This window comes from Sardina pilchardus, chromosome 17 (genome assembly GCF_963854185.1).
Source record: "Sardina pilchardus chromosome 17, fSarPil1.1, whole genome shotgun sequence".
Lineage (NCBI taxonomy): Eukaryota > Metazoa > Chordata > Actinopteri > Clupeiformes > Clupeidae > Sardina > Sardina pilchardus.
In genome coordinates this window covers 5533255-5595577 of record NC_085010.1, presented here as the reverse complement: position 1 = coordinate 5595577, position 62323 = coordinate 5533255, and the positions used below count along the sequence as shown (strand labels likewise).

At 41.2% G+C, this 62323-nt stretch overlaps 1 protein-coding gene across 1 annotated transcript; it reads right to left on the bottom strand.

Annotated features, from left to right (window-relative positions):
• Positions 1-3063: 3063 nt before the first annotated feature.
• On the bottom strand, positions 3064-49757 carry LOC134061802 (cytidine monophosphate-N-acetylneuraminic acid hydroxylase-like). Its single transcript, XM_062517603.1, has 15 exons — positions 49620-49757; positions 36762-36996; positions 35037-35128; positions 33631-33746; positions 30599-30789; positions 30134-30214; positions 25944-26010; positions 22952-23033; positions 19280-19417; positions 18976-19111; positions 16917-17060; positions 16075-16249; positions 13314-13430; positions 12864-12979; positions 3064-6062 (listed from the first exon to the last, which is right to left on the bottom strand). Exons 2-15 carry the CDS (start codon positions 36968-36970, stop codon positions 5948-5950), a joined length of 1779 nt encoding a protein of 592 aa, XP_062373587.1. The 5' UTR covers positions 36971-36996; positions 49620-49757; the 3' UTR covers positions 3064-5947.
• Positions 49758-62323: the final 12566 nt, after the last annotated feature.

Sequence of the window (62323 nt, the reverse complement as noted above, 5' to 3'; positions counted from 1 at the left end):
GATCATATATCCTGTTGCCCTCCTTCCTGGACTCACTCACGCTCATTGATGACTTAATTCTTGTAATTAACGACTTTATTCTCATAATTTATTACTTTATTCTTGTAATTAATGACTTTATTCTCGTAATTAACTACTCTATTCTCGTAATTAATGACTTTATTCTCATAATTTATTACTTTATTCTCGAAGTTTATTATATTTTTTTCTTTTATTACAGCCCTAATCCTCCGTCGTACTTTAGTGTTGCTTGAATTAAAGTTCCTTTCTGTAGGTAGGTAGGTTCGATACAGTAGGTGATCAGTGTAAAGTCAACTTAGTTCAGCCAGGAATACTCAGAGACATAACTGAAGTTAACAAAGATTTTAATCAGAATAGAAATTAGCAACGATGAGAGTCTTTGGCGTAGGCCCCGTCCTAGGTCCAGGTCACTGAGTGTGCGGACCCTGGCAAATCCTGCCGGAACGAGAAGCAGGGGCGAAGCCTACCCCCTGGACAACAGGACGAGGACCAACCTGGTGGTGATTAGGGAGGGAGGGTGGGAACATCGAAAATCGGCACCTGAAAGCAACAAGGCAGGTGCCTGGGCAGAGTCATTAATAAAGCCAATGTAGCCTGGTGATTGGTCGAAGGTAATGAATGAATGACGTATTAAGTATACCCGGCAGAACTACGCTGCAGCTACGCAAGCGCTACATTTACTCAGCCTGCTGGGGTAGGAGAGATTTGGTTCCAGGCAGTGATGTATAAAGTACTAGAGATCCAGACTTGAGTAGAAGTACAAGTGCTCCATCAAAAAAGTGACTTGAGTAGAAGTAGAAGTGCTCTTTAAAAACTGTACTTAAGTGGAAGTACTAAAGTATTAAACATGTTTTGTACTTAAGTATTGCAAGTAGTTTATTTTTTAAAATACTACTCAAGTACTGGAAGTAAAAGTAGAAGTATTGTGTAATTAGCTGATTTGCGAACGAGATGGGTGCAAAAGGTATCAGCACAATCGGTCAGTGCAGGCCCCTTGGCAGACACACAGGGGCCATAGCCTAGGCCCTAGACTAGGCTATAAACATGTGGTAGTAGTTAAACAAGGTGAATAAATATAACTGTATGGGTTTCCCAATGTCATTTGTAGGGGTGTTATGACCGATACAACTCACTTTTAATACAATAATAGGTATACAGAATCATTGATAATCTGTAGCCATCTATCTATCTATCTATCTATCTATCTATCTATCTATCTATCTATCTATCTATCTAATGCATCAGTCAGTAGCCATAGCATGAAAAATACATGATAAGACTATAGTGTCACAATTGTTTTAACATAAGTTAAGAATTTTGATACTGATTTGATATGGGAGCCCCACCACACCAGTGGAGACCAGACATTACAAGGCATACTTCCCCACACTCAGTGAAAAGGTGGCTTCATATCATATGTTTGTATTTCAAACATTTTGAAATTCATATGAAGCTTACATTAGGCCTATTTATGATCTGCACAATTAGTTAAAATACATAGTATGTTGAGTATTTGATATTGATTTTTTATTTTGACTCACATTTTACACGATTGTCATATTGACTTACATTTATCTTTAATGTCAATTGTCTAATTGAGTGCCTGTTACTTTAAAACAACATGAGAGTAATTAGGCCTCAGTCGTGGTAGGTTATCCGGCTAGTCTAGAATAGGCATAATGCATAGGAATATGTGGAGGTGATGCTTATGTTTTCTATGTAATCTATGTAGTTTAAATAAATGTTCTAAAACCAAACAAGTGGAAGAACACAATATTCAAGTAGTAGGCTAGTTATTGTGGGGTGCTACACAGACTGAAGTCGGAGACCAAGAATGTTGCAATTTAAAAACGGGATTACTCGAGAATGACTTATTGTACAAATGAATGCTTCTCATGTAGCCTAACTTCACCTTGATTTTCTCGCGAACCCTTAATTACAGCAACTATTTACTCCCATTGGAAAGCTAAGATCGTGCTGTCAACAAGTGACACGCATCAGTGTGACTAGGACTTTGTGAGCAATCCGGAACGGATTTGTTCGTGACCGACACACCAGTAACGAGTAACGATGGAGCACATAAAAAATGTGTCGGAGTAAAAGTACTATACTCATCAAAAATATGTAGTGAAGTAAAAGTAGAAGTAGGAGAAAAAAATAATACTCCAGTAAAGTACAGATACTGCATTTCAGTACTTAAGTAGAGTACTTAAGTAGTTCTACTTCGTTACTATACATCTCTGCAAACTACTTATGGCATAACATAAAGCTAACGTTTGCTAGTTTAACCAACTTGTGTAGTCTTTTAAATCTGAAAATGGCGCACGCAACTGTATCACGTGCACGGCGACGAAGATGTGACGGCAGAACGTAAACGTAGTTACTCCTCCCATGTCAGGTAAAATGACAGAGATGTCTAGTCCCGTCCGAATTGGACATCTATATTACAGAGGTCATATGATAAACCTGCATTACTCTACATCCCCCTGTAAAATAAGTCCCGTTCGAATAGGCCTTAAGTCTGCACCGATGCAGGCTCAAGGAAAGGGCTTGGCGTGTACTCAAACCCTCACGCCCGTTGTAATTCGATATTGGGACAACTACTGTTCCAAACAACGCTACACTTACGTGGTAGTGAGTAGAGGGTCCCTAAAGCCAAACTGATGTATCCCCACGTCTTTATGTGGTCGGATAGAGAGTCCAGAATGAATTTAATCGAGTCAGTACCTTTCCGAAAATTTCGCTGCTGCAGCTGGCAACGCTTTAACAACGCTTTGATAACATTTCCGGAAAGGTACGGACTCGATTAAATTCATTCTGGACTCTCTATCCGACCACATAAAGACGTGGGGATACTTCGGTTTGGCTTTAGGGACCCTCTACTCACTACCACGTGTGTAGTGTTGTTTGGAACAGTAGAAGAGGTATAAAAATAGCGTTTTGTAGCGGCGAAAGGACATGCCCGGTTCACTTCCAGGCTAACGAGTTTTGGCTAAAAACTGTGAACTCGAACTTTCTCAAAATACATCCGAATGACATGATTTTAGTGTCAACTCAACGTACTCCCAATAGTCCAAAAAATTGATCTAAAGTGCATTTCACTCCATATTATCCCTTTAAGACCAGAAATGAACATAAATAGATAAAAAAAATGCCCTTGTATTTAAAATAAGTTCTTCATTTATTTTGTGCCATGCAGCTACATAATCAGATCAAGGCAAACATGTTATCATCAGTAGAGATGAGAAACCTGGTTCAGAAAGTAAACGTTATCCCACATATTTGTTCTGTTACGTTCCATGCAACAATAGCCATACTGATTCTTAGTCGTTCAACTCCTCAGCGGATGATTAGTGCAATCACCAGTTTTAGATGCACAGGTCGAATCAAAACATGGTACAGTAGGACTTTTACTTTCTGAAGCCAGGTTTCCGTGTCTGATCAACTGTCTATTCTCATAGAGTTCAAGTATGAAGGGGGTGATGTGGTTCAGGCCACAGCATTCACACCACATTCGGGGCAAAGTGCCCATGGAGACCCAGGTTCAATTCTGACCTGCGGTCATCTCTCCACCCAACTCCTATCTCCCATGCCTTCCTTCTACTCATCTCATGACAATTTCTACGGTCCCATCACAATCAAAGGCAAAAAGTCCCCCAAAACCAACATAAATAGTTCAAGTGTAAGATTACTTAAACAAATATTATAACAATGAAAGAAAACACCAAACATTTGTACTGCAATTGCAGTCAAAAGCTCTAAACAATAATCATTAAAAGGGTAAAAATGTTTCTTTTTAAATCGAACAATCACACTGGAAATCTATTTTTTCTAAGTCAAAAGCTCCCAAAAGTAAATATTTTAAAAGTAAAGAGTTTTATTTATTATTGTTGTTGTTATTGTTGTTTTTAGAAAACCACTTATCTTTAATGCAAAACTTCCCAAGGGTGCGTTTCTGGAAAGCGTCGTTTGCTAACTTGCGTCGCAATCTTGGGAGTTCGCTCCGTCATTCTTGAATTTGGTGTTTCTAGAAAAGGTAGTTCAAACTCTCAATCGCAAACAAGGACGCAAAGTTTGGTCGTTTGAACTACTGCCCCTGGGCAGTCGCACCTGTGTCGTACCTTGGGAGTTCCAGTTGGTGATGTCGTCAGTGCAAGATCGCCTGACCAAAAATCACAAGCGCCCAACCAAAAATCACTAAGTTGTTGTTTTCTCGTGACTCAATGATTGCGCTATACTGTAGGCTAATATAAATTAAAATACCGTTGGGCTCATTCTTGCTACGTGTGTTACCTTGCGTTCATTTGCGTGTTGGTTTGCGTTTTGGTAGGCTACTGTTATGATATTGACAAACCCTCGGGTCAAGCATATCGTTCATTAGTATAGTGGTTAAGGCAGGTGGCTTATCATCACAACATCGTAGGTTCTTTTCCCGTATGCATCACACATGCTTTTGTTTCTGACTAGTGAAACGTGGAAATAACCCTAATAAGTAATGTCGTGGAACTATTAAACTGATGTCGTGTTCCTGGCCACTCGATGTAAAGCAATTAAATATATTTAGGGTCTAACCTATGTTGTGTGTGTGGTATGCCTGCTCTTACTCAAAAGTCACATGGAGAGGTAAGATGCGAACTTGGGCCGCGCGCGCAATGTACTGACATGCAACAGCTGAACCACCAGACACCGATTTAGTATTGTGATAATTTGTAATTAGTCTAGGCCATATATATTTTGTACAGATATTTTTTAGATATTCCACACAAATAAGTACATATATTGGACAGCTTAAGCAAACTGTTCCATGTGCTTGCATAGGTTTACGTTTTTTCCTGATAGCAATGATAATGCCAGCATGAATCACTTTGGGTTTAAATTAGACACGTCGACACATAGTGGGTGCCTCTCAACATCCCTCCTCGATCCCCGGTCCTCTATCCCATTGTTGCCGCCCCATCATTCAGTGAGGACGAGGATCGAAGAAGGAAAGGAGAATCTATAAAAGACAAGTGATAGGCATCCAGTGACAGAGAACTTCTAGTGGGTGGGGTATTATACGTTGACACTTTTTCCACCAATGAAATGTGCCGCTGCGTCCTCAACAACGTTGTTGGAACAACGGTGTTCGAACACCGGAGGTAGCGAATTGCGACACAAGTACGATGCTTTCTGGAAACAGGTGTAACACTGTCGTTGTTTGATCGCAAGTTGCGTCGCACCACGGTGGTTAAACAACGCTGTTGCTAACTCTTCTAGAAACGCACCCCAGAGTAGCATTGAGGAACTACGTTATGTTGTCCTTTTGGCTAGCTAGCCTATGCACACTAGCAATGTTGTGGATGGAACCAAAATCCTATTGGAGTCTTTTTGCAATTAACCTATGTATATTTTCAATAGAAATAATCCTATTAGACTCCTATCATATTTTGGAACCAAAGCTCCATAGGAGTCCCTATAAGATTTTGGTTCTTAAGTATGCTAGGATTGATTCAATAGATTTTGCTTGTAATTCAATCAGCTTTAGTTTATGTGCATTGCCTGTAATCATATAAATTAGTTTAAAACATTAAGAATGAGAATACATAAAAATAGGCACTGTCAAGGATATATTAGATTTGTGTCATTAGAATGGAATAGAATAATGCAATACAATGTTTAGTGGCTGAGCCTATTACAGGGGAGCTACATTACACCAGGCGCGTAACTGAAGCATTCCGTTCGCAACGCGTAAAATTCATTTTAGAAGACTGGTCTATCTTTTTTCCGAACCTACGCGCCATTGTCGCATCAAATTGGGAATGGAGCGCTTCAGTTACGCATCTGGTGTAGCTCCCCTGTTAGAATGAAATAGAAATATACAATCTTTAGTGTCAGCATATTAGATTGGAATTCTAAGGAAGCTGTCAGGAAGCAGTCCCCGAGGTCATCATGACATCACACACGTGGAACCCTCAGGATCATTTGCATCCAGCGTCTGCTGAAGGAAGGATGCCCAATCAGGACTGGAGGTTGGCAGGCATGCCTGGAAGTGGTTCCAAAATCTACAGTAGATGGAATGAAACCCAACACACACAGTTAAACAATTTTTTAACCCTGTAATGTAATGTCTATATGAGTAGTTCAGTAACGTTAACATTAGGAATGTCATAAATGGCTATTTCAGCATGTAATGTCTGTCTAATCTGCAGAGAGTAGTTCAGTCATGTTAGGCTATCAAATGCTGTCATGATGTGGGTAATAATTAATATGTCTGCAATAGTCCATAGTTTTGTGTGTGTCTAAGTTGCGGTACCTTGTTTTGTGTGTGTATGCCTAAGTGTGTGGGTGTGTTTGTGTGTATGTCTGCCTAAGTTTGTGGGTGTGGGTGTGTGTGTGCTGATACCTTGTTTTGTGTGTGTGTGTTAGGGGTGTGCAAAAAAAAGGAGGAAAAAAAAACACGATTCACATATGTATCGCGATTCAAACTCTACCGATTCAAAATCGATTCATAGAATTCAAAAAATCGATTTATACTTTTTTCCCAGTTTGTAACAGTGTTGAAACTGTTAAAATTAGTTTAGCTCGCCATTCCATTTACCATTTATCAAGAAAGCACTGAGTTCAGCAGAAGTAGCCCAGAGCTCTGAGGTATCCTTGTAGATCAGATGCAATGTAATAATGTTTGATTCAAGTTCAGTGTTGTGCGTGGCAAACTATTCGCAACAAACTGATTTAAAAATGAGTCCAGTGGGGTTGAACCCCTAAAGCGCAGTAATTCCTCCGTTGTGTAAGAGGGCAAGCAGGACACATGGACGTTATAAAACAAGCCAAACAAACAGACCACAACATACAGAGAGGCTACAGCTGCCATGGACGGCACCATCTTGGATGTGTGACAACCACATAGCTTGGACAACCTGGAGCTCTATGCCCTAAAGACAGTGGAGATGGTGGTGGATTTCAGGAGAAACACAGCCCCGGCCCCTCCCCTCATGCTGGGGAACACCTGTGGCCACTGCGGAGTCCTGTCGCTTCCTAGGGCTGACCATCTCCCGTGACCTGAAATGGGGCCTAAACACCTTGGCCCTCCTAACAAAGGCACACAAGCGGCTGTTCTTCTTGCGACAGCTAAATCATTTCAGGTTGCCCAAGTCAATACAAATCCGGTTCTACACTACAATCATTGAATCCATCATCACACAGTCCATCATCACATGGTTCCCCGCTGCAGTAGCCAAGGACAAGGCCAAACTGCAGCGGGTGATCCGCATAGCTGAGAGGGTGATTGGCACCACCCTACCCATCCTGGAGTCACTCCACAACACCAGGGCATTGAAGAGGGCAAGAAAGATCATGGAGGACCCTTCACATCCAGGCTCCGCCCTCTTCCAAATGCTCCCCTCTGGGAGAAGGCTACAGCTCCCGAGAGCTGTGAAGTCCCGGCATCGCCTGAGCTTCTTCCCAACAGCTAACAGGCTATTCAATCACAGCTCGAACTCTCTCTAGGACTGAATGCGCTGATGCACTGTTTGCACTTTTACTGTTTGTCCACTGCACTTTACTACTCACTGCCTGCATATCATCAGCACTATCAACATTACTACCTCAGCATCTATTGTCACTATTGTCATGTCTATGTCTATTTTTATGTCTGTTTTTGTCAACCATATCCATACGTGAATGTCTGCATTCCTATTGTGTATCTTACACCTTATAAGAAAAAATGAAAAAAAATGCACACCCTTTGAGGTGCTGGCACGGGACTTCACGTGTAGAAAAACATTATGTTGCCGCACACTCGGTTCTCAATCTCAAATTTATTGACACCAGTGTTTTGGCCAGTTGGCCTTTTTCAAGGTTTCTCAATGGAACTGGCAGCAGTGATTTTATACAGCCCATGCCAAACCAAGGCATTATGGGTAATTGGTTATACAATCAAGTCAGAACCACACAGATAGTCAATAATCATGCAATCACTAGAACATTGTTACATTACAGAACTAATAGTTATTATTCACTGAAATTTGTAAATTAACTATATTGTATGCTGGTGGGGTTGTATATTTGGCAAATTATCTCTGATGTTTGTTATATTTCTCAATCTGTAATGTAATGTAACAATGTCCTAGTAATTGCATGATTATTGACTATCTGTGTGGTTCTGACTTAACCAACTACCCTTATCTCCCTCAACAATGGAATTCTCTTGTTGGTCGTTATTCATTACATAATGCCTCGTTTGGCATGGGCTGCATAAAATCACTGCTTGCCAGTTCCATTGAGAAACCTTGAAAAAGGCCAACTGGCCGAAACGTTGGTGTCAGTAAATTTGAGATTGAGAACCGAGTGTGGCAAAATAATCTTTTTCTATATCTTACACCTTATGACAATAAATCTAACCTTGACCTTGAACTTGATCTTTAAAAAGACATCATTTGTAGCTGTTTTTTCTGGTGTTGGGTTTGTCCTGTCGGTATTTTCCGATAGGCTGATGATAGCAATCTCATGATGCTGCCGTGCATTGACTAGGCCTATTGTGCTTGAAATTAGCTGTGGCAGACTAGGCTTACTGGTTTTTATAGTTTTAATCAAAGTATCTAGGCTTACGAAATCATTTAACACTTTACCATTTTGCGTTAGTCCAGACCTTCACCTTGGTGAACCAGTCACCATGTATATTTTGAGAGGGCCTTATTACCGTGAGAAAACTTAAGGTCATAACGGCATACTTGTTTGGGCTGAATTTTAGTGAAAACATAGCCTATACTGTAGCATTGTGCAAACATAGGCTACAAGTCTGCATTGCAGGCAGGCAGACAGTGATGTAGCCTACACTAGGTTTCAAAGTGGGTGCCATGATGCATGCTTAGGGGTGCCGCGTAATGGTCCAAGGCTTGATCATTTAATGACATTTAAAAAAAAAAAAAAAAAAAAATATTTTATTGCAATTATATCAATTGAAGTTTTATTTGCAGCACAAACAACAACAGGCTACAGTTTACTGTTGATTCAGGGTGTAACCAGAGAGGGTTAAAGTGGAGCTTAATCAAGGATCTTTGGTGTAATGTCAACAACAGTTCTTTTGTTTGTTATTCTGTATTGACAGAAGACAGAAAAGTAGAGTGCAGGTAGGCTACTCGCAATGGTTAGACTGTTTACAGCTCTTTGAGTCACGGTAAAATGTAATTTTTGGTACATAGCTAATTTAGATATACTTAAGGTGTGGGTGCTTGCGTTTCTTTACGAATCCACCGTCTTAGTTTGTATAGAAATGAATATCAAGTGACACATGTAAGAGGGCGAGAATAAGCTTACAGGTGGTGACGTTCTGATACCGTGCGTGTGGCTACTTCTTTAGTTGCTGAGTTGCTTGCTAAATCTAAGCAATTTACACTTTAGCAGAGTTGCTCATATTACTAGCCTGCAGAAAATGGTTAAAGCAATGCTAGGGCCAATTGCTGCTAAAGAAGTGGAAAAAATAGGGGTGCCATGGATGGAGAGACATATGTTCATGGGTGCAGAGAGCCTGAAAAGTTTGGGAACCACTGGCCAACACAATCCTAGTGCAGTATAAAAACATTTGGGGCCTACAATTTTACTTTAGGAGGAGAGGTGTAGGCTAAGACCTTTAGTGTTACTTTGACAGGAGAGGGAAAGGTGTAATTTGATTCCATTTTCAACTGAAATATCAACAACCTTCGAAAACCGATTTTGAATAAAATCTCGAGCCTGAAAATCAGTATCGATATCGAACCGTGACATTTTCTGAATCGTGCACCCCTAATGTGTGTGTGTGTGTGTGTGTGTGTGTGTGTGTGTGTGTGTGTGTGTGTGTGTGTGTGTGTGTGTGTGTGTATTCCCATGTCCCACCTGTGGTGATAAACATCAGGATCTCTGCTGAGTCGGTTCTGGAAACCGATGTACAGATCGTCCCACAACAGACCGGTTTTCACCACCAATTTTATTTTATTGCAATTATATCAATTGAAGTTTTATTTGCAGCACAAACAACAACAGGCTACAGTTTACTGTTGATTCAGGGTGTAACCAAAGAGGGTTAAAGTGGAGCTTAATCAAGGATCTTTGGTGTAATGTCAACAACAGTTCTTTTGTTTGTTATTCTGTATTGACAAAAGACAGGAAAGTAGAGTGCAGGTAGACTACTCGCAATGGTTAGACTGTTTACAGCTCTTTGAGTCACGGTAAAATGTAATTTTTGGTACATAGCTAATTTAGATATACTTAAGGTGTGGGTGCTTGCGTTTCTTTACGAATCCACTGTCTTAGTTTGTATAGAAATGAATATCAAGTGACACACGTAAGAGGGCGATAATAAGCTTACAGGTGGTGACGTTCTGATACCGTGCGTGTGGCTATTTCTTTAGTTGCTGAGTTGCTTGCTAAATCTAAGCAATTTACACTTTAGCAGAGTTGCTCATATTACTAGCCTGCAGAAAATGGTTAAAGCAATGCTAGGGCCAATTGCTGCTAAAGAAGTGGAAAAAATAGGGGTGCCATGGATGGAGAGACATATGTTCATGGGTGCAGAGAGCCTGAAAAGTTTGGGAACCACTGGCCAACACAATCCTAGTGCAGTATAAAAACATTTGGGGCCTACAATTTTACTTTAGGAGGAGAGGTGTAGGCTAAGACCTTTAGTGTTACTTTGACAGGAGAGGGAAAGGTGTAATTTGATTCCATTTTCAACTGAAATATCAACAACCTTCGAAAACCGATTTTGAATAAAATCTCGAGCCTGAAAATCAGTATCCATATCGAACCGTGACATTTTCTGAATCGTGCACCCCTAGTGTGTGTGTGTGTGTGTGTGTGTGTGTGTGTGTGTGTGTGTGTGTGTGTGTGTGTGTGTATTCCCATGTCTCACCTGTGGTGATAAACATCAGGATCTCTGCTGAGTCGGTTCTGGAAACCGATGTACAGATCGTCCCACAACAGACCGGTTTTCACCACCAATTTTATTTTATTGCAATTATATCAATTGAAGTTTTATTTGCAGCACAAACAACAACAGGCTACAGTTTACTGTTGATTCAGGGTGTAACCAGAGAGAGATAAAGTGGAGCTTAATCAAGGATCTTTGGTGTAATGTCAACAACAGTTCTTTTGTTTGTTATTCTGTATTGACAAAAGACAGAAAAGTAGAGTGCAGGTAGGCTACTCGCAATGGTTACACTATTTACAGCTCTTTGAGTCACGGTAAAATGTAATTTTTGGTACATAGTTAATTTAGATATACTTAAGGTGTGGGTGCTTGCGTTTCTTTACGAATCCACCGTCTTAGTTTGTATAGAAATGAATATCAAGTGACACACGTAAGAGGGCGATAATAAGCTTACAGGTGGTGATGTTCTGATACCGTGCGTGTGGCTACTTCTTTAGTTGCTGAGTTGCTTGCTAAATCTAAGCAATTTACACTTTAGCAGAGTTGCTCATATTACTAGCCTGCAGAAAATGGTTAAAGCAATGCTAGGGCCAATTGCTGCTAAAGAAGTGAAAAAAATAGGGGTGCCATGGATGGAGAGACATATGTTCATGGGTGCAGAGAGCCTGAAAAGTTTGGGAACCACTGGCCAACACAATCCTAGTGCAGTATAAAAACATTTGGGGCCTACAATTTTACTTTAGGAGGAGAGGTGTAGGCTAGGACCTTTAGTGTTACATTGACAGGAGAGGGAAAGGTGTAATTTGATTCCATTTTCAACTGAAATATCAACAACCTTCGAAAACCGATTTTGAATAAAATCTCGAGCCTGAAAATCAGTATCGATATCGAACCGTGACATTTTCTGAATCGTGCACCCCTAGTGTGTGTGTGTGTGTGTGTGTGTGTGTGTGTGTATTCCCATGTCTCACCTGTGGTGATAAACATCAGGATCTCTGCTGAGTCGGTTCTGGAAACCGATGTACAGATCGTCCCACAACAGACCGGTTTTCACCACCAATTTTATTTTATTGCAATTATATCAATTGAAGTTTTATTTGCAGCACAAACAACAACAGGCTACAGTTTACTGTTGATTCAGGGTGTAACCAGAGAGGGTTAAAGTGGAGCTTAATCAAGGATCTTTGGTGTAATGTCAACAACAGTTCTTTTGTTTGTTATTCTGTATTGACAAAAGACAGAAAAGTAGAGTGCAGGTAGGCTACTCGCAATGGTTAGACTGTTTACAGCTCTTTGAGTCACGGTAAAATGTAATTTTTGGTACATAGCTAATTTAGATATACTTAAGGTGTGGGTGCTTGCGTTTCTTTACTAATCCACCGTCTTAGTTTGTATAGAAATGAATATCAAGTGACACACGTAAGAGGGCGATAATAAGCTTACAGGTGGTGACGTTCTGATACCGTGCGTGTGGCTACTTCTTTAGTTGCTGAGTTGCTTGCTAAATCTAAGCAATTTACACTTTAGCAGAGTTGCTCATATTACTAGCCTGCAGAAAATGGTTAAAGCAATGCTAGGGCCAATTGCTGCTAAAGAAGTGGAAAAAATAGGGGTGCCGTGGATGGAGAGACATATGTTCATGGGTGCAGAGAGCCTGAAAAGTTTGGGAACCACTGGCCAACACAATCCTAGTGCAGTATAAAAACATTTGGGGCCTACAATTTTACTTTAGGAGGAGAGGTGTAGGCTAGGACCTTTAGTGTTACATTGACAGGAGAGGGAAAGGTGTAATTTGATTCCATTTTCAACTGAAATATCAACAACCTTCGAAAACCGATTTTGAATAAAATCTCGAGCCTGAAAATCAGTATCGATATCGAACCGTGACATTTTCTGAATCGTGCACCCCTAGTGTGTGTGTGTGTGTGTGTGTGTGTGTGTGTGTATTCCCATGTCTCACCTGTGGTGATAAACATCAGGATCTCTGCTGAGTCGGTTCTGGAAACCGATGTACAGATCGTCCCACAACAGACCGGTTTTCACCACGTGCCTCATCACTCCCACCCTGTTCTTCATCTGACACACACACACACACACACACACACACAAAACAACAAAAACAATACACACACAATAAACAAAACAACTCAAGACATTTCCCGTTGTTGTGGACATAGCATACAATTCCAAATACAAGACTTATTGTGTTGATCTCTGATCTTTCTTGTCAATACAACGTTTCAGCGTAGGAGGTGCAAACACTGTTAGCGTATATTGCACCTCCACTACTGTATCAGGAATCAGGACATGCCACTGTGTTGGTTAACAGGCATTCTTGTCATGGCTGTTTCAGATTAACTTGAATTGCAGATTGGACAGGTATGTGTGGTTTGGACATCATCCCACTTACCTCTAGGTAAGAGTGCTCCCTGTTTGGGCGCCTGGAGGGGAAGGACAAATCCAGAAAGTCCACCAAGTAGTCATAGCCCCCAGGCACAGGGTTAAAATCGTCATCCGTTTCAATCACCTGCAATTCCAGACACAAACAGTTTTTGGGCTACTGCAAACGATAGCCAACAGGTAAAGAATCTGTGCAGTAGTGTCTAGAGAAAGTCATCGTACCCCTTTGAAATAGTTACTTTTTTTGGTCTTACAGCCTGAAATCAAAACCCATTTTAAAAAAATCTTCCTGTTGTATTTACAAATTTAGCTGTACATCAAAATAATGAATAAAAAGACAGCAGTTCTGAAAATGAATAAAAAATGGAAAACTAGAACAGGGTTGGAAAAGTCATCATACCCCTGATCTAATACTTTGTAGAGCTTCCTTTTGCTTTCATTACAGCCATAAATCTGTTTAGATATGTCTCAATTAGCGTTGACCTAGATTGGGGAATATTTGCTCGATCTTCCTTGCAGAATTGTTAAAATTCAGTCAAATTCTGTGGGAAACGGCGATGGACTACTAATCAATCCACCATAGAATTTAAGTCAGGGCTCTGACTTGGCCACTCAAGGTACATTCACCTTCCTATCCTTAAAGGGACACTAAACCGATTAGCATTAAGCTTTGTATCTTTAGAAAACCAGTCATGTTTTTGAATGGTCGTGGATCATTCCCTCAGTTTGCCTTGAAATTGGAGAAATACAGATTTAAATGTTGGACTTCCTGCTTTCAATGACGTAAAAATCATAATTTTACATAATTGAAAGCAAGAAGTCCTATGGGTTTCATTGAAATCCATATTTCTCCCATCTCAAGGCATTATGCACAACCATTCAAAAACATGACTGGTTTTCTAAAGATACAAAGCTTAATGCTAATCGGTTTAGTTTAGTTAGGGACCATAACTTAACTTGAATATTTGAGTTATCCACTGTCAACTTGAAAAGTTAGTGAAATTGGTTGACTTTTATATTTCAAGTTCAACCAACTTGAAAAAACAGTGAAAAACAAATAACTAAGTTGAAAATTTAGCTTTAAGTGGAAATAACTTAAAGGGATAATCCGGAGTGAAATGCACTTTAGATCAATTTTTCGGACTATTGGGAGTACATACGTTGAGTTGACACCAAAATCATGTCATTCGGATGTATTTTGAGAAAGTTCGAGTTCACCGTTTTTAGCCAAAACTCGTTAGCCTGGAAGTGACCGGGGCAGGTCCTTTCGCCACTACAAAACGCTATTTTTATACCTCTTCTACTGTTCCAAAAAACGCTACACTTACGTGGTAGTGAGTAGAGGGTCCCTAAAGCCAAACCGAAGTATCCCCACGTCTTTATGTGGTCGGATAGAGAGTCCAGAATGAATTTAATCGAGTCAGTACCTTCCGGAAATGTCGCTGTGGCAGCTGCGCAACGCTCCAACAACACTTTACTAACATTTCCGGAAAGGTACTGACTCGATTAAATTCATTCATTCATTCGATTAAACTTTAAGGAAAGACTGCACTGACACAGATAATGAAATATTTGGTAACACTTTACTTGACAGGTTCGTTCATAACACATTCATAACAGCTGTCATGAACTGCACATGAAGCATTCATGACTGTTTCATGAAACATGACTCAACATTCATACCAACCCTTTCATTTCATTAATCAAGTCGTTAATTACAAGAATAAAGTCATAATGTTATGAGAATAAGTCATTCTCATGATCATATATCCTGTTGCCCTCCTTCCTGGACTCACTCACGCTCATTGATGACTTAATTCTTGTAATTAACGACTTTATTCTCATCATTTATTACTTTATTCTTGTAATTAATGACTTTATTCTCGTAATTAACTACTCTATTCTCGTAATTAATGACTTTATTCTCATAATTTATGACTTTATTCTCGAAGTTTATTATATTTTTTTATTTTATTACGGCCCTAATCCTCCGTCGTACTTTAGTGTTGCTTGAATTAAAGTTCCTTTCTGTAGGTAGGTAGGTTCGATACAGTAGGTGATCAGTGTAAAGTCAACTTAGTTACTCAGCCTGCTGGGGTAGGAGAGATTTGGTTCCAGGGGATGATGGGTGATGATGGAGGAGTGTTGTCTTGGCTCGCTGTGTTCAGTAAAATAAAATAACCCTACCTGTAACCTAGTCTGGCTATCACCATACTGGGCTCAATCTTTTAAGATTGAACATTAGTCTGGGGAGTCTGCGTTTTGACTGCTTTTGGATAGTCTTTCAACCAATCAGACCATTTTTGGCATTTTTGATTGGACCCAGAAGGTGTGGACAGGAAGAAGGAGAGATAGATGCGCAGGTTTCCAGCCTGAGGTGCATGGCTAAATCCAAATCGCCGGCAGATCAGGCAGGGTTTAACCAGCCTACCTGAAACCCGTATTTTGTTCACGCCCCAGTGAGAGTGGAGTTACCTGACCTGTGTTAGCAAAACACTTCTATTTTGAGCTTGGAGTACATTTGCTGATCCAGAAAGACAAAAAACACACACACACATTTTGGAGTTGAGCAGACCTGCTTCCTCGGTCTGCTCTTTTGAACCAATCTATGTTCCAACCTGACTGGCACCAGACGCCAGAATACACAGATGAGTTTACAATTCATCTGACAGCTTAAAATTCATCTTACTGTACGTTTGGCGGTGTCCTGTGTTTACGGTGGTTGATAGAATGTGTTTAGAATAATTGTGAACTTTGTAAAACGATCTTACCCGAATGACAAGGTTGTAGTCTTTAAAGCCTGCCCAGTTGTAGTAAAATGGGATCCAGCTTCTGTGCTTAAAAATGTCATCACCAATAGCAGCGTTGAGCTCTCTCACATACAAGTCCAACTCCCAGCTGTCCTTAAACACCTTTGTTCCAGCTGGTGGGTCTGTTATGGCACTCCTACATTAATAACCACATTATAACAGTATTGTTATAAATCACAAGTATGTTATTACACTGATATGAATATTTTTGAGCTTCTTTATTGATCTATAAATCAAGATGATTTGCATCATGTCTGTTAAACATACTTCCTCACACTGTGTCAACACACACAACATAAACTAACAGAAAAACGTGTGTATGCACAGTATGTATGCACTGTATGTTTCATATACTATATGGCCTTCCATATATGTAGAAGGGCATTATTCCTTTATGTGTGTGTCTGTGTGTGTGTGTGTGTGTGTGTGTGTGTGTGTGTGTGTGTGTGTGTCTGTGTCTGTGTGTGTGTGTGTGTGTGTGTGTGTGTGTGTGTGTCTGTGTGTCTGTGTACTGTATGCATGCTTGCATGCTTGCATGTGACAGAGAGCAAGAGAGAAAGAGATAAAATAAGCTCCATAGAACTGTCCGTCCAATGCCTTTAATTCCACGGAAGAACTGTAAATAGTGTGATTCCTTCTATTTTTTCACAACGGCAAACTCACACACACACAAACACACACACACACACACACACACACACACACACACACACACACACACACACACACACACACACACACACACACACACACACACACACACACACACACACACACACACACACACAACATACAACACATACCCAGTGGAGGGGTGTTTCAGTGCTTCACCCAGATCCAGCACAGCCCCAGGTTTGGGAGTCCAGGTGAGGATGTCAGGACTGCTCTTCCTGATCTGAGCGTTGAGATCCTCTGGGCTATTTTTTATGTTGGTCTCCTTAATGTATCTGCAGCAGAGGCAAGGAACAGGAAGTGGTCAGAGATGGGGGACAGGAAGTGGTCAATGTGGGCGGTAAGGAAGTGGTCAGGGATGGGGGACAGGAAGTGGTCAGAGATGGGGAACAGGAAGTGGTCAAAGACGGGGAACAGGAAGTGGTCAGAGACACAGTCGGGGTTAGATATTTCAACGATGGACAACACCATTGCAGGATGTGCGTCATGACCATCATTCCACAGGTGTATAAATCAAGCACCTAGATTGTCTTTTTCTTCTAAAAAATCAGGCAGGTGTCTGTGTGTTTCATTATGTTTTCCCAGCTTAAAGGGATATTCCGCCATTTGTGGAGATACGCTCATTTTCCACCTTCCCTCGAGCAAAACAATCGATATTTACCTTGTTCCCGTTCATCCAGCCATTCTGTGAGTCTGGCGATACAACTTTTAGCTTCAGCCTAGCATAGATCATTGAATCGGATTAGACCATTAGCTTCTCGCCTGCTAGCTTCATGTTTAAAAGTGACTAATATTTCTGGTAATTTTCCCATTTAAAACGTGTGTCCTCTCAAGTTAGAAAGTGCAATAAGACCAACTGAAAATGAACCCTGCCGTTTTTCTAGGCTGATTTGACATGGAACTACATTCTCATCTGGCGTAATAATCAAGGCAACTTGCAGCTACTGGCACTACTACTGCTTGATGTCTATGGGGACTATTTTCAGATGCTGCGTACGATATCACTGCGCCTATGGTACGTTTGCAAGTTGCCTTGATTATTACGCCAGATGAGAATGTAGTTCCATGTCAAATCAGCCTAGAAAAACGCCAGGTTTCATTTTCAGTTGGTCTTATTGCACTTTCTAACTTGAGAGGAGACACGTTTTAAATGGGAAAATTATCAGAAATCTTAGTCACTTTTAAACATGAAGCTAGCAGGCGAGAAGCTAATGGTCTAATCCGATTCAGTGATCTATGCTAGGCTGAAGCTAAAAGTTGCATTGCCAGACTCACAGAATGGCTGGATGAACGGGAACAAGGTAAATATCGATTGTTTTGCTCGAGGGGAGGTGGAAAATGAGTGTATTTCCAAAAATGGCAGAATATCCCTTTAAAGGGATTATCCGGAGTAGAATGCACTTTAGATCAATTTACGGATGATTGGGAGAACATACGTTGAGTTGACATCAAATCATGTCATTTGGATGTGTTTTGAGAAAGTTCAATTTTACCGTTTTTAGCCAAAAACTCGCTAGACTGGAAGTGAATCGGGCATGTCCTTTCGCCGCTACAAAACGCTATTTGTATACCTCTTCTACTGTTCCAAACAACATTACACTTACGTGGTAGTGAGTAGAGGGTCCCTAAAGCCAAACCGAAGTATCCCCAGGTCTTTACAGTATGTGGTCGGACAGAGAGTCCAGAATGAATTTAATCGAGTCAGTACCTTTCTGGAAATGTTGCTGAAGTAAAGTGTTCCCCAGCTGCAGCAGCGACATTTCCGGAAAGGTACTGGCTTGATTAAATTCATTCTGGACTCTCTATCCGACCACATAAAGACCTGGGGATACTTCGGTTTGGCTTTAGGGACCCTCTACTAACTACCATGTAAGTGTAATGTTGTTTGGAACAGTAGAAGAGGTATAAAAATAGCGTTTTGTAGCGGCGAAAGGACATGCCTGGGTCTGGGTCTGGGTTTTTAGCCAAAATGAGTTTTGGCTAAAAACGGTAAAATCGAACTCTCTCAAAACACATCCGAATGATTTGATTTGATGTCAACTCAACGTATGTACTCCCAATCATCCATAAATTGATCTAAAGTGCATTTTACTCCGGATAATCCCTTTAAGGCTGGTTTATACTACTGTAAGTCCAACTTCTTGGATGAAATATTCACTGTGTGTGTGTGTTAGTGTTTAGCTAACCTACTTGTCAGAGGGATGTGCCTCTGTGAAGTAGCCTGCAAATGGGCAGTAGATCTTGGGCTGCAGTGACTTCACCAGCTGGGCCTTATAATGGAGCAGCTTCCTCCTCTCTGTCCGGATGAAGTCCGCCTTCCAGCTCTCTATGGACACACAGCTACAGGGTTTACTAAAAAATAATAACAACAACAACAACAAAGCTATAAGCAATACTACAGAGCTATAAGACCATACTGTTTTAGATGTGTTGTCCACTGTAATGGTTTATTTTTATTATGGTGTCGTAACTGGATGTGTACGTGTGGCCTTACCAGTGTACTTCCCTCCATGGAAGGTCATGGGAAACCCAGAGGCTCCTCCAGCAAAGTCGCTCATCATCAGGTCCACTCCATGCGGCAGGCGACCCCCATTGGGCCGCGTGCAGTCCACCGTGTTCAAGATCATGTGACCTGTAGGGGTGGAGCCAAAGAGGTCAAGGTCATGTGATATTTTGGGGGTGGGGCCACAGAGTTCAAGGTCACGTGTGGAGAAACAGCACTTAAGGTCATGTGAGGATAGAGTGAATGTGAAGTTAATGAGAACAGCATGGCAAATATACAGCACATACCTTTATTTTTATTACACAATTACTATACACATGCCTCATATTCATTACCCAAGTGCATCTATATGCAACAATTATATAATTACCTTTATATTCAACTACTATACAAATACTGTTATATCCAACTATAAATACCTTCATATTCAACTATAAATACAATTACACAAATAACTTTATATTGATCTATTATACCCATACTGCAGTGATGCGCGGGCTGATCCAAATCGAGCAGGCGACCGCGGTCACCCGCGGTTATGGGTCAAGAAAAAATATTTTTAATGATATGCGATATTGGTCGGGTCGGTAAAAAAAATATGCCGTTATTTTTTTGTCATTTATATCGTACATAATTGTCTTTAGAAGAGAAAGACATAAGTTGCAGCATTCCCACTGAAACGCGATTCTATCCCCCACATTTTGTCACGAACATGTAGAAATGCACTTGTTGTTTCTGCGTAGACAGACCCTCGGCTACACTTGACATGCAGTTGTGTTCTGTTCTCAGCTTTCTCTGTCTATGATCTGCAGCTTTTTTCTCGAACTGCTGGCCTCGACAGAAAGTTGCAGAATCGGCTACTGAGCAGCGAAGTTGCCGATGCAATGCTTGCTTCTCAAGTCTGATAATTTGCAGCAAGATCGAATGGTATTATGGTATTATTGCATAGGAAAATCCTAGGCTAATTATGTTCAATGTTGAGTCAATGTTGAGTTATGTCCAATTTTGCGTAGCTCAATGACACTACGACTAAGTTAGACTACTTTTTACAATAAGCGGGTCGGGAAGCGGGTCGGGTCCTGTACTTCAATAATTATTTTTTGCGGTCCGAGTTGCGGTCGTTTGAATAGACCATCTTTGATAAGTATTATTAGGGGTGAATAGAGGTCATCGCCCACCAGAAGCGTACGCGGTGCGCCGCGCCACGAAAAAAAATAGAATTCCATTGTTTTCAATGGAGCATCGCCCACTGGAAACGTCAGCCGCGCAGCAGCCGCACAGAGATAGAAAACTATTCTAAAATCCTGCACGGCAAGCCCAGACCGCCGAACACCGCTGAACGCCGTTTCTGGTGGGCGTTGGACTTAACTGTTCTTGTGGTGCTACCACCTTACAAGCCCCATACTGAGCCATGTATATGTAGTTCTGGCCCAAGAACTAAATCATTTTTACTCAAGATTTGACAAACATGATTTCAGCAACGAAATTGCTGGCCATAGACAATCTTTACTGTCCCCGTCCCAATCAGCTGTCTGTTTCTCTGCACAGAGTGTTGTGAACACCTTTAAACACTGCAAAGTCAAAACAAGTCCTGGCCCAGACAACATTGGCAGCCGCGTTCTCTCTTGTTGTGCAGAATAGTTAGGCCCAATTTTTAATTACATTTTAACCAATCTATGTCCCAACAGAAGGTCCCTGACTTATGGAAACTTTCAACTATAGTCCCGGTTGCTAAGAATAGCCATCCAAAGACTTTAAATGACTATAGACCCATAGCCCTCACATCACTTGTGATGAAGTCCTTTGAAAAACTGATCAAAAGAGAACTGACACTCAGGACGGAGAGCCTCCTTGACCCACTACAGTTTGCATATAGACTCAACAGGGGGGTTCAGGATGCAGCTGTAACAGTACTCAACCTCATCCTTAAATATCTTGAGGGAAACAAAAACCACGCCAGACTACTGTTTGTGGACTTCTCGTCAGCCTTTAACACCATCCAGCCCCATCTGCTGGTTGAGAAGCTCTTGCATCAGTTCAAACTGCAGGCCAACCTTGCGGGCTGGATATTAGACTTTCTCACAAATAGATCCCAGCGAGTGAGAGTAAATGGACATCTCTCTGACTTGGCCCTCACATCAACTGGTTCATCTCAGGGGTGTGTGCTCTCCCCCTTCCTCTACATTCTGTATACAAATGACTGTCGCTCTGGTACTGAAAACCAACACTTTGTGAAGTTTGCTGATGACCCGGCTATTGTCAGCTTACTGAACAATGAAGAACATTCACACGGTCCGGTCATTGACCATTTTTTAACATGGTGTCAGGATGCCTTTCTTGAATTGAATGCCTCAAAGACTAAGGACATGTGTATTGACTTTAGGCATAATGTCTGTAATACTGTCGAGACTAGCATAAAAGGGCAGGATATAGAGGTTGTTAAGAGTACAAGTACTTAGGGTCTATTATTGATGATAAGCTGTGTTTTGAGCCAAATACTACTCTGCTCTGCAAGAAAGGCCAGCAGCGCCTGCATTGCCTTAGGAAGCTGGCCAAATTTAATGTGGACAAGACTCTGATGACACTTTTTTATAGGTCCTTTGTTGAGTCAGTTGTCACCTTCTCCTTAGTCTGCTGGTATGGGTCTATCTCTGTGAAACAAATAAACTCCTTTCCAAGATCATTAAAACGAGCAGCAGTATCACAGCAGGTTCTGAGAAAGGTTGATCCCATCCTGTCAGGTAGTTTTCATCCCTTACAGACTGAATTTCAGATGTTGCCATCTGGATTACGCTTCAAACTCCCCAACTTCAAAACAAACAGAAGAGTTCAGATGCAAAAGCCTCTAAATCCACTTTTGTCAAAAATGAGATGGTGAGTGAATGCTCTTCACATATAGTGTAAGTTAATTAAATAATTTAGCTTGAAAACTTACTAAATACCACTCTCTTCATGGTCTGAAATATTAATTTGTAGGCGAAACCCTATAGGAGCCTGATACAAAATGCTCATTTAAAATAAAAGTGGTCAGACGGATTTAGAGGCTTTTGCATCTGAACCCTTATATAAACATTATTTTGTTCCGTCAGCCATTTTACTTCTTAACTCAAAAAAGCATAGGTAGCCCCCCCCCCCCCCCCCCCCCCCCCCCCTCCCACTCATACTTTTGGATAAGATGAGCCTTTTATTTATTTATTCATTTTATCTTAATTCTATTGTTTTTTAACTATGGCTGCAAGGTAGGCAACCTCTTAAACTGTGTGTGTGTGTGTGTGTGTGTGTGTGTGTGTGTGTGTGTGTGTGTGTGTGTGATTGTATGTGATCCGTACTGTACTTGCTGCACAACAAATTGCCCCATTGGGGGACAAATAAAGTTACTTACTTACTTTCTTATATTTAAGTCATGATTCATAGGCAACAACCTATTTAATAACTATGAATAAGGGGTAATTAGGAGCTTAGGGGAAATTCTTAATTAAGAGTCTAGTAAGGGTAGAATAAGGTCTTGCAGAATAAGGTATTAATTAGTGACTTATAATGACTAACAAATGGTTAGTATGCTACTAATACACATGCTAGTAAGCCGCTAATTAATGGTGAATATGAGTGTCTTCATAGAAAGCGTTAGCCAAATACTTTCATATTCAACTATTATACAAATACCTTTATATTCAACAATCATACAAGTGTCCATTTCAGGATGGACACCATCCATTAGAATCATGAATCTGAGGTGCTTGTCTACCTGAGAACAGAAACAAAACCCAAACATTACTTTAGTGTCTGAAGAGTATTTGTTAAAAATAAAACAAAAACAGTTTAGAAAAAATCAAAGCTGTTGTGTAATAAGGACATTCCTTCACACAGGATATCTACCATAAAGCAGCACAATGCACTTCTGTTATCTTAATAAAACAGGATATCTAACTTAAAGCAGCACAATGTAATTATGTTATCTTAATGAAACATTGGCTTCAAACTCATTTTGATGATACTTGGACTTTTTAAGTCAGTTCCCATTAATATTTGTGTTAATGGATACCCAGTGCCTTAAAACATTGATAAAAAGTGTGGTTAATTAAATTAGTGTCTACACAAACCTGGTTGGTTGTGTTGATCAAATCAGCATGTTACGATGTAAAAGGATTTATGTGTGTTTAAAATGATTATTTTTGGGCAGACATGACATGTTGGAGTGCAGATGCAAGAAGCAGAACATAACAGAAGATGCCGTCACAACACTGCTAACGCTCCAGTGGAAATACATGAGCCGCCTAAAGAGCCTTGCATGCATCAGCTCCATTAGTCAACGTCACACTGCAACTCTATTCAAATCATGTGTGCCCAGGTGTGCCCTCAAGCGCCACCAGTGATCAGCATGGCCTCTGTGCGCTAGCTTAAGGCTGGCTTACATTGCACGATTGGTCTGTTTTAACAGTCGGCGACTAAATTTCCAAAATCGGGCGGAAATCTTGGGAGTTGTACTGAAATCGCAGCGCGCTCCCGTCATCTAAATCGTTTAGTGTAAGGTGCCAATCTTAGCGGTTTTAAGTCCGTCGGAGGCAGTCTTTTTCTAGTTTTGCCGTTACGACAATATCAAACATGTTTGATATTATCGGAAGTCTTTTCAGTCGTGGCTCATGCAAATAGTGACGTGAACATTAAAAACCAATAGTAACCATGCGCGAACATGAAACAGGAAGGGGCAAAATAGGCGACAGCTGTATCCTTTATGATTATTTGTTATTTCATTTCTTATAATTTATTAGTCGGTTGTTCTACGTGACAGAACAGCTCTATATCTGTTAGTGATGTCACACATCAAACAATGCTGCAGAAACGCGAAAAAATTACTTTGATATGAGTAGGCTATCATGTGATTTCCTGTGAATGATGACGTGTAGCCTATTGCACGATGGAAATAATTTGAAGGAATCTAGCAGCAGTCTTGTAAATAGTGACCCACAGTCTTTGCAAAATCCTAATCTGAGACTGGCCTGTGACTAGACTGTGACTAAAAACTCAATGAATTGTCTTTAGATGTGAGAGGGTCTGAGACTGTAGTTTTTCAAAAATCTTTTCCAAATCTTTGCAAAGTCAGGCAATGTAAGGTAGGCTTTACCTGAAGTTGGCAAACCAGTTTCCTGTGTGTAAGCATGGCTGGCAACAAGCACCTAAGAAATACATTGCTCTCAAGTCTTAATGTCAATGGGCGGCTCTCTGGAGCAGTGCCACTCTGCTCGGCTTCAAGTCAAAGTTATTTTAGCCTCCACCTTTTCCTAAAAACGCCAATCTGAATGCAGCAGCTGCTCTAAATAACGAGGGAAGGGTTCTCGGTGAACACACGTTTTGATACAACGGAGACACTCCTCTTCAGGTGCTTGTTGACTGTGATGCCAACAAATAGGAAAAACAGGTTTTCTGACTTCAAGTGAATTAGTGCACAGAGCCCATAGTCAGGTGTGCAATACAGTACAGCAATATCATCAATTATTCATTAAACAGTTAGCACATTTTGCACACACACACACACACACGCGCACGCACGCGCGCGCACACACACACACACACACACACACACACACACACACACACAAAATTACTCATTAAATACTTGCATTTTGCCAGACACCAAAAGGAACCACATTGATGTTGGTAAAGTTCAGCCCACTGTTTTTCAGATACCTGCAACCAGGTTACTGTTAAGTTGGGTTCAGACCAAAGATTCCTGATGAGACGAGCCGAGCCGCGACGTTCTAAAACCTTGCGACTGTGACTCAACATGTTTAATGCTCTGCAACGGCTTGCAACGGCTTGCACCTACCTACAGTGCGTGCAACTTCTAATTCACACCGCTGCAACTCAGTCGTCGCGTCGGGAATCTTTGGTGTGAGTTGGGCTTTAAAGTGTTGTTGCCTTTATATTTATGGTGTTGGCTAATGCTTTTGTCATAAACAACTTACAATATAAGAACACTACAACTAATGAACTACATTACAACTAATAGCTTCAAAGTTGAAAAGCTGACCTTAAGTATAAAAGTAATAGTAAAAATAACAACAATATTATTAACAGTATCAAATGTCAACCATGAAAATAATGGCATTTTAATAATAAATAAAGCCACAAGCGGCAATGGCGGGCCCATTCGGAATCTAACACAACAACATCTGCGTGTTGGTACAGGCAAGTGACCCAATACTTTTGGCAATATAGTGTGAATTGGCGTGAAGATGCAAGAAGCAGAACATAACAGAAGATGCCGTTACAACACTGCTAACGCTCCAGTGGAAATGAGCCGCCTAAAGAGCCTTGCGTGCATCAGCTCCAATAGTCAACGTCACACTGCAACTCCATTCAAATCAGGTGTGCCCAGGTGTGCTCTCAAGCGCCACAATACAACAGAGACACTCCTCGTCAGGTGCTTGTTGACTGTGATGCCAACAAATAGGAAAAATAGTTTTCTGACTTCAAGTAAATTAGTGCACAGAGCCCATAAGCAGGTATGCAAAACATAAATATAATAAATTATTCATTAAACAGTTAGCACATTTTGCACACACACACACACACACGCGCACGCACACACACACACACACACACACACACATACAGAAAAGCTACACAAACAGACAATTACTCATTAAATACTTGCATTTTGCCAGACACCAAAAGGAACCACATTGATGTTGGTAAGGTTCAGTCCACTGTTTTTCAGATACCTGCAACATGGTCAGGTTACTGTTAAAAGTGTTGTTGCCTTTATATTTATGGTGTTGGCAAATGCTTTTGTCTTAAACAACTTACAATATAAGAACACTACAACTAATGAACTACATTACAACTAATAGCTTCAAATAAAATTGAAAAGCTGACATTGAGTATAAAAGTAATAGTAAAAATAACAACAATATTATTAACAATATAAAATGTCAACCATGAAAATAATGGCATTTTTTAAATAAATATAGCCACAAGCGGCGATGGCGGGCCCGAGCACCGGTGGTGCAGACCTGTGACATTTCGGAATCTAACACAGCAACTGTGAGTTGATGGGCATGTGCATGAGCAACACACATGCCCATCAAATGTGGTTAATTTTTGTATGTGTCAACTAGCCTGACTCTTGCCAGACCCTTGTAGTTCCGCCATGCTCCACCAGAGGCGTTTTGCTGAGCTCCACACAAGGGTCTGGACTCGAGGGCATTCCAAACTCCTTCCAGGGAGCAAAAAATGATGAACCAATCAGGAGCGCCGAAGCGACAATGGTGGCACGCAGCGAGGAGTCTTGTGCTGACATTGATTCTGCTATTTCAACCGTTTTTGTCGAATCTGTCGAGTATTCATTCTTTAAAAGATTAGCAGAGAATAGTTTTGAAGACATTTATTGGTGGCAAGGATGTTTTTACTCTTCTTCTGACCGGGTTTGGCAAGAGCTTGAAGAAGCCTAGCACGTCATTCAAGATAACAGGCAAGTGGTTTATCAAATCACATGCAAGGATGTTTTACAAGGACCCGCCTTCGTAAATACATCTCCTATCGAGAAGTCCCAGATCCTTGTGTGAAGCAGACAGAGAACTACAGGATCTGGTGAGAGTCAGGTTATGTGTCAACCACAACAGACAACATGCTAGGTGGTGCTACAGAGTCCCTAAGCCACACCCTAGGCCAGAAATCTGTCTCTGACTGGCGGCAGCAATAACACACAAGCCTACCTAAATTTGTTCAATTTCGTGAATGTATATGTCAACCACAACAGGCAATGTACTAGGTGGCGCTATAGAGTCCCTAAGCCACACCCTAGGCCAGAGCTCTGTCTCTGACTAGCAGTAGCAATAACACACAAGCCCACCAAATTTGGTTAATTTTCATGAATGTATGCGTCAACCACAACAGACAATGCGCTAGGTGGCGCTATAGAGTCCCTAAGCCACACCGTAGGCCGAGGATTCCCAAAGTGTGGTGTGTGCACCCCCAGTGAGCTGAAAAGATGAAAAATGAGATGAAAGAGAAGGAGATGAAAAATGTAATGGCGGTCTGTTGTAAAAATATTAGGCCTAGCCTTCAGTGTTGTTTCTTAAGTGGGATTTTCCATAGGATACAATAAAAAAAACATGAGCAATAAACATTTCCTTTGTAATCCCTTAAAAATATATGAATTAGGCCAGAGCTCTGTCTCTGTGTGGCTTAGGGACTCTATAGCGCCACCTAGCGTATTGTCTGTTGTGTTTGACACATACATTCACGAAAATTAATCAAATTTGGTGAGCTTGTGTGTTATTAGCAGTGCTTAATTTGTAAAGTGGGAGGTGCCGGAACGCAGAGGATGGGTGGATCCGGCGACTCAAAAATAAATAAATTAATACATTAATAAATAAATAAATAAATAAAGGGTCGGCGGGACGACGACGCACAACGATTCTGTATGCACTAGCCTACAATTAAACCAGTTACCGAGTGCGGAGACAGAGTGCAGATTCGCATGTTTAAGGCTTTATTTCGCCAACACTGCAAGACAGTATGCTAGCCAAGGTTATTTTAACCACAACGGACAACGCTCAGAGTAAAAGGATGAACTCCAAACAAGCACACGATACTCACTCAAAGTTCGCCCGTTAACTCTCCAAACACACGTTAACGCAATGAATCAATAATTAGGCTAACAAATAAAACAAAGACTACAATATATTGAGAGTACCAGCAGAGAATAATTAAGACTTCATTTTACTTACACATATATCTTATTTGTCCAAAACAGCCCATACAGTATCCATAGATAGACACCTGCCTCTATTTCCCTACTCCTCAGATCCCGTGCAGATATGTCCTTTGGCAATCCATGATTTCACGTGGGGAATGGGATTGAACCGGGTAGCTTAAGCAGTGGGCCGACAAGGCCAATAAAGAGTTGTGAGGAGATGGTAGAGGGGAAAAGAGATGCTCTATTTGCCGCGCAAATCTGCGGAAAACCCCGCTCACTCTGCACTTGAGATGGGGACAGTGTTGACCGCGGCCAAAAGGTCCGAACGAACTTTTATTTAATGAATGAATGAATTATTGTTTGCTTTATTTCATTGTGATATGGTCATGGAGGTGGTGGATCTAATTTAATAGCTGCCGGATCCAATGTTGGAGGTTCCGGATCTCAAATTAAGCCTTGAATAGCTGCCGGATCCAACGTCGGAGGTTCCGGATCTTGTTCCGGCTCAAATTAAGCACTGGTTATTACTGCCACTAGTCAGAAACAGAGCTCTGGCCTAGGGTGTGGCTTAGGGACTCTATAGCACTACCTAGCGCAGGGGTCGGCAACCTGCGGCTCTGGAGCCGCATGCGGCTCTTTAGCGCAACCCTGGTGGCTCCCTGAGCGTCTTCAAAAATGTATGAAAATGAATGGGGGGATTTTTGTTTGTTTGCTTTAATATGGTTTCTGTATCAGGACAAACATTGTTAACATTTTCCAATGTTGTAAAAATGTGCATAATAAATATTAAAGTTCAACATTTCTGTCAACGAAGATTTGATAGCCTGCGACACACGTTTCAGGGCGGCGCCGTGCCATGCAGGTGGCTGTGGTTGTAAACAAACCGGCGGGTGTCATGCCATGGATCCCAAAGGGAAAAAGAGAAAGATAGCCGATGAGATCAGAGAATTTAAGGCAGAATGGACCGAATAATTTGCTTTCATTGCCATTGTGGAAGGATTGCCTGCATGTTTGCTTGCTTTGTAATGAGAAGTTGGCGAACAACAAAAAGAGAGACATTTAGAAAGACATTTTCAGGGAAGGCATGCTACATTTGCAGCCGACTATATACCCAGTTGGGAATGAGAGAAAAAGTGCGATTGCAGTAGCCTACTTCTGGAGAAATTTTGTTGTAACCTGAGAGATATTAAAACGTGGAAAACAACGGTTCACGGATGGTGATTATACACGAAGTTGAACTTAAAGCACCAGCGGAGTAGTCACGTGGTGTGTCATTCTCTCCGAGATGCGCTGTAGGGAAAAACATTTAATCATGAAAGCTCATTATGTAGCCTCGTTGTAACCTACTTAGTCATTTTGATAGTAGGCTAATATAGAGAATATACACTTACAGCCTGTGTTACCTTCATATAAGGCTTACATAAGGCTTTTCATTTTTTGCGGCTCCAGACAGATTTGCTTTTTGTTTTTTTGGTCCAAAATGGCTCTTTGAACATTTTGGGTTGCCGACCCCTGACCTAGCGCATTGTCTGTTGTGGTTGTACACATTCACGAAAATGAACCACATTTGGTGGACATATGTGTTATTGCTACTGCTAGTCAGGGATAGAGCTCTGGCCTAGGGTGAAGTTTAGAGACTCTATAGCGCCACCTAGCACATTGTCTATTATGGTTGACACATACACTCACAACAATTTGGTAGGCTTGTGTGTTATTGCTCCGCTAGTCAGAGACAGAGCTCTGGCCTAGGGTGTGGCATAGGGACTCTATAGCGCCACCTAGCCTGTTGTCTGTTGTGGTTGACACATACATTGATGAAAATTAACCAAATTTGGTGGGCATGTGTGTTGCTCATGCACATGCCCACCAACAAGTACGTGTTGCTTTGTTAGATTCTGAAATGTCACGTGTCCGCACAGCAGGTGCTCGGGCCCGCCATTGCCACTTGTGGCTATATTTGAATATGTAGCTGAGATACATATGTACAGTATATTCTAATATATTGTAATACATTAGTATAAGATTATACTGTATATATATTCATATTTGAATATGTAGCTGAGATACTGTATGTACAGTACATTCTAATATATTCCAATACATAAATATAAGATTATACTGTATCAATAAGTTTATGTCCCTACCAGAACACTGGTCGAGAAGTGTCTCCCACGTATATGGGTAGGTCAGGTCGCTTTTCAGATAGAGTCTTTAGTGTCGGGTAACTAAGAAGAAGACAGTTTGTCAAATTATTAAATGGACATTACATTTGCATGACATGATTATATCGCTCAACGGTTCAACAGTTGAAGCCGGGAATGGAACCAACAACACCTGCCTTACAGCCACATCTTATCATTTACAACCAAATGAGAAACAAATAACTTAGCACACTAACTGTCACTTCCTTCTCATTTACTGCCTCAAGTACTACAGTGGATTGAAGCAGATCTTTGATACACAGCAAAGTACCAGAGGTCCACCCACCCCACGCCACCCCACCCCAGCCCAGTCCACCCCCAGCCCAGACCAGTCCACCCACTCAACCCCACCCTATAGCCCTGTCCACCCACCCCACCACCGCCCACTCCGGCCCAGCCTACAGGTACCTGAGGTGGTCTGAGTGCATGTGGCTGATGTAGATGAGGTCAGCGTTGCAGAGCCTGTCCAGGGAGTCGGGCGGAGGCTCATGCAGCAGCCACCAGCCACGAGCAAACGCTGGGCCCGTCAGCCAGGGGTCAAACATCATCTTCCGCTCACCCAACTTCAGCTCCATGCACGCATGAGTGAGATACGTCAACTAGACAGAGATGAAGAAAGGCAGAGAGAGGGGGGGAGAAAGAGAGGGGGCAGAGAGAGTGAACGAGAGAGAGAGAGAGAGGGAGAGAGAGGGGTGAGAGAAGAAGGGAGAGGAAGAGAGGGAGAGAGAACGAAGAGGTTAAGGGAAAGACTAGATTCACAGGTGATATCTTTATGTATATTGAAATAAATGTATTTGTCCAATAAACATTCTCACTTAAGTAAGCCACACAAAATTACTAGATTAGATTATTCATACAAGCAACAAACAACAACACATTTACTTTTCTCTATAATTAGAAGAAGCACATTTACTTTTCTCTGGATACCCAGAACAAACAACAACACATTCACTTTTCTGGATACCTTTGTTGAGCATCATTTGAACGCAGCAGCTATTAAGTGCCAGACCACTCATCACACACCACTGGTCGAGATGAGAGGTGACTTTTAATGGCCGCGTTTCCCAAATGCAATCTTTCTTAAGGACTTAAGAAGGCTCCAAAGAAGGAATCGCTAAGAAGGAGCGCTAAGATACGGGTGTTTCCCAAAAGCGTTCTTAACTGCCTTCTTAGGAGAACCTTAAGATCAAACCAAAGAAGCTTCAAAAGAAGCTCTTAACGAGAGCTGTTCACATCGGTGGTGCTGAAACTGAATCAATCGATGCCAGGCAAATCGATCACCCACCCCTTTATAAGCGCACAAGTCACACGCAGCGCCCCGCGGTCCCCCTACAGGTGCAATTAGGCTACGCATGTATCGTGCGTGCATGCGTTTGTGTGTGTGTGTGTGTGTGTGTGTGTGTGTGTGTGTGTGTGTGTGTGTGTGTGTGTGTGTGTGTGCAGGCCCGGGTGGCTAATCGGGAGATTCGGGAGGATTCCCGCGTGGGCCGTTAACGTTTTGGGCCGTTGTGAATATCGTGAGCTTAATTATTGTTTCTGAAGATAATTTGCTGCGCCCTTGCGGCACTTCTGCAGCCTGGGCTGTGTGGTCGCGGCTCCTTACACCTACAGTATAGTCTGCCAAAAAACTCAAACTAACTGATCAAACAGGGTGATTATCAATATAGCCTATGCCTATTTTTTATTAGCTCAGGCAATTCATATATTAACTCATGCAAGACGCATCCCATCTCTCTTATAGATAGTGTGGTAGTAGGCATGTGATGTAGGCTAGTCTACTTTAATATATCCGAGAAGATGTAACCCTCCAGCCCATGTGGCCTGCGAGTGGGGTGCACGTATGCATTATGTAAACCAGACTTTTACATCGCGGACTTTGGCAACGCCTAGAGTAGCAGAAGCCTCACTGGATTAGGTTCAGCTGAGTTCAATTACATCTGTTTCCTCTGTGAAATGCCACAGGGTTGTTTATGTTTTGTTGTATGTGAAGTACTGTAAACTCATATGCAGATGTGTTGAAAACTTAAACGTGTAATTCAATATATATTTTTTAAGTCGTTTCTTGCGCGAGTGGTCCACAGCCACGAGTGCATTGCAACATTGAAAATAGTTTTATTGTTTAAAAAAGTGGAGGATATACATTTTCCTGACGCATCTTGATCACTAAAGCCTAGAAATCTAGGTGCCCCTAGCGGCAGGCTATGATCACTGAGCATTTGATCGCTAAGAAGGCTGTTAAGAGTGGGTCAGCTCGATCTTGCGTTTCCTTCTTAATGAAAGATCTTCTTAAGCTAAGAGCGACTCTGGGAAACGCGATTTTCTTTCACAGCGTTCTTAAGAGCGCTCCAAAGAAGATCTTGGCGTTAAGAGCTTCTTAATTTGTTTGGGAAACGCGGCCATTGTTTGTTTTGTTATGTTGTATGTACATTAGTGAAATTGGCAGCATATCCATCAGCTGACTGACCCTGATTTCTAAATATCGACATCGACCATAGATAAACCCATATTGGTCGACTTGTACTTAATGTACAAATGTTAATTTTGTACATTTCACTACAACTATTGCATACTATTTTATTGTACTATTCCATTGTGTTTCCAATCTCGGAAATGTCCAAGAATTAAATAAAGGTTAAATGGCACACTACAGACACCTATCTCTAAAACTTTCTTTTTTTAACTGTTACAATTTCGGACCAAATGACGGACTCCAAGACCTAAAACCTACTGGCCAATTATCATCTTGGGTGCAAAGGTTCAGAAAATTGTTTAGCAAAAGCTATTGCAGTTTGTTGCAGTTTTGCAGTCAATAGTTAACTAGCATGCAAGCTGTCGAAACCAGTAGACATAATTACTTGAATTACTTGGCTTACAAACATGATGAACTGATGAACGATCAACTTTTCTTGACCACACAATAATGTCAGTGTCGGTAGGCTCACTACAGAAGAGTAAAAACATCAATGTCAGTGTCGGTAGGCTCACTACAGAAGAGTAGAAACATTAATGTCAGTGTCGGTAGGCTCACTACAGAAGAGTAGAAACATTAATGTCAGTGTCGGTAGGCTCACTACAGAAGAGTAGAAACATTAATGTCAGTGTCAGTAGGCTCACTACAGAGGAAACACTGCAGCTTTATTTGTCCCCAGTTAGAGAAGGCAGAAACAAAATGGATGCCAAAGCAACTCTGCAAAAAGAGTCCGGGACCTGTGTGTGTAGCTTTGCTTGGCTCCTAGTAAAGGTGAGGAATAATAAAGGCAGTAAGTAAAGGGGAAGGGGGAGGGTACTTTTAAAGTGTGCACATTTTTATTACGTTGGTGGTTTATTGCGTTGGTGGAAAGTTATTACGTTGGTGTAATCACTTCACCAGACTGCAGCTCTTGGGTCTCCATGGCATCACACTACCACACACACACACACACAAACACACTCATACTCACGGTCACTTCACCGGGCTGCAGCTCCTGGGCGTCCATGGGGTCTGTGAGCCATGGGTCAGGAGGATTCAGCTCCACAAGGTCCAGACCACCATCAGGGTCGTCTGCCCACACAACCTCTATGCATGAACCACACACACACACACACACACACACACACACACACACACACACAGTCAGTTACTTATTTGCTGTGTGTGTGTGTGTGTGTGTGTGTGTGTGTGTGTGTGTGTGTGTGTGTGTGTGTGTGTGTGTGTGTCTTCTATGTAAAATCAATACTTTCCAAGACACAGCCAGTTGGGGGGAGGGGGGTGTCGATTTAGTTCGGCCTCTTTTTTATAGTCAAAGTTCACAAGCCCATAGCACAATAACTGAACCATGTAGGAGGCTAAAATTTGACATGCTGGTATAAATAGGACTAGTATGTAGCAAAATTATCATGTTTGATCTTGCATGGTCATAGCTGTCCCTCAAAGTTGATCAAAATGTTGAGAGAGAGAAGGAGAGTGCTGCTTTGGGTCAATAATTAAAGAAAAAATCAGGTGCTCCTCGGAAATGGACAAAAATAGAATTGAAGCAACTCTGTGACTGTCCTGTATATAAAGTTACTTGGTTCTAAATTGTTTGTAAAAGGCAGTCAGGAGTCCGAGGCACACCGATTGAGTGAAACATTTTTTAAAATCCTTTATTTCATTGGATAAAAAGTGCCTTTGATCAAAATGTTATTGGAGCTATTGGCTGTGCGCTGTTTAGGCCTTCAGAAGACATTTAATTTTGGATCTCATTTTCAGAGCACCCGACCACCTTGTGGGAATGTACGAATATTTTTTTTTTTAATTTATTCTCCATGATCCCTTCTTTTTAAAAACACCAATTTGATATCTTATAAAATTTTTCCTTTTTCTATTTCCCACTCTGATCAGCGGCTATATGCACCATTTTCTAAGTGCGTAGGCCCTGGTTGAATTGACGTGGAATGACCCAACTAGATCCGCTTGGAGAGACCAGTTAGACTAAATACAAATTAGATGCAGGAGGTGGAATTACAGAGTACTGTATGTACACAGGATTCAGACCAGATTCAGATTCAAATTCAGATTCATTTCTTATCATAACTGGATTTCCAGACAGTACAGTATGCTGCAACTGATCTGCATTCAAATTCTAATACATGGCCATTGGCCAAATGTTCACCAACAGTGTTCAATTTGCCTCGATATCTCAGTGAACGTTTTCGAACACTTGAGGTAGTTCTCTGCAAATGTACCATGGAACTGGATGAAGGATTATAGTTATAATTAAATATTAACACCAAATAATTTAAAATCAGAGAAAACAAGCTCGCCACGAACGTTCCTCATTGTTTGTGGCCAATTTAAACACACCCCATGCAGGGTTCTCCGGCTTACCGAGTTCGTCCTGCATGAAGCTGTCAGGGGGGTTGACGTACTGCATGGTCTCCATGTTGAGTTTCCAGTTATGCTTAGTACAGCGGACCGTCCTGTGGCAGGAAGTACAGATGGAAGCTGAGGCAACTTTCTGAGCAACTCCAGAAGCAATTTTGCTAGGCAATGTAATGGAACATTTCCCTTTGATATTGGACAAGTGTATTTTCTGGCCAAATTTCTGGTCAAATTTCCATGATTGGTCTTGTGGTTGTCCCCCCCTCCCCCCCCCCCACCTTGTTTATTGTTTGTTGTTTGTTTAGTGCTGACCACCGACCAGTGGCGTTTCTAGAGATTTGTAACAAGGGTGGCCCTAGTGGGGCACTGGTAAATTCAAGGGTGGCATCTAGATAAACAGAAACAGGCTCAAGTTGTTAAATAAGCACACATGCATGAGTAAATCCATGCACCAAGCACCATACTCATAAATTGAAGGACAAAGAAGGACAAAGACCATACTCTCACATCAAATGTCTTTGTAATTGGATAAAATGTCAAATACAGTTTTCAGCTCATTTTCAGCTCTGAACAAAACCCGTTCAGAAATTAGGCCATTTGAGCAAAAGTGGATGTGTGAAATGTTTTTTTGCCAGTGGTTCTTAACTGGTCTGGTTTTGGAACCCATAATTTCACAAGTTCATAAAGTTGTGACCAACTATATATATATATATAGCATTCAGGCCAACGAATATGGTGAGGTAGCCTACATAAGACACGCAAAGTGCCTGGCCTATTTGTGTGGAAAATGCAGATGTTTTGGCATTGCATTTGTGAAGTCTTTAACTGCTGATATTACCTCAAAGTACTCGACAGGTTTGTCTTTGACAGGGGTGCGTTGTTTCCAAGTGACACTTTAGTTTGGATGGTTTTATGCTCTCATGTGCACCCTACACTCTATTTTGCCCAAGGGTTGCAGCCAACTTGCGTTTCACATGATATCTTAAAATTATGCATACTTTAAAATTAGCTCCCTAACATTATATCTAACATGACCTGTCACATAAACATTGACTATGTCCATGCCATGGCAATGGCTGACATAGGCTACGAATACATTTTATCAAAATAACGGGCCAATGATAGATCTGATCAGGTAGCATTTTAAATAGGCGATCTTTAATTTCTTTTTAGCCACAAACTCCGCAACCCATCACTCAAATCAGTACCACAACCCACCAGTTAAGAAACACTGGCCTAAGCTATAAACTTTCCACAATGTCAATATTACATTAGGGTAGTAGACTATTTACAAAACAACATAACAATACAACAGTGTCGGCTGAGTAGGTAGAATAGGCAGATATAAAAATTTGCCTATTACGTGATTCTACAATTACAATACTGGGTTTTGTGTGTGTAATAAGATAAATGGGCACTGGCAGATGCGATAAATATATGTTTTCGTGTTATCGCAAGCAGTAGCCTGTAGGCCTATTGTAAACTCACATGCTAAAAACAATAAGCCATGTAGCCTATAACTGCAAGCATGTTTGCTAGATTGCTTATATTTCTGAACCCTGATATTTCAAACTAGTGTGCTGCAAGTGCATCAAGAAATTTCTCGCCTTTGACTGTTAATGGTGAATAGTAGACTAGGATTTTGGGGTGGCACCTGGGGTTGCCAATTGAATCTCAAGGGTGGCCTGTGCCACCCGGAGCCACCCCTCTGGCTACGCCCCTGCCACCGACCTGCCGTCCATGTCCTCGATGTCCTTGATGAAGACGCCTCCTTGGTGCTTGCACTGGTTCCTGCATGCTCGCAGCTGACCCTCGCTGCTCTTGTAGATGATGTAGCACTTCCCATCCACAGGGCTCTTCTTGAAGTTGATGCCGTCTTTCAGCGACCCAACAGCCTCGGAGTTCAGGGTCAGCACGCTCTGCGCAAACTGGGATGCCATGGAAATAGCCGAGGCTTCCGTTGAACCTGCCAAAAAAAAAAAGGCGACCATCTTGTTATTTAAAACCATTTTTTTTTACCTCTTTTACCATTTGAGATATATACAGGAGATACACACACACACGATTGCGAGGCAAGACTTTAAAGGATTGAAAGGAATGCAATAACATCAACAGCAACCAAAAGCCAATCAGTGTTGAAATGTTAACTATAGGCTATGTAACATTTTTATTGGAAATTAACTTCCTTCCTGTAAATGATACAGATGCCATTTAAAAGCAGTTTGAACATAGCCTACTCTGTCAATAGTGTGTCTGTTCATACCCTGTCTGTGTGTGTACAATACAGAGGGCATTCAATGCTCTACAGCAGTCGGATGCACTGACAACTCTTTCTGTTAATACGGAGTTATACTTGTCCGTGCGTGCCAAACACACACATGCTGTTCATTTGTGTCTTGCGGGTCAGATGTGGCCAAACACACACATGCTGTTCATGTGTGTCTTGTGGCCCTAGTGGGGCACTGATCAATTCAAGGGTGGCATGAGGAAAAACATACAGATGAACAGAAATATTATCAATAATAACTATAGTACATTTTATTTGGGGGCGCCGGCACTCAAGGACACCTTACAACAACTAAAAAAAAACAACAACAAAATAATAGTAATAAAAATACTAAATCACTAAATGGGCAGAAGTGGGCAGAAGATTTTAAATTAATGCAAATACATGAGCAAAACCATGCACCAAACACCATACTCATAAACTAAAGAACAAAGGAGGATAAAGACCATACCAGAGAGGATAGTAAATGAAGGATCTTTGACCATTACATACTCCCTTATCAAATTTCTTCGTTTTTGAATAAAATGCAAATACGAGTAAGCAACCATAAAGTTCATTATCCAAATTGTCTATCACTGGGTTATGCTGTGTGAAGAGAATTTCCCCCATGAGGGCATTCTATCCTATCCTATTCTATTCTATTAAATTAAGATATGAAGAAAAAAAATACTGTAATGGCTGGTTATGGCCATCTGGTGGCACTCTACTGACAATGATATTCATGTACCGTATGTAAGGAGAAGAAGAATGAATAAAAGTTGTCTAGTTGTATCCTGAAGGTTGTGTCCTTAGGGTACAGCGGAACAATACAATTGCGCGCTTAACCTTGTCTTGGACGTGCAGCACTAGGACTTTACTTAGCATTCTCATCCAAGCACCTTGAGATGCCTGAGCTATGATGCACATTATACAACAGTTAGGTCCGGTCGAACGATTTAGCAATATCTGATTGGATGATACGCGTTCTATCAGTGGCAGTGTTGGTCAAGTTACTTGGGAAAAGTAATTAGTTACTGATTACATATCCGAGAAAGTAATCCCGTTACTTTACTGATTACTTTTTCCAACAAGTAATTAGCTACTTTACTAATTACTTTACTTAGTTACTTTTCAAAAACAGACAACCTGAATATGCTACAAAGCAATACACTGTTCAGCCTAATTTTATTCTTTCTGCATATTCCATCATATAAAATAGAATCAAATGCAGTGTTGTGCATAAACATGTTCTGTGAACTATGAACGGCATGCAACACATTTGTAAATAAAGAACGTGAATTCGTTCAGATTATGTGAAATGAACAGCAAGCGTCACTGCTGAGTTTCAATTGAACGTTGCGCAGTTAACCTGCATGTCACGCTCCAATCTTTCATCGATGCTGCGGATGTAACAGAATATACATGTTGTATATTGTTGCAACAATATTCGGAACGGGCGCGCTGTCGGTGGTAAAATAAAAACCAAAGATTCTAGAACAGAGCAAGATGGATCAGTTGCGTCAAAAGAATGAAGTACGCTCCGAGTTCGACAGGGCGCCATTATGGTAAACTCAGCGCAACATTTCAGACACAGTTCCAATCATATAAACCCATCAAAACAGCTGTTTTTGCCTTTACCAGCTGTTTTTTTTTGTTTACTCGTTAATGATCTCTGTTCTAGAATCTTTGATAAAAACAGTAAGTCCTGTGACAGCGGCCGCATTCTGCGCCACCCCTCACTCAAACACACATAGATTCTGTATAATTAACCGGAGAGTCAGACCTCCGTTGGGCAAACCTCATAGGCTACCGCAGGGGTTATGTCTGAAAGCGACTACAGAGAACGCAGATGATACAGGCTCTATTATTATGCTTAAATATCACCAAATCACGGATCAAAACGAAAAACAATGGTTCCATGCTATCCTTGTGGGGCTACATGCCCACCAAGTTTTGTGCATCCCAGTCTTTCAGTGTCCTGGGAATCGTTGACGGAAAATTAGCCTACTGATGCGAAAGAAAGAAAGAAAGAAAGAAAAACAACTTATTTGTTGTAAAAAAAAAAAAAAAACTCTGACTAAACCTATATGGTTGGTTACGTGGCAATCAAGACGCTATTGAAAATAAAACAATTTTTAATGCTTAAAAACGATGATGGGGTGTATAAAAGCAATATAGCACTTGTGATTGGGGGATTGGTAATGGATATTTCCTACTGGTCTTGTTCGGCCGTAGATGCATAGACTTGTTGAAAAATAAACTCATGTTTGTCTCGGTCTTGTGGCAAATAAAGACGTTGCACAAAATAGTTATTGTTTGCTGGAGAAATACCCGGGTACAAAAATGCTATTTCACTTTACCCATCAACAACAGGTTGTTATTGATTTTTTGTGCCACTGAATTGTTCGCTGAAAACCAAATTAGATCAACACTGGAGGTGTTTTCTCTGCGTAACATTCTACACAGGTCGCCTATAACATCAAAAATATATTCAGTGAGGAGTTCTGGTTCAGAGTCTGGAGGTTCAGAGTCTGGAGATGTTTTCTCTGCGTAACATTCTACACAGGTCGCCTATAACATCAAAAATATATTCAGTGAGGAGTTCTGGTTCAGAGTGCTCATTTGGTTTTGTGCAGAGTTTAGTCTACATTCCCTATATCCTTCTCCTCTCAGAATTATACACTTCATATCATTATACAAATACTGATAAATTGAACAAACCTCTTCAGGTATAATGTCCACAACCTCACCTCACATTCTTGTCTATATTCACCCCAAAGCCAATGCGAACACAGCATCTGAATCCATCAAGAACACTGTGAATAGACTGGAGCTGATTTCACCTGACTCACCCAAATTTATTTTGGGAGATTTTAATCATTGTCCTATGGACAAATCTTTGAACAAATTCCAGCAATATATTACATGTGCCACACGTTTTGGCGTGAGTTCTAGATAAGTGTTATGGTTCTATTTCAGGGGCTTATACAGTACATCTGTACCCCTCCCTCCTCATGGAACTGCTGATCGTAAATCTATCCTCCTTGTACCTAAATACACACCAGTTGTCAAGAGAAGAGAGAAAGTGGTCAAATCTATAAAACAGTGGACTGACGAATGCATTGATGAACTACGGGCATGTTTTGAGTGTACATCTTGGGACATATTTGTACAACCTGATCTCACCCTAAATGAACAGGTTGACAGTGTAGATAACATCATCCCCACAAAAGAAATCACCATCTTTCCGAATAATAAACCCTGGGTCACTAACCCTTGAACAAAAAGAAACGACTGTTCTACATGGGATCTATGCTTGAGAAGAAACAAATGAACAGAGAGGTGAAGCAGGCCATCAGAAAAGCTAAGGCAGCTTACAAAAGTAAGACTGAAGAGAAGTTTACACAAGGTAACCTCCAGGAGGCCTGGCAGGGTATTAAGACAATGGCAGCAGTCAACACTGTACGTGACTTTAGACCTGTGTGTGTGGCTGGTAGCATTGATGAATCCCTCCCGAATGAGCTTAACTCATTTTACACCAGGTTTGAAAGATCACCAGTCTCAATTGGCGGATAACATCAGTGGCTTGACCCCAAGTGACTAGGGGTGTCACGATTCTCCAAATCCTCGATTCAATTCAATTTTCTATTTTAAAGCCACGATTCGATTCGATTTTCGATCTTTTTTATTAATGCATTCCTTGTGTCATTATTATTATTATATTCATTTTTATTTTTTGCCCTCTTCCTATTCTGTTTCAGGGGGCTTTTATTTTGAAAGCAATTTTTATTTTGAAACCGTTCCATCCGTGAGGTTGTATACAAAAAAACGTTAAACATAGACTGTGAACATAGTGAAATGAAGCAACACAGAATGATACTTTGAATGTTTGTGCACACTCTGAAGAGACCCAAGGTTAGTGTTCATGGAATAAGTACGTATCAATGTGCATTTTAAGCCTTAAAGTCATTTTGGACTGTAGGCTAACTAAATCGTTTTTTTACATGCTAAGTTGAGAAGGCTAAATTGGTGTTAGGCTAACTGACGTGAATGAAGCAAAAATGCTTCCACACCCGTGATTTCAGAGTAACAAGAGGTTGATGTGCATTTTTTTTAACTGGCTCCAGCCTAAAATTAGAGGAGTGTTCATGCTGCATGTGTGTGGTTTTGCGTCTTGGGCATACATGCTGGACGTCAAGTTGGGGGTGTGGCTGCATCGTCGAACTACTTCGAAGTTCGAGATTGAGATGTAATTTCGATCGATTTCGATTTAAAATCGAGATCGTGACACCCTTACAAGTGACCCTATCATCGTCACGGTTGAATCTGTGGTGGAATGCTTGAGAAGGACAAAGATCAAGAAAGCTCCTGGTCCAGATCCAATCTGCGGTCACACACTGAGACACTGTGCTGAGCAGCTTCGAGGAGTTTTCCAGCAGATTTTCCAGAGGTCTCTATCTACTGCCACTGTCCCACAGTCATGGAAACACTCCAAAATCATTCCCGTTCCCAAGAAGAGCAGCCTTAAAGTCCAGAATGACTTAAGACCCATTGCCCTCACCTCCCTTGTCATGAAGGCCTTTGAGAGGATTGTGAAAGCTCACATTATCAACGCCACAGCCTCAAAGATGGATCCTCTTCAGTTCGCGTATCGTGCAAAAAGAGGGGTGGATGATGCCAAAATCTACATATTGAATGCCATCCATGAACACCTAGAAAGCCCAAATTTAAGTTTGTCATCTAACTAAAAACATCTATGCAAAAGTGGCACATATGGTTATATTCAGTTGGGGCAGCTGTGGTATACTGGTTAGGGCTTCGGGCTTGTAACCGGAGGGTTGCCGGTTCAATCCCCGTCCAGTCCACCACGGCTGAGGTGCCCTTGAGCAAGGCACCTAACCCCTCATGGCTCCCCGAGCGCCGCTCACTGCTCTGGGTTGTGTGATTCACCTCACTGTGTGTTCACTGTGCTGTGTGTTCACTAATTCGGTTAAATTGGGTTAAATGCAGAGAACTGAATTTCCCTCATAGGATCAAAAAAGTATATATTCATTCATTCATTAAAGGTCCTCCACAATAATTATGTGAGAGTAAAGTGGATGTAATGAAATTACTTTTTAATAATAATTCTGTATAAATCCAACTATTTTCAAAGGTCAGATGGGTCAAAGGTAAAAAACACACTATAAATATATCGAGCTAAGACTTTTGAAGTTTGAATCTGGAAAACAACGGTGTTGGCTCCATATAAGTAAAAAGTAAGTAGTCTTACTACAAATCGTAAGTAGTTTTACTACAAAACTACTCGTAAGTAGTTTAACTACAAATTGGAAAAAAGTCAGACTAAATGGGTAATTTAAGGCGTATTCACACCTGCCTTGTTTAGTTCGATTAAAGCCGACCTTACACTGACAAGATTTGGGAAAGATTCTTGAAAGATTGTAGTCTTTTAACTAATGCCCCTCATTCAGGCTTTACTCAAAAGACTACGGTCTTTCATGAATCTTTCCCAAATCTTGCCAGTGTAAGGTAGGCCTAAAACAAACTCAAGTTTGTTTTTTGCTTGTTCGGACCTTTTTGACTGGTGTGAATACAATCAGCTGAGGAGGTGGTCTCGGAACGGTTCCTATCGAACCCTGGTGCGGTTCGTTTATGGTGTGAAAACAGCCCGACCTCGATCCGACCCAGTTGCAGAAATCTACCTTTTTTGGATTTGACGAGCTCCCGTAGTTTTCGCGCATTATGGGATATGTAGGATAGCTCAGTGACACACAACAGCTGTACGCTGTAGGCTAAAGTTTTTTTTTTTGGCAATGATTTTGCATCTCCTACCTGTTCCGTCTTCCGTATAGGCCTGCGGTTAGTTTAGCATGTTGGACAGTGGACACACATGAGAGCTATCCTTCTCAGCTGTTTGCTGCACGTCTTCATCATTGCAAAATTACGAGCATGATGTTGTTAAACTCATGTTGCCTCAAAAGGTCTTGACGCTCGAGCACTTCTGCAAAGCTGTAACTTTATAAACTATATTGCTAGGATAATAACAAGTACAGTAGGCTACGCAATGTTTCCAAATATTTACGTGGGCAAACGTTGACTTTGGCCTCCTTATTCTTTACCCCGCCTACACGTTTACCAGCCAATGGTTGAACGACCTTAGCACATGTGTATTTGTTTATAAATTCTGGTCCGGTTGCAATTAATCACATTGTGAAAGCGAACCGCGCTAAGAAAATTGGTCCGGACCAAAGCAAGTGAACTAACAGACTTTCCTGGTGTGAATACGCCCTTAGTCAGTGGCTCTTTCAAATGCAAATTAAGGTGAATGGGCCTTTTGAATGGGCCAGCTGCAGGTGAGAGGACTGAAATCCTAGGATTTTATTTTATTTTTTTTACAAAGTGCCATTGATACATTCTCTTCTAAAACATATATATTTGCAAACTAGTTGATTAAATGTTTCTAATGGTGTCACTTATATGTTTCTAAGTCAAAAATTGGCAGAGATTGAGATGTGTGTTTGGAACAGTTTTTCAAATCCCCAAGGGGGGATTAAACTCCAGAGGGTTAATGACCTCATGACAGAATGGCAAGTTGTTTGAAAAAAAAGTTAAATACCGCCACTGCGACCTCGAAAATAGAAAATGTCGGAGTGGTTGGACCTTTTTCTATAAAGAGACATGCCTCCACTATGACAATTGGACGTCAATGTCGGAGTGGGGATATGTCGGAATGAACGGCGGTACCCGTTTCCCACAATAGCTATAGCTAAAGAGGATGTTTCATTAAGAAGGAAACATAAGATCGAGCTGACCCACTCTTAACAGCCTTCTTAGCGATCAAATGCTCAGTGACCATAGTCTGCCGCTAGGGGCGGATAGAGATTTTGGCACACATCCCACATTGTTCGATGGGGTCATATTAGTCTAGAACAGTTGAGATATTCTCTGCTAAATGAAGCGCATACAGTAATTTCCTGCATATAAGCCGCATTGTGTATAAGCCACAGGACAGCGTTTTATGCATGTGATACCGACTGCCGACTCGTGCCGAGTCGAAAACACACCCATCTAGACCATCGTGGACAGATTTTTAACCATGTGCATCTTGTGCTGCGCAGTTTTTGTGCTGCGCAGCCATCTTGAACGCGCCTATTTATACAACATTTGTCAGGGTCGTGCCACTGGAGAAGGGGCCGCTAACTTTTTTCCATAAATTATTGCAAATATAGACTCTGTTGCGACGTTTTTGTGAGCGCTACTTTGTTAACCCTCTATGGGATTTCGTCATTTATAAATGACACTAAGGAAAACTGCTTGACAGAATAATATAAATCCTTAACCAATCAAATAATCCCAAAAAGACTTTGCATGACTTCTCCTTCAACCAATAAAATTAAAGATTATTCAATATTATTGCATAATGTGTTGCTACAAGGAAGTAAAGGAGACAATACCACACGTTGAGTCACACCCATGAGTGGCATGCTGGCAAGTCTATTTTAAAACTATAAAACATTAAAAAATCACCCTACAAGAAATACAACTAGTTAGGTTAAACTGTTTTTTAACTATTTTAATCATTTCACATGAATATATCTAAAAATCTTTCTTTAAAACCTTTAACAAGTTCATGTCATGTATAACTGACAAAGTCCTATAAAGGGATAGAAATTTCCATAATGACTCAGTCTAGTTTTCTATTGTTGTGATGCAGCATCAGATTATTTACACATGTTTATTAGGGTGTTTCCAAGACTTATGTCAAGTTGAAAAGAAAAGCTATGCCAATTCCTGTGGGCAGTAAGGACAGTGAAATAACCAATGAGGTCAATGTAGTTGTAAGAGTAGAACACAGCATCAGGTATGACCAAAAGTGAGAACAATGGTAGTGAGGATGGGTAGGATGAGAGTGAAAAGTAAGGCAGTGAGGAGAATTTTCAACCAGGGATAGGCTTTTGGTTGTCGCTGATCAGGGATCAGGGATCAGGGATCCATGGCCATTACCTAGTCCCTATCTGGAAGATGGTCTATCCACCGCATAAAGGGAATGTTGCATTTGCCAGCCTATTACTTAGGCAGGTGTTCTCCTGCGTGTCTCTTATACACATTGTACTGTAGACAAACCTTTACTCTGTGCAGAATGATGTAAATGTATTCCTCTGAACTGTATAGAGAATGGAATGGAGCCTTTCATTGGCATCAAAAAAGGAAGAGGGAGTCACTCCCATATGTATAGATCAGGAAGGATTGCACTGCCCACTGGCCTTAGTGCACTGAAAAACAAGGCTGATGCAAAAATGACAACTGCCCCGACCACACATGAGTGAAGTGCAGTAAGTGTGATGTTCACCTGGCTGGGCTTCACCACCAAATAAATGTCTGGTTGAGTTTCACCAGCGATATGAAAAGCAACAAGGGACCCATCTAACACACAGTGAAGAGACGTTTTATGACTTGAATCAACATGGTATATACTCAAAATCCATTGTGCACAGACAATTTCTTTTGCATTTTTGTTTAGTCAGAAAGATCCTGAAATTAAATTAATCAAGTGATTTCCAATTAAATATGTCCATGAATAATTAATCCATTTATCGTTAATGAATTGGTTTTTACATTGACAAATCGTGAAAAATTATATACCTAAATGGGACATAGTCATTTATAAATGACGGTACCCCAAAATAAAGGTCAAAGGTCAATTTCAGAAAGTGAGCTCGGGAATTGTTTTTTAGGCCTAAATAGACTTAAAATCAAAGGTGTTTGAATTTTTTTCATTGATATTCTTAATAAGTCCCATAGAGGGTTAATATTTGGGAAACCGCGAGTAAGGAGCACTGATCTATAAAGAATACCTGGATAGACTACTGCATCTCATTGTTGCTGACCCATCAACAATGAAGCCAATGGAACTGTCCCAAGTGGTCCCATAATGGCGGCGTGGTGTTCCAATTCCATTGTTGCAGAATGGCAACATTCTTTTACTGTCTTTTACTGTCAATGCATTCCTATGGCAAGTGGTCCCATAATGGCCGCCGCCATGTAGGCTTCAGAATTTTGACGTAGATGCTCTATCCAGGTATTCTTTATTATAGATCAGTGGTAAGGAGCTGTGACCGCACAGCTCAGGCTGCAGAAGAGCGGCGAGGGCGCAGCAAATTATCTTCAATAACAAGAAACAATATAGGCTATATTTACGCTCACGATATTCACACCGGCCCAAAACGTTAACGGCCCACCGGGAATCATCCCGAATCCACACGATACATGCTAATTGCACCTGTAGGGGGAACATGGAGCGCTGTGTGAGACTTATGCGCTGGTAAAGGGGTGGGTGATCGATTAGCCTGGCATCGATTGATTCAGTTTCAGCACCACGGCAGTTGACAGCTCCTGTTAAGAGCCTCTTAAGATCAAGCCTAAGAAGCTTCTTATAAGGTTCTCCTAGAAGGCAGTTAAGCACGCGTCTGGGAATTAACACCTGAAGCGTTTTTGAGGCGTTTTTGAGGCGTCTTTCAGTCGCCCATGACTCAATTGAAATCCAATTCATATTCTACACCCGATAAAAGTTAGATAAAAGTATTTTTAATTCTCCTTTTTAATCACACCCCACAATACCAGTCTGAGATGCGGAGACTGTGAAGGTCACCTTCATTCTCACGGGAAGACCATGTAAAAGTCGAGAGGCCACTGTTCAAAAGGGAAGTAGTGTCCGTGCATGCAGTTACACCCAGGAGAAGTCCGTAATTATAAGCTTGGATAGTAGGCCTACTTCTTCTATTCTAAAATAAGCCGTTTCTGGACAGATATGAGTTAGGCCTACTCAGACGTAACAGTTTCAGTCCTCAGGCTTAGTATTCATAAACAAGGCCGCAGCCATGGTCATCGTTAACCCTTGCATTGGTCGTGAAAAATAGGAGGTTCAAAGGCCACTGTCCCCCTCGTCAAAATAATCTTAGCGTTCACTGCACAAATTCATGAAGCTTTTGATGCAAGATAACAGCGCGCGGCAAGAAAAATCCAACACTCAGCAGTTAAATAAGTCAACAAATGTAGATATTAGGCAGCTTTAGAAAGCAAATCCGTTTCATGTCCACTCCAAAAAAGACTATTTTTCTTTAAAATATTGTTTCAGAAAAAAATACTGCTATAGAAATAGGCCTACTCAAATGCTAGAGTTTGTTTAATAGCCATAGTCTTTATTTGAAAGGAGCTGGCAAAAACCTTATTTAGCCTGAGTGCCCTTAAAATACAGTGCACGATTTATAGATACGCATCAAACTAGTAGTAGGCTACTGCAATATCTTTTTCAAGAAATTAGTTTTGGAAATAAATATTTTGGGGGGAGGGCACTTCTCAAAGCAGTTCTGCTTTTGCGCACACCACGAAGCAGTTCTGCGGCACTGATTCTGCCTCTTAGCAGCACTCAACCAAAAGAAGATGTCACTTCTTCAAATGTTCAAATAGGTTAAGATAAATCCTTACACACCTGCCATGATTATACAGTCTGTTGATACCATTACAATAGAAAGATAAATTCTGGCGTTGTTGATCTGAACACGTTTTTACAGCTTGCATGCATGTTACAGTAAAGCTAACGTTACCGATGGCTACATTGTTTTCTATTGGGACATATTGACAGTAGGCTAGTCCTACGCGACATGAATGCGGTGGTGTGTGGTGGCGTGCATATTTGTTTCTTCGAGTTTCGTTTTATAACTCATATAAAACTCTTGTTCCGTAGGCTATTGAACTGATACGGACGCTCTTTGCTCCGTATTTTAACAAACTGCTCAATGCACACACACTACAATAATAAAAAAAAAACACACACACAAAAGCACTGAAAATATACACCCTAACGACACAAGTGTAGTCCGCGCAACGTAGAGACTGCTGGTCCGCGAGGCATGGAGTGAAATTAGGTCCGGTGCTTCACCGATAATTTGCCGCGCAATTGATCAATCAACCGCGGACCGACAGAAAAAGAAAACAAAAGTTTCTGCAATCAGGAAGAAATGCTTGCGAATTTGATGTGATAAAACATAGAGCCATACAATGTGGTGGTATGAACGAACGTTCATTGAATGCATGCGTGTGCGCGTTTGCATGACAGAAACTGACACTATAGGCCTACACAATAACGTTGGTGGCAAGCTCCGCTTCAACCTGGGAGGCTATTTAATTATTTAACAACATTTAATAGAACAACGTGGATTCGCGCAACTTCCATACAAACAGACTGTACAATACATCGTTTAGCATTGATTATTGTTTAGTCAGATTTGAACATAACATGGTCAGAAGATTGTAGCCTTAGTCTTTCATTTCCTAAAGATCTTCAAAATCTGCGCGGCCGTTTACCATAGACAAGAGTTGGTATTGTGTTTCCTGAATCCTTACATTCAGGCATTCAAATGAAATGTCATTATAAACCATAGCATAATAATAATAATTGTGATAATGATAATCATAATGATGATTTGATGGGAGGTGGGGTGGAGGTACCGTACGTGTAGGTGGACTGGGCTCTATGATCCCAAAGTCTGCCATAACCGGGCCTCAACTTAAAGAAGTTTGAGTCCGGGCATTGGGTGTGTATGTCGAGGTCTCCTATTACACATAAGCTTTCCTGACTTCAATATTTTATTGCATGGACAGTTTAGCCTGGCCTGTAACATATTTACCCACACGCACTTTTGTCTCGGTCTAATGACAAAGACCTTGCACAAAATTGTTATTGTTTACTGAAAAAATCCACTGGGGAGAAATTTCAAGCTGTTATCAAAAATGCTATTTTACTTTATCCATCAACAACAGGTGGTTTCTAAACACAGGTCACCTATATATCATCTAAAATATATTCAGTGAATTAAATAGTTTTCGTTTTCGTTTGTAGAGTTACGTCCATCCGCGTATAGATTACTGCTTTTAGACGTGTGATGAATGGTGTTGTGCCATTTTTGGTCAACTATCGGGCATGATCTGTAATTCACCGAGGCGCGCGTTAAATTCGAAAGTTTCTACAATTTTAAGTAGTCGAATTAAAATATCAGCCGCTGGACAGAGCTTGATCAAAATAGCACGAAACTCATAATAGGCTAAGGTGAGAACATATTTGGTCAACTAATTGAGTAAGAATTAACAAACAAATCAAAGAGGGAATAGAAAAATCAAGTGATAAAACGGTACCATTAAGTCATCTGTGTGTTTGCAATAAATTAATGAGTAAAATCTCTATCTCAATGGGCCTCAATTGGCCCAGGCGCCTCGTGTTATTTGGAGAGCAAGATAAAGATACATCGATATTCCATCGAACTTACCAAAACCGATTGGTCACAAGGACAATGGACAAATATGCTAAAATCGTTGTGGCGCAATTGGGGTTTGTCCAAAAAGTCCAATTCAAAAAGCAGCTCGATCAAAGTAACTTCTAATCAAATCAAACGAGCACCTGTTGCACGCCAATATCCATAGATAATAAACGATGAGTTGCAGGAGCAACCAAACGCAACCTCGGCAGCTAGGGAGGGCGCGCTCTCACCGAAAACATGGAAGGAACTCGCTTACGGTAACGACCAGACAGGACGCGCTTTGCCAGTTATAAAAGGCGAAGTGCACTCTGCAATCATAACCGTGTCCTGTCTGATCGACCCCAAGGTTACTGCAAGACAAGTGATTGTTTTGGATACAGGTGAGTGGCAGGAGTGACGTCTTTGTTTTAATAACAATTCCTCACTGGGAATTTACACCCCAGGCGTTTTTTGAGGCGTTTTTCAGTCGAAATCTGACGACCCAAATTCAAAGCACAGTATCAGTAGCCTACTGGCAGAGCTCTGCGCCCACATTACTGCGCCCGATATACGAAAGCGTCTTTTTAATTCTCCTGTTTAATCACTCACCACAATACCGGTGTTACGGATCTCGATGGGATCCATGTTATATAGGGATAAACAATTAGTACGAGCAGGTAGTTTTACTTAATTTAGCCTAGGCTACTGCAGATGTGACTCCATTCAAGAAATGGTAACGTTAACCACACTAACTTTGCGTTGAGCCAATTGAACATAGGCTACTTCTGTGCAATGAAGAAATGAGGGTTTCTACGAAAATGTCCCCTTAATTGGGTCCATGACAAATAAAACAGGCCTAATTAAACCTTTTTTCGACTGTCCGTAAACAACAGACAACATGAGCCTTTGCCAAAAAACACTCCCGGTTGCTAAATTCGAACCAGCGCCTCCATGATAGAGTGGATGAAGAGACTGACGCGCCACCACCAATGCGCTAATACATAACCAGTGAGATTATTTAGGTATTTTATCCATGGGCAACGTTGCCATGTTAATTTGGGATAGAAGCCTTTTCACAGAGATACATGATTTCCACAAACGCAACAACGCTGCACTGTATTGTCTTGATGGCTGTAAGTGGGAACTATTGCTCCTCAGCCTTAAATAAGTGTTAGAGTTTTTTTTCGATCGCTAACAAGCGTTTGTCCATTCATTTGACACATTTTCAAAACTCTAAACACAGACTCACACCTACAAAACACAATTGGCCAAATTGATAATTTTCCTCTCAAAAACACATTCCATGTTGTTACACCACATTTACATATACACTAACTCGTAATTTCTCTGCACACACTAACTTTACCAGAACACTGGAAATCTGACTCAAAATTAAATTATTCTGTCAAAGAATAAAACTTGTTTCACTTCACAAGATACTGTACATATGCAGTCAGTCAGAGTACACTAGGTTTCAAAATACTGGCTATTGTTGACCTTACAAAAACTGCATAGACTTTTATGTTTCAGTTATGTTTCAAAACATGCAATCCACCGTTTTTACACTAAATTCTTGGTTGGGAACTATATCCACATGTAATGTTCATATTCAAAAGCATTCCAATAAAAAGCAAATCAAAATGTTCTTTTACTGTTTATACAGGAGGTACAGTAGAAATACTGTTTACAGTATGATAGAACAGAAAAAGTTGTACAGTATTGCTTACAGTGAACAAAATATCCATGAAACACACAAGAGCATTCTGAACAAAAAACAACAGCAAAAAGCCCAGATAAACAGGGGAGAACAAAAACTTTCTTAATGAAAGGCCTAGGTTCATTACATGGGAAATGATAGTGGCACAAATTTCATCACTGACTGTTCTTGCAGCCCTTGGAATCACAGTGTTTGTCTTTTTCTGTTTTTGTTTCCAAAAACATCACTCCTCAAAGTCCTCCTTTCACTGTGTCAATGTCACATAAAAAAAAAATAACCCCTGAGTCTAAGCCAGACTAGAATTGGCTGTGGTTGGCCCAATTTACCCAAAACGCATGTGTTTGCTATTGTGGGATGTTGTATGTTAACATTCGTAAATAATAGAAAAACTTGCAAACTTCTGGCACTACTACTGCTTGTTGTCTATGGGGACTATTTTCAGATGCTGCGTACGATATCACTGCGCCTATGGTACGTTTGCAAGTTGCCTTGATTATTACGCCATGATGAGAGTGTAGTTCCATGTCAAATCAGCCTAGAAAAACGGCAGGTTTCATTTTCAGTTGGTCTTATTGCACTTTCTAACTTGAGAGGAGACACGTTTTAAATGGGAAAATTACCAGAAATTTTAGTCACTTTTAAACATGAAGCTAGCAGGCGAGAAGCTAATGGTCTAATCCGATTCAATGATCTACGCTAGGCTGAAGTTAAAAGTTGTATCGCCAGACTCACAGAATGGCTGGATGAACGGGAACAAGGTAAATATCGATTGTTTTGCTCGAGGGGAGGTGGAAAATGAGCGTATTTCCAAAAATGGCAGAATATCCCTTTAAGAGGATGATATAGTATGCTTAAAGCATCTGTGCTTGTGTTGTTGGACGTTAGTGCAGCGTTTGACACAGTTGATCACTGCATTTTACTCAAGCGACTAGAAAACTGGGTTGGCTTCTCGTAATATCTCCTACCACAGTTATGCTGATGACACGCAAATCTACTTAGCCTTGTCGCCTAATGATATGCACCTCTCGACACTTTATGTACCGGCACTGAGCAAATTAATCACTGGATGTCATACAACTTCCTCCAAATAAACAAAGACAAAACTGAAATAATAATCGTTGGAAAAAAAGAGGAAAGTTATAAGATTGCCACCATCTTAGAAAATAAGAAGTTAAATACAAAGGATATGGTTAGGAATCTCGGTGTCCTGATAGACAGTGATCTAAATTTTAACAACCACATAAAAGCAATTTCCAAGTCTGCATTTTACCATCTTAAAAATATTGCCAGGCTTAGGGGTTTTATGTCCAAAGACGACCTTGAAAAATTAGTTTATGCTTTTATTTCTAGTACGGTAGACTACTGCAATGGGCTGTTCGCAGGTCTCCCAAAAAATACCCTCAAACAGCTCCAAATGATACAAAATGCAGCAGCAAGAATACTCTCTAAAACAAAACGAACAGAGCACATAACCCCTATTTTAAAATCACTCTACCCATTGATTTTAAGGTATTACTGTTGTTTTTTAAATCACCAATCACCAAGGTATCTAATAGCCATGTTTCAGCGATATATACCACCCAGATCACTCAGATCACAACAAAAGTTTATTTTAGACGAACCCATTGTCTGTAAAACCTAACACTAGAAAGTAAAATTGTTTTTTTTTTATTTGAAAACACTCAAAAATGAAAAATAGTTAATTGTACTTTAATTGTCTGTGTTAGTTGAACAAATTTTAATTTTCAAGTTGAAAGCACTCGTCCGCTTGAAGTCATTTGAAAAAATAGAAAGCGTGGGACAGATAATGTCTAATAAGGAGAGAACTGCCACTGCCGTTATACAGTACTTCCGGTTTTGAAATGGTTGCAGTTCCATGCTGGTTCCATTAGAGGCACTCACATTTGGAGTGCAGAATGAATGGAGGTCTATGGAGCTATTCAGTTTTTAAGTGATGATGTAATAATGGGATAATAAATAGTTTTCCGGGTCCAACGGCTTTCAAACTCGCTTGTTATTCTCCATAGACAGTAAAATAAACGTATTATTATTATTTTCCACTATTCTGACTAGCCTTTAAGAAAATTGTCATCTTATACGGACTTGTTGCCTCAACCTAATCAAATCTATATTTTTCGCGGAAGCCTGGACGTTACCCACATATATCATATGGCTGCATAGCTACAGTGATTACTTTGTTAAAGTTTAGCGATGTTGTTTTAAAACCGCTAAAACGAAGGTGGTGATGACAAAGTTTACAAGTAGCAAAACCCGTCTGGCTGCGCTTATAAGCGTCTTTTCACAAAATAGCTGCTGGGTCCGTGACGTCGGACTTAACAACCGAATACCCCTCAAAATCCACTTTTCTCAGAATATAATTTTTTGTCAATTCATTTCAATGTTGTTTTCAAAAGGGGATGCAAAGAAATTACGCATTGCGTGGTGTTTGATTTTTTAGAGTCACTTATTTGCTTTAAAACGTCTTTTAAAATGTAAATGACGTCATACACTCAAGCTTCATTAGCAGAATGCTAGCGTGGTTTGGGCAACAACAACTCAACCTGTAAGAAATCGCAAGGACATAAGTACTCGTTCATTCAACTTTCGACCTATAACCCATGTTGAACTTGCAAAAACTACAATAAAATCTGAGATTTCTCAACAATTGAGTGAAAGAGACAAATTTAGCCATCTAGCTCCATAGACTCCCATTCATTCTGCACTCAGGCAATCGGCCCCAGTGGAACTCTGGTGGAACTGCAACCAAAAGTTGTTAGATAGGACTGTAATAGCGAGTGGCAAGGCTCTCTGTAGACAGGCTCTGGCATGGGAACAGATTTGTAGGCGGATCTTGTGTAACAACTACAAGCGAAGCGACGTCACGTTCGTCACGTTCAGTCGACCACCAGAGAAGACACAAAAAGAAGGGGGCACAGGAGAAGATACAACGGGACAACGATACGGGGAAACCGCAATTAAATATAAGTGGAGAAATTAAGTGGTCACCTGTGTTGTTCAGCTAGTTAATCTAAAATAAGATAGGTGGTCTTGGTCATCTTGGTAATGGCTATCTAGGCCTATGCTATATCTTCCTATTTCAGGACAGTCGGGGCTACCCATATCTAAAGAAAGTATGATGTTGTAATATATGTAGTCTGGTCCCACCCGCCTGGCCTAATATCCCTACTCATTGTCATTTCACTGAAAAAGAAAGTTAGCAACTTCAGATGGACTTAGTTCAGCTTGTCCTGCCTGATATAGGCTGGCAGGGACAGGGCATACACAGGTAGGCAGAGATCAAACCGGTGCAGGTGGGGGCGGAAGGAGGAGGTAGCAAAAAATGGCAACAATAAGGCAGCAGAGGCAGGTGTTAGACGAGACTTGTAAGACAGGTGGGTGCAGCTGATTGGTGGACAGTAACTGATGAATATGTGATGTGACACAGTACATAGAATATTCTTGGCACAGTGCTCTCTCCAGTCCTGTTCACCCTGTACACATCTGACTTCTGCTACAACACGAAGTCATGCATGCAGAAGTTTTCAGATGATACTGCAATTGTGGGATGTATCACGGATGGGCAGGAGGAGGAATACAGGAGCCTGGTAGAGGACGTTGTGTAATGGTGCAGACTCAACCACCTACAGTACAACTCAACACGGCCAAGACCAAGGAGATGGTGGTGGATTTCAGGAGGTCTAAAGCCTGCTCTGCTGCCAGTCATAGGCATTGTATATTTGCACCTCCACCCTCTTATACACTTACATGGCATGGCTTACATGTCTACCTTCTCTTATTTTGTCCATATATTTGACCAATGACTGATGCCTAAATATCTAACTTATCCTTGCACTGCTGCTATATAATTATTATATTACTATGTTATGTTTATCTTATTTGTCCATATATCTATATTAGTACAGTATATTACTATGTTAACATGTTTTACCATACATATTTATTGCTGGTCACTCGACTTTACCTTGCACTGTTGCACAGTTGGACTTATTTGCACTATAAACTTGACACATACCTCATACTGATCACAGCACCAATCCTCATTACACTCATGCACATCTTTATCTTAAGTTTTTAGTATTTTACTGCTCTTTTAGTCATGTTGATTTGCTTTGTATTTTCCTGTTTACATTGCAGTGTGTGTTGTGTGTGGTGTCTTAAGCTCCTTGGGGATCAATAAAATATCTATCTTTCTATCTATCTTCATTTCCAGCAATTGGCTAGCAACTGTGTAAATACAATAAAAGTAAATTCAGTAACAATATACTGTAAGACTTTAAAGGTAATAAACCAAAGTGCTAGTAAAACATTACATGTTTCTCTTTTATTGATGCTCAATGTTCTTAAGGAAGGTCAACCTTTTATTGCAACTCCCAATCGTCCTGGAATAACCTAACACAACAAAAATTTTACTCTCCGCTTTATGGTCCATTCAAAACTGTAATCACAAACTGTGTGTCAAGTTGGATTTGTTCCCCTCCGTAGCTTCAGCCTGACATTCCCCTCCCTAATGCCTGTCTCACAGCAGTGGTCCCCAAACTACAACCCGCCAACTCATTTTGGGTGGCCCCCCAAATCATGTCCAATAGACCTCTGAAGTTCGCCTACAAAAAAGCTGCCATCTTTGAGATTCGGTATCTGGCGATTTTTTCCTATGGGAAAATAACATGGGGATTTTCAATTATCACATTATCACACCTGTTAAACTCCCACGGGGACGATAAAGTCTTAAATGCAGACGTTTTCCTGAACACACTTTTGTCCTCTGTCTTATTGTGCATACTGTGATCTCCAGTACGTGAAGTCGGCACACTTTAATTTTTGCTACCCCAAGGCTAACTGGCTAACTAACTTAATGGCAAGTTGCATGGCAAGTTAGCTCTGGGGTAGCAAAAATCAAAGTCTGCCGCCTTCGCGCACCGGAGATCACAGTATCTTCTCGAAGGCAGAGAACAAAAGTGCGTTCAGGAAAACACCTGAATTTCCGATTTTGTCATCCCCGCGAGAGTTTAACAGGTGTGAAAATTGAAAATCCCCATGTTAATTTCCCATAGGAAAAATAGTCAGATACCGTAACTCCTTATATGGGCAAAGATGGTAGCTTTTTTGTAGGCGAACTTAGACCTCTGAAGTTCGCCTACAAAAAGGACCCAAAGCTGACATCTTTGCCCATATAAGGAGATCCAGGAGTTAATTGAAGCTAACTGCCTATGGCAAGTGGCATTGTAAGTTAACTCTGGGGTAGCAAAGATCAAAGTGTGCCGTCTTCACTTACCAAAGATCACAGTATCCTCTGGGCGGCAGTGGACAAAACTGTGTAGTGAAAAACGTCTGCATTTCCAATGTCTTTGTCCCTGCCAGAGTTTAACAGGTGCGATAATTCAAAATCCCCATGTTACTTTCCCATAGAAAAACTCTCAAGATACCGGAACCAGTGTCGTAACTATAGTAGGTGCAACAGGTGCAGTCGCACCAGGGCCTGTGACCTCCCAGGGCCCGTCGCTACCCCCGCCCTGCCTTTTTTTCTTTCCTTTTAGAACTTCACCATTAAGAATCAAACTATCAAATAGAAACTGCTAAATCAAATTTACCATCTTTCCTTGTCGTCAGACTGTTTCGCCAGCTTATCTTTCATTCTACTGAGATACAGCAAGGATATCTGGGTAGCTACAGTAGGCTTAGCGATTTGTTGCGATTTTTTGAATGGATAGTGTGGCTGCACATTTCAGTCATCGTTCAGTCATCGAGCGGCTGCAAGAAGCGGCAGGAGCGTAAAGAGCAAGGGGAAGGGTGGCCAAACTACTAACATCTATTTTTCAACTTGCCAAAATGCTGGTGGTAGATTATTTACTACAGTGTAACATCCACAGTCGGGGAAGTGTGTAGCTAATTGCTCTCATGTTTCTGACATTGTGTGACTCTGACAACAGCTGAGCGATCTTTTTCCAAACTCAAACTTATTAAGACTTACCTGAGGAGCAGCATGGGGAACTAGAGGCTCAGTGGGTTAGCTATCCTGTCCATTGAAAATACGAGAGCCAGAGCATTAAATATTGGGAACATCGTTGAACCTTATTTCAATAGAGACTACATAGGCTACATGCATATTATATCAAAATAAAACATCTTCCATAACACTGTATCCACAAAATGAAAATATAACATTTGCAAAAAGTGCAGCATGAAATATTGAATCATGCTACTACAAGTTGAACTCAAAAAGTCCTTGTATCCTGCCATCAAACTGTATACAAATTATATTCTCAAAATTAAACATATTCTATTCAGCGATTTCACACTGTATCCTCAAAATGAAAATATAGCATTTAAATACAAAAAATGCAGCGTGGAATCTTGCATCATGCTACCACAAGTTAAACTAAAAAAATACCTTGCATCCTTCCATCAAACTATAAACTACATTCTCAAAATAAAACCTCTCCCAAAAAATGCAGCATGGAGTGTTGCATCATGCTATATCCACAAGGTAAACTCTATATTCTTCACACATGTGTGTATGTGTGTGTGTGTGTGTGTGTGTGTGTGTGTCAAAGGCCCATCTTGTGATGCTGTATTGTTCTTCAAACAGTTTTCGGTTTCCCGTGTTCTTGAAAATGTCTATGACGACACTGTGTTTAATAGGAATATCTTTCTCAATGGCCAGCAGAAGGAGGTCTGAAAGCCTTTCCTCATGACAAAGGCTGCAGAGTTTTGTCTTCACTACCTTCAATTTTGAGAAAGAACGCTCCACCGTTGTAGTTGACACAGGCAGTGTCCCATATATTTTTAGCAGCCCTGTCAGCTCTGGAAAAAACAAGTCGACATTGTTTTCTTTTACCATGGAAAGCATGGATGCCACACTGCCCAGATAGCAATTTCCTTTGGGCCGGATCCGCATGAAAGCCTTTAGATCCGTATGTAGCGGACCTACGGTATCTGACTGTGGGCCAGATGTAGCCCACACCCAATAAGCGGACTCGTGTTGCAGATCCGTACAACACAGAATAAGCGGACCCCTATCACACCCAATAAGCGGACCCGTATCGAAGATCCGTAGAACACAGAATAAGCGGACCCCTACCACACCCAATAAGCAGACCCATATTGCAGATCCGTACCACACACAATAAGCAGACCCGTACCACACACAATAAGCGGACCCGTATTGAAGATCCGTACAACACAAAATAAGCGGACCTGTACCTCACCTAATAAGCGGTCCCGTATTGCAGATCCGTACCACACAGAATAAGTGGACCCGTAGCACACTCAATAAGCGGACCCGTATTGCTGATCCGTACTACACACAAGCAGACCCGTACTACACACACAAGCGGACCCGTATTGCAGATCCGTACCACACACATGAAGCGGACCCGTATTCATGGGTTTCATCAGGTCCCTTTGCACAGGTGTATCAAGCACCATGCAGACTGCATTGATAATTAAGGTGCTTGATTGTATACACCTGTGGAAAGGGACCTGATGAAACCCATGAATAGGGCTCGGGATCATGACGTGAAAACTTCACGGGCACAGCCATATTGGCAGCCTCACTCCTTAGTTTACTATGGATTACTATGGATTTACTCCCACCTATTAGTGTGTTCCTGTTACTTAGTTTTTGCCTTCTTGGTGCTGTGTAGTGGGGTGTAACAGCGCAACCCACGATCGCAAGAGGAAAAGAATCGCTAATACTATATTTCTGCTTCTTGTCTTTTGCATCTGAATGAATGGATATTACGTTCGGTACGCTACCAACATGGTGGCTATATTCCTAGAATGCAAGGCGTGTGCCCGAGCCCTATTGCAGATCCGTACCACACACAAGAAGCAGACCCGTATAATGCTAACCATTGCTGTAGGCCAATGTCTGCTTAACAATAATGACAGGTGTTTCACTCCCATGAATAATCACCGAACGCCATGTAATCCGTGACAGAACTAACCTGACTTTCGCCAGATCCTGTAGTTCGCTGTCTGCTTCACACAAGGATCTGGGACTTCTCGATAGGAGATGTATTTACGAAGGCGGGTCCTTGTAAAACATCCTCGCATGTGATTTGATAAACCACTTGCCTGTTATCTTGAATGACGTGCTAGGCGGCTACCGCCGTTCATTCCGACATACCAGCACTCCGACATTGATGTCCAATTGTCGTAGTGGAGGCATGTCTCTTTATGGGAGAAAGTCTCACCACTCCGACATTTTTTTTTTCATGGTCGCAGTGGCGGTATTTAACTATTTTTTCAAACAACGTGCCATTCCGACATGAGGTCATTAGGCTATAATGTCATAACTATATCCAATTGTGTCAAATAATAAAGATTCACATTTAAAATGTCATTGTGAAGACTTTTTGATATGGTTATGTGTCTGTTGCGTGCACGACTCGGGGAAGTTCTATAGACATGGCAAGTTTTCTTCTCTGTCTAATTATTCGCGGACTAAGTGGAGCTAAATTAAGTTATTATTTTGCTGTCACTTCGTCTGTTTTATGGCCTAGAAGGTTGTATTTGATATCTGTGGATAGCTCTAGCTCTCCTCTTTTATCTGACATGCAAGCTAGCCTATCTTTTTAACCACGGTTTTACGAGTAAATCAAACGAAATAGCGGTAGCCGAAGCTATTCTTATTTGTTTGTCACTTCGTCTGTTTCTATAACACAAAAGGATCGATGTGTTTGGTATCAATGGAAAGCTCTGTTTTCCCTCTTTCATTTGATATGCGTGTTATGTCTGTGCAATGCCTGGTCCCGGAGTAATTCAAGCGAGAGCAGTGGCTGCGTGGGTGAACGCAGAGCAATATAGACTGTAAATATGATACTTTCATTTAAATGATTTTATTTTTATTTGCATACTTGATCGTACAGACACGTGTCTAGTCTCGTTGGAAAGCCCCGGTTCTGAGCTCTTTCATGCAATATAGGTCTCATCTCGCTGTGACTAATAATCGCGGAGCAATGTAACAGAGAAGAATGGGTGTGTTTTTTGACGCACTCTGCGTCCGTCGGGCTATAGGGTCCGTTAAATTGACGTGGAAAAAAATAGGATTTGTAAACTGTCGGAATGGGGGTACTAAAATGTGTCGGATTGGCAGCATGTCGGATTAACACCATGTCTGAATAGCGGCATGTCGGACGAAAGGGATGTCGGACTGGCAGGATGTCGGACTGCCGACATGTAACCGTGCTAGGCTTCTTCAAGCTCTTGCCAAACCCGGTCGGAAGAAGAGTAAAAACATCCTTGCCACCAATAAATGTCTTCAAAACTATTCTCTGTTAATCTTTTAAAGAATGAATACTCGATAGATTCGACAAAACGGTTGAAATAGCAGAATCAATGTCAGCACAAGACTCCTCGCTGCGTGCCGCCATTGTTATTTGAATCAAACACTCGCTTCGGCGCTCCTGATTGGTTGCTCATTTTTTGATCACTGGCAGGGGTTTGGATTGCCCTCGCGTCCAAACCCTTGTGTGGAGCTCAGCGAAACGCCTCTGGTGGAGCATGGCGGAACTACAAGGGTCTGGCGAGAGTCAGGCTATGACAGAACTACTTGAGGGGGAAAAGCTAAACGGCACTAAAGGACGTTGGCTGAGAGTCGAGTTAATTAGATTTTCCTCTTTTACGTCGGGTCGCGGTGAGAAATACGTTCTTTAAAATGCTCTGAATCATCGCCGGGAGGTTATCTTGTTTGTTGGGAGCAATCTTAGCCCTTATTAGCACCAGATCAGTAAAACGGATCCAAAACAATTTTGGACCGATGTGCGTTTGGACGCCGGATCAGGTCCACTATTCAGATCCGTGCCGGATGTCGTGGTAGGTGTGTTTTGCTATCTCGGACGGACCTGGACGAGTGCAAGTTCATATCTGCCGCATGTTAGAAGAAAAAGGTTTCTTCGGCGTGTTGGTTCAGGGAGTGAGACGGACACAAGAATTGTGTTAAGAAAGATGGTTTACTGGTAGTAAGACAGAATACAGAGTACAGCAATCGCAATGGGCTGCTGGCGAAGGCGTTCCTCCAGTTCACAGTCACAGAGAAGGTTTTGTCCTTCTCTGTTATCAGTTGCTGGCCAATGGGGCCAGTGCATACATTGTTGCTGTCAACCCAACTAGAGTGGTACAGAATGGTGCAGATATAAATCATATTATTCTAACACGCAGATCCGTCAAACGGATCAAAAACAATTTTGGACCGATGTGCGTCTGGACGCCGGATCAGGTCCATTATGCAGATCCGTGCCGAATGTTGTGGTAGATGTGGCCCAGTTCCGTCCCAGTGTAGTTTTGCTATCTGGGTGGGGAGGCAAGAGTATGAAGAATGAAAGTCTTTCAGTTCAGTCAATAACCTCTCCTCTTCATCAATTTAATAAAACTCACACAGCTTCCCAACAGATTCCAGTGCTTCTGTTGGACCTCTTTGTGTTTGCCAGTTGTTTTGCACTATGAGATGATGAAAAGCACTCAAAATATCCCATGTGGTATTATCTCTTCCTTTAAAGCGCCTATGAAGCTCTTGTGTCATTGTGTCCAAAAAAAAATAGTACACTTTAGCACGGTAGTACTGCAAAGTTGGAAAGGCATAGTCAGTAACAGCTGATGAGGCATCATACCTGAACTTGGCTGGCACTTTCTCTTCCTAGCTTGTCCATGGATCTCAGATGGGGGGTCCAGCCTCGCTGATGACGTAGCCTTCACTGTTGTCTGTTGGTAAATGTCTTCGAACTCTTCCTCTGTTCTGCAGTGGGCTAACCTTTGCAAAACTCCATCTACAATCCTGAATGCTGCAGCTTGGTCCATGCCTTTCTTCTGCAATGCATCAGAAGCAGCTGCAGTCACTTGGAAGACTGGACAGGTGATCTCCAGACACAAGAAAAACTCAAAATTGATGCCATTGAGAAGACTCATTGCATCACCAGCTGAAGCATCAGGGGGATCTTGCAGTGTCACTTCCTCAAGGAACATCATAACAACTGGAAGGACCTTCTTTAGAGTCTTG

What these genes read in the sequence shown, in the direction of transcription:
- LOC134061802 (XM_062517603.1), bottom strand. Translation starts at nt 36,970, where the DNA reads ATGGCATCCCAGTTTGCGCAGAGCGTGCTGACCCTGAACTCCGAGGCT. An exon ending in ATGCACTCAGACCACCTCAG is followed by an intron (nt 30,215 to 30,598) that starts GTACCTGTAGGC and finishes TCTTCTTCTTAG; the next exon opens with TTACCCGACACTAAAGACTC. An exon ending in ACTTCTCGACCAGTGTTCTG is followed by an intron (nt 26,011 to 30,133) that starts GTAGGGACATAA and finishes ACCATGTTGCAG; the next exon opens with GTATCTGAAAAACAGTGGAC.